Genomic DNA, 72089 nt, shown 5'->3' on the forward strand with positions numbered 1-72089 from the left:
TTAGTACTACACAGTCTTTCTTGGCTCCTTCAACAATCCAACCAGTTGTTTTGGTGCCCTTGCATTCGAGTTTTCTGGAACCATCTGTTTTGGATCTGAATATCTTAGTTTCTTCGGATCCAAAGCTTACTCTGAGTGCTCTGGCTCCAACAGTTTCAGATCTAGAGGACTGGAGCCAAGGCATCCATGTCGGACCAGAGGGGTTAGAGTTGACTCCGAAGTTTTCTGAGCCATGTCTGCCCCTTGGAGCTTTGGCACTGGATAGCTTGGCTCCAACCTCTGCCTCAGTGGGTTACATTCTGTACAGATGGAGCCGAGGGGTTGGAAGCCTGGCTTCTTGTCTCCATCTACTTCCTTCTTCCCAGAGCGGTTTGCCTTTAAGATAGTGGAGAGGGTGTTTTTTGTTCCTGCAGGAAGGACGGTTCCTCCCTCCTCAGATCATCCATCTGGATTCCACTTGTCTTTGTGCTTTGAGCCTCATTATTCTGGACCACAGGACAGCCTACCAAAAGTCTTCTGGATACCCAGCAGGCTATTGCCATTTCTTCTGATACTTCTCTGGAACATCCCACTGAAGAGTTCCTTAGGAAGACAAAGTGCAAGAGGAGGCACTTGTCAGGAATCTGTCACTGAAGACACTGACTTCAATGAAGGGGTTAGGTCTCCAAAATCACCACCTGAAGACATCTACTTTGGAGACATCCTTGAAATTCTTAAGCAAAGAGGTGATTGCTCAGCCTAAAACCCTTCCCAAAGGAGTCAGTATTCCTTAAGGCCTTTGGGTCAGGTCCATCTACCTTTTGGGTAGCTCCACCTCCTGATGAGCTCATTGATTTGATCTCTCGGTGGGTGTTGGAAGGAGCCTGACACATTTGACCCAATCCCCAAGAAACCAGATCGGATTCTGGCACCACCTGTAGGCAAGGAGTTTTGGAGCATGGGAGTGCCTGTAGATGCTATGGTCTTGGTGGTGGCCACCAAGAAGGAACTCATGGAACTGAGTTGCTCTGTCCATCCCCTAACAGGGAGTTTAGGGCACTGGACAGATTTGGGAAGGGTGTGTATGCTTCAGCGACATTTTCTCTCAGATCGCTGAACTACCTGGCCCATTTCACAAGACTTTAAAGGGATTTGATAAAAGAACTGCCAAATTCTCTTTCAGGGACCACAACTGCTGAGTCTCAGATTTCTGTAACATTGCATTTGGCTATCCTACTATTGACTTCTAATTCATCCATGAGGCTTATCTCACATGCAGCTGAAGGTACCTCAAGGGTGGAGAGTTCAGGCATATCCATAAGGAGGCATGCCTAGATATCCTTGTGTGATTTTTGTGGAGCCCTTCAAGTCACTGTTCATCTATACTCCTTTTAACATCAGTTATCTGCTTGGCCCGAAAGTGAAGGACACACTGTCCAGGTGTGAGAATGATGGAAGGAACCTCTCTGCAGTGGGCATACATTTTTCAACTACTCAAAGAACCTTCTCCAGGAATCAGCAAGGTGGTCAAAAAATGTGGTTCAGGAAGTCCCAGGGTCCTTACCAAGATTCATGTGGAGATAGTTCCCCCAGGGGCAGAGGAGGGAACTCAAATGGAAGATGCTGTTCACACGGCAGAGGAGGCTTACAGAACCAAGGATCTAGAGATTCTTTCTCTGACAGACCCTATCAGGTCTTCTGAAAGAATACCTAATTATCCCTTTCTGGAGGCAGTTAGGGGTCATTTATCTCTGCACTGGAGAGCCTGGTTAGACATCACAAAAGATACATGGGTGCAGAGAATTATATCCACAGGTTATATAATTCCTTTTCTGTTCCACCCCATCTCTATGCAAATTTACCGATGTCCCACCCAGTTAGATTAAATTAGCAGCAATAGAAATTCAAAAGCTGCTAGAAAGAGTCATCCAAGAAGTCCCACCAGACTAAATAGAATCTGGAATTTTGGATCTCAGTGTCTTGAACAAGCCAGTTCAACACACAGAGTTTTGGATGATCACAGTTCAGTCCATTCTTTCCATTTTGAACAAGGATGATTGGATGTGTTCAGTAGACCTTCAGGATGTGTAATATCATATAAAAATGAACAGACAATCCAGAAGGTATCTATGCTTCCAGCTGGGAGCCAGTCACTATCAGTTCAGGGAACTGCCCTTTGGCTTCCCCACTGCCCCCAGGGTGTTCACCAAATACATGGCAGTGGTAGCAGCTCACTTGAGACTACAGGGATTCCAAGTGTTTCTGTATTTAGATGACTGGCTCATTACTGCCTCGACCAGGCATCAACTATTAAAAGCATGTGATAAAGTGCTCCAAACTTACTCTCATCTGGGGATAACTATAAACTACATCAAGTCTTATTTATAACCATCTCAAACACTAGAATTCATAGGAGCAGTGTTCAACACAGTATCAATGCCAGTTTCTCTTCCCCTCTCAAGAGTACTAACTATTAGATTTCAGTTCAAGAAAATAATCCTCAGTATCACAGTTTCAGCTCAATTAATTCTGCAAGCCCTAGGGCCAATGTCAGCAGCCATAATTTTAGTTCGCCTAGCAAGATTTCATATGAGAATTCTTCAGTGGATACTATCGATGTAATGGTCAATTCTTTATCACCCCATGTCAGCCTAAATAAGAATCACCCATGCATGCAAAAAATACCTTTGGTGGTGGATTTGATCAGATCAAGTTTTACAAGGTCATCCCTTCATTCTCCCTCAACCCAAGGCCATAGTGACCACTGGCGCAACTCAGATTGGGTGGGGAGGCACTTCCTGGGAAAAACAGTCCAAGGTACTTGGTACCTGAAGAGGCCAACATGCATCTCAATGTTCTGGAAATAAGAGCAGTGCTCTTAGCATTGTAGACATTTCAAGACTCTCTTCCTTTTTGGACAATTGCGATTCAAATGGACAACATGTCAGTAGTTTGATACATCAGTAAACAAGGAGGAAAAAGGTGTCGAGAAGCCCTCAGAGTATGGCAATGTGTGATCTTTTCCAACTACTGTGTGATAACAATGCACATTCCAGGGCAGTCCAGTGTGATAGCAGACAAACTGAACAGGGACATTCTACTACCTCATGAGTGGTCTCTCAACAGTAAAGTGACAGATGTGATTTTTCATTATAGGTTCAGCCTTGCTGTGATCTTTATGCATCTCCCCTAAACATAAAGTGCAGCAGCTTTTTTTGCCGTGATCTCCCTACTGGGTAATCACCAAGGGATGCTGTACTCCATGATTGGCCCCCCAGTCTCCTCTGTGCCTTTCCCCAACTCCCTTAATCCCCAAATTCCTACAGAAAGCTACCTGGTTGAAGAGCAAAGTCATCCTCATTGCACCTTACTGGCCTCAACAGATTTGGTTTCCCTTCCTTTGGCCTCATCTGAGTTACCCACCATGGATTCTGGATCCAATTCCAGGCCTCCTGTCTTACCCAACAGGTATGATTCATCTGGATATTTCATACCTCAAGCTAACAGTGTGGTTTCTCCAGTTCCTTTGATAGTTGTACAACCGGTGCTTTCTTCCCCTGTTCATCATATAGTTTCATCTTCACATAAGGTTTCTACAAGAAACCTTTACAGAAGTAAATTTTATTGTTTATTTATTTTACATTTGTTGACCGGGTTTGTCCAGCTGAGCTGATAGCCCTTTTTCAGCAGAGGCCCGGGGAGAAAAGCTCCACATAATTACAATAAAATTGGAAGTGAAAAGTAGTATTCTATACAAACACTAACATTTTCAAGTTGGTACAGTAAAAGCATAAAAATTATTTACAGAGCTTAATTTGTCCTATAACTTAAGATAGGTACCAGGACAGTATATAGAGTACATCCGGTCTAGTTAAAGTTGGTGAGGATTTGACAGGTGGTATACAAGTAGAAATATTTTAAGTTTAAATAGCAGGTAATTACCTAGCTACGATTACTAGGAGAGCTATAACATGAGAGAAAAATACCCATGAGGGAAGAGATCAAGGTACATAAGAGAGGGAGGCAAGTTATGGATGGTGTATAAATGGAAAAGGTTTGTTTTTTTGGGAAAAAGCAAAAACACATTGATCCCTTTTCAGCACCTGTAGAAAGTGTCCTTGAATTTTTGGCAACAATTTTTAATGAGGGAACTAGCTCCTCAACAATTAGAGTCCAGTTAGCAGCAATTTCTAATTTTCACACTAGATTTGATAGTTCCTCCTTGACTTCATCTAAACTTTGTAAAGCCATTTTAAAAGGCACCCTCCTACTGAGACCTCCTTATAAAGATCCTACTCCGCCATGGGATTTAAATTTGGTGCTACAAACCTTAATTTAGTCCCCCTTCAAACCAGCAACTAAATGTGATCTTAAGTTCTTAACCTGGAAAACTATCTTTCTAATGGCCGTTACCTCTACTAGAAGAATCTCAGAACTTCAGGCTTTGCTATCTAAACCTCCTTACTTGATTTTTCAGAGTAACATTACATACCACTGTTTCTTTCCTTCTTAAGGAATATCAATCATTCAATTAATTTACTAGTTTTCTTTCCTAAATTTTCAAACAAAGGTGAATTTATCTTGCATTTCTTAGACATTCACAATTACATTTTCACTTATATAAAACAAAAGAAATTAGGAAGACAGATCAATTATTTGTGTCCTTTGCAGATTCCAAAGTGGGCAAACCAGTTGTAAATGTTACTTTAGCCAGATGGCTGACGGATTGCTTAATGTTTATTTACAACAAGTTGGGTCTAACCTTACCAAAACTTATAAGAGCACATTTGACTATGTCCATGGCAACTTCCACTGTGTTTCTGTCTAAGGCTTCCATGGATGATATATGTGCAGCTGCAACCCGGGCAGATCCTCATACCTTTATCACTCATTACAAATTGGATCTGGTCTCTAGGGGAAGAGCAGCCTTTGGCTCATGTATGCTCAAAAATATCCTTCCTTAGAGTCCACCTGGGAATTTAGGTAGCTGGGGACTGTGCACCAATTGTTGAGGAATGAACGAAAATTGACAACATTAGATGTTGGTCCAGATGACATACCTGTGGAAGCATGGAGGTGTTTAGGTGAAATGGCAGTGGAGTTTTTAACTAGATTGTTTAATGAAATCTTGAAAAGTGAGAGGATGCCTGAGGAATGGAGAAAAAGTGTTTTGGTACCGATTTTTAAGAATAAGGGTGATGTGCAGAGCTGTAGTAACTACAGAGGGATTAAACTGATCAGTCACGGCATGAAGTTATGGGAAAGAGTAGTGGAAGCTAGGTTAAGAAGGTAGGTGATGATTAGTGATCAGCAGTATGGTTTCATGCCAGGAAAGAGCACTACAGATGCGATGTTTGCTCTGAGAGTGTTGATGGAGAAGTACAGAGAAGGTCAGAAGGAGTTGCATTGTGTCTTTATGGATTTAGAGAAAGCATATAACAGGGTGCCTAGAGATGAGTTGTGGTATTGTATGAGGAAGTCGGGAGTGTCAGAGAAGTATGTAAGAGTGGTACAGGATATGTACGAGGGTAGTGTGACAGCGGTAAGGTCTGCGGTGGGAGTGACGGATGCGTTTAAGGTGGAGGTGGGATTACATCAAGGATCAGCTCTGAACTCTTTCTTATTTGCAATGGTGATGGACAGGTTGACAGACGAGATCAGACAGGAGTCCCCGTGGACTATGATGTTTGCAGAAGACATTGTGATCTGTAGTGAGAGTAGGGAACAGGTGGAGGAGACCCTGGAGAGGTGGAGATATGCTCTAGAGAGAAGAGGAATGAAGGTCAGCAGAATAAAGACAAAATATATGTGTGTGAATGAGAGGGAGGATAGATGAATGGTGAGGATGCAGGGAGTAGAGGTGGCGAAGGTGAATGAGTTTAAGTACTTGGGATCAACAGTTCAGAGTAATGGTGAGTGTGGAAGAGAGGTAAAGAAGAGAGTACAGGCAGGATGGAGTGGGTGGAGAAGAGTATCAGGAGTGATTTGTGACAGACGAGTACCAGTAAGAATGAAAGGGAAGGTCTACAAAAGGGTAGTGAGACCAGCTATGTTATACGGGTTGGAGACAGTGGCACTGACAAAAAGGCAGGAGTCAGAGCTTGACGTGACAGAGTTGAAGATGTTAAGATTTGCACTGGGTGTGACGAAGATGGACAGGATTAGGAATAAGTATGTGAGAGGGTCAGCCCAGGTTGGAAGGTTTGGAAACAAAGCCAGAGAGGCAAGATTATGTTGGTTTGGACATGTGCTGAGGAGGGATGCAGAGTATATTGGGAAAAAGATGCTAAGGATGAAGCTGCCAGGTAACAGGAAAAGAGGAAGGCCTAAGATAAGGTTTATGGATGTGGTGAGAGAGGACATGCAGGTGGTTGGTGTGACAGAGCAAGATGCAGAAGACAGGAGGAAATGGAAACAGTTGATCTGCTGTGGCGACCCCTAATGGGAGCAGCCGAAAGAAGAAGAAGAAGATAAAGAAGTTATGTACTTACCAAAATGTTCCATCTGTGTTGCCAATTTTGATTCTTCCTCAACTCCCCACCCACTGACCCCCATCCTTTTCTTACTTCACTTCTGGAAGAACGAGAGGCTATAAGGACACCACTGTCCTTCAGACTGAGCTCCAGATATGCTTTCTGTTGTTAACATTTTTCCTCTATAGTTTCATACCTTATATATATATATATATATATAGGGTCTATATTAGAACATTGAAGTTTCAAAATTTCAAATGTTCTAATATCGACCCGTATTCAGTGAAAGCTGAAAATATCGAAGCTACAGAAAACCAAATTTTTTTCCTAGGGAAAGAATTTGGTTGTCTGTTTCTGTTGCTTCAGTATTTTCAGCGCTGTGGTGGAAAGTTACGGGTAGGGTTCAGGTAAGTTTGCAATTGAGCACGGGTTAGGTTAGTTAGGGTTAGGGTGCGGGTTAGGTATGTGTACGATTGTGTGGATGTGAGATTTCGGGTGGGTTAGGTGAGTTAGGGTAAGGGCGGGGGTTAGGTATGTGTGCGATTGTGTGGATGTGAGGGTTAGGGCAGGGTAGGTGAGTTAGGGCGTGGGTGAGGTGAGTGTGCGATAGTGACGGAACTTAGGGTTAGGGTTTGGGTTAAGGTAAGTGGATAGTTAGTGGTGGATGTATAGTTTAGTATAGAGTTAGGTGTAAGATTTTAGGTGTATGTGTGTGGATTGCTGTTTGTTTGGTGTGCTTGTGTTGTGTGTATGTGTTTTGGAACAGTGAATTTTTTCCCTAGGAGAAAAATCGCTGTACTGTATGTTCGATGTTTTCAACGTTCATTGAATAGGGTTCGATATTGGAACATTCGAAGTTTTGAAAATTCGGTGTTCTAATATAGATCCTATATATATATATATATATATATATATATATATATATATATATATATATATATATATATATATATATATATATATATATATATATATATATATATATTTGTAGATATAAAATAGCAAACAAGATCTGAGGAGTGTTTGGGTTGGTGCTTTATGGGAAAGCATCAGCCAACTCCTCTCTCATAGCTAAGTAAAAGCTTTATATTTACTTTCTTTCTTAACTAGTTCACTAATTTTATTCTCTAGTTTTAAAAATTATTGGTCTACCCTCAGTGTGAGTGTATTTGTTTCCATTTACCTCCCCTCTTTTTTACCATTAGGTAATATTTCTACCATCGCTGGTAGTTTTCTTCTTTGCGGTATGACTGTTTTTCTGCTCTTTTCTCATTCTTTCCATTTTCTGTCTGCCTGTCCTGTTTTTTTATTTAGGACAATGGCAGAAAAATCTCCACTATGGGCTTTAAACAATGTACAGAGTGCGGCAGAGAAATGCCAAACTCAGATCATCATGACTGTTGTGTGCATTGTATCAGTGTGCCCCACTTTATTGTGGACTGTACAATCTGCCAGGGTTTCAGCAACAGAACTCTAGCAGAGAGAAATAATAAACGTATTCTCAAAGGACTCCTTAAAGCCCTTTTCAAGGAATCCTTGTCCAAAGCTGACCAGTCTCCTCTGGCCTCTGGATCTAAATCTTCCCATTCTGTGCCAACATCTTCCTCAGCACTGACTGTTAAAAAGCAGAAGCATGCATCTGCAGGTTCCTCTTTGGAACTGAAAGCTAAAGTTCCGAAGCTTTCAGAGAGGTTTGAATCTTTGACATTGATACCCATTCCGGTGCCTTGGACACTGACCATGGCATCCTACCATTCCTATCTTGGCCACGGCTCCTACACAGGCACAAATTGTCACTATCACCATGCCAGTGCCAATATCTTCCACAGCCCCGCAGACTTTGCCAAAGACTGATATTTCCCCTCAGGCCAGGACCACTTTTTCCCCCTCCATAGATCCTTTCATTGGACAACTCCCTAGCCCTTTCCTTGAAAGACCTGAGTCTCCTTCTTGGTGGTCCATTTGCTCCACCAGAAGTCTCTCTGAAGTTTATATTGTAAGGTTGGTGAATCAGATCCTGATAGCCAGGGGTATTCCCTCATCTTCTTAGCCCCCTCTCCCTTCTGGTGCAGGGGGTTTCTCCTCTGTGACCCCTTCTTATTCTCCTCCTCTGACATCTTCACAGGCCTTAGAGCTCTCAACTCCAACTTCACAAGTTCCAATGACTTCAGCACTGACAACCTTTTTGTCTTTGCCAAGTTTGGCTCTGACACCTTTGGTGCCTTCGTGACTGATGGGTCCCTGGGACCGTGTCTTAGCAGTTGGGCCAGAGGGCTTCAAGTCAGCTCAGGGTTTTTCTATGGAGCCAGCCTTGCCTCTTTGGGCTGCACTGGCAGAGGTCCCTTCCTTGATTCGGGTTTGTCAGGTGAGTCTCTCAGGGCAGGGTGTGATCCCATTTCCGAGTTTGTCTGTGTCAGTTCTGGGCTGCAGTCCCTCCTCAGGGGATCCTGTCTTTCAAGCCACAGAAAGAGCCTTGGCCACTGCCTCATCTCAGGTGGCTCCTGTGTTACCGGAGTCTCTCTCTGTGACCCCAAGTTTATCAGTTCTACCGCCAACTTTGATCCCTGGACAGCAAGATCCAAGGTCACAAGACTTACCTACTAAAGGAGTACTCTCTTCCGAGTCCTCTTCAGATGATCCCACTGACGAACCTCCTTAGAAGAGATCATGTAAGAGGAAACACCTTGCTTCTCCCGATGAATCCATGATGGATGACACAAATTTCGATGAGAGGGAGGGTTCCCCATGGTCACCCTTGGAAGATGTCTCCTTCAGAGACATTCTTGAGATCTTAAAATAGAGGAGTGATTGGAAGCCCAAGGACCTTTGATATGAGGGATCTGTGTACTTGCAGGCCTTTGATGCTTCCCGTCTACTGCCTGGGTGGCCCCCACCCACTGATAACCTAATTAAATTGATTATTCAGTGGGCTAGGAAGTGACCTGACTCTGTAGAATCTGTCCCCCGGAGACCTGACGGGATACTTTCCAGTCCTGAGGACCATCCACATTGGGCAAAGGGCTTAGTAGTTGATGCCATGGTGGTAGCGGCTGCCACCAAGAAAGAACTAGCTGAGGAATGTTCTGCTGTACATCCTCCTAACCAAGAGTCCAGGGTGATGGACAGGTTTGGAAAGAGGGTCTATGCATCATCGGCATTGTCCATCAGGTCCTTGAACCTTTTAGCAGATTTTACTAGACTTCAGAGGGATCTGGTCAAGGAGCTGTCAGATACTGTGGTGGGAGCAGTGGCTGAGGGTACAAGGAAAAAGTGGCCTCCCAGTCAGTTACCCTGGAGTCTATTTTGAATTTGTCCATGAGGCTCATTGCTCATGCAGCTGAAGGGGTGACCAGGTCAGCAGAATCGGAAGAGAGTACTCCTTTAGTCTTGTCAGAAAAAGTTAACAATTGTATTTTTTGTGGGAAGCAAATACCTCATAAGGATTTTCACTCTTACTGTATTCCTTGCCTAGGCCCTGACCACGATGTTGCTAGTTGTCAGTTTTGTGCTAGATTTAACCAACGTTAAGCGTCGGTACGATTTTGCTTTTCATTAGTTTGGCCGAAGGTTTAACTACATAATGCCACCGGAACAGCCGGTGACCAGAGTTCATAAAAAGCGCAAGGAAAAAGAAAAGGACAGGCATCCGAGGTCCAAAACTGACGATGAAGCCTCTTCTAGGCCAGTCGCCGGTTCTCAGTGAGGCACTTTTGCAGCCCCTGACACCCGCTACCTCAGAGCCACAGGCCGCCTCCGACTCCCACGTGGAGACAGCTAGGCCTCTGGATACTCAAGGTATTGGGCCTTCGGAAACTAATCCCTCAGATGGGTCTGGAGCCGCTGAGCAGGCATCGGCTTCTGAGGGTGTTTTCAGACCTACACAGCTTTATATAAAGCCAACTTCAGCATCAAAAACAAAGACTAAAACAGTTTTAAAGACAAGGAAACAAGTACAGGACTCTCCAGGACAGACTTCCATGCCTAAGAAACAGATGTTCAAAATGGCCGAAGACCTAATTACTTTGATCAGGGGTTCCCATCCCCCTCCTGATAACAGGCCTAGGCAAGACACTGAATATGATTCCTCTGATGAGGTTTCCATTTCCTCTGACTCCTCTTCAGAACAGGGATACTCTATTCCTTCCTATGAGGATTCTGATGCTGAAGAATCTATTCCTTCAGCTTCTCCTCCTGAGGATTACTCATTTGGGGAAACCTTGCATACCATGAGGGAGCATTTCCACTGGGAGAGCCAAGATTATTCTGATTCTAAGAAAAGGCTCAGAGACTTTCTTTTACTACCTCAGCACAGACGTCTTGCTATTCCTCCTGTTCTAGACATTGTAGATGATGTATTTTCAGAGTCCGGCCTGTCTCCCGACTCTATCTCCTGCACCTGTTAAGCCAGACAGATACTACAGGGTTCCAGATTCTCATAAATTTCTATATAAAAACCCTGCAGCTGACCCAGAAACTATTTCACAGGGTCCCAAAGGGGTCAAGGCTGCTACTGCAAAAAACCCTGTCCCCTCAGATAGAGATTCTAGAGCTCTGGACAGATGGGGGAAAAAGTTTACACTTCTGCTACCTTGGCTGTAAGGGCTTTAAATTGTCAATTTCATAAGCTTAAATATCAGCAATATTTAATGTCTCTGTTAAAACAGAAAATGTTGACAAATTCTGAATGTGCTGAGAACAAGGAATTGCAGGATTTATTGCATGCAGCTGAACAAGTGGGAAAACATACTTTGCAATGTGGTTATGATTCACTGGAGGCCTCTTGCAGGGCCTCTGTAACAGGCTCTGTCGTTAGAAGGCATGCTTGGCTAAAGGAACAGACTCTGCCTGATCATGTTAAAGCAAAATTATTGGATGCTCCATTACAGCATGGTACTTTGTTTGGTGTTAAAGCAGAAGAGGTGTTAAAGAATATGGAGGATAAAGCTAAATCTATGCAGACAGTGAAGGATTTCTTACAGGTGCAGCCACCCAGATTTAGCAGGAATTGGCCTTCTAAAAATTGGTCCTTTCCCATATCAGACAGGCCACAAAGATCAGATATAGACGCCCTAGAGGCTGACAACAGCCCCAGGGCTCATACAGGCCCAAACAGTGGGGTGCTTCTACCTCCAAAAGCGGAGAAGACAAAACACAGCCATATAGGAAACAGTCTCAAATGACTTCCCTCTGCCAATGCCAAGCATATATCTTTTGTCAGCACCCTTGGGGGGAAAGCTAGCACTTTTTCCACAAAATTGGCACATGATTACCCAGGACAAATGGGTCTTAAATATATTCTCTCAGGGCTACAAGTTCCACTTTCACACCCTTCCAAAGGCAAAAGGTATGCCAGACCTGCCACACAATCAATGGGCAGCGGCACAAATCCAAGTTTCATCTATCATGGACATGAGGGCTATTCAGCCAGTGCCACAACAAGAGCAGGGACAAGGATTTTACTCAAGACTTTTCTTAGTACCAAGAAAGGACAAAGCATGGACACCGATTCTGGACCTGTCTATTCTAAATACTTTTCTGGATGTTCCGAAATTCAAAATGTTGACTCTGCAACAGCTTCTGCCCATGCTCGGCAAAAAGGCTTGGCTTGTAACTTTGGACCTCAAAGAGGCATACCTGCATGTCCCAATCAAACAATCTTTGCAGAAGATACCTCAGATTCATAGCTGGCTCAATGCACTACCAATTCTCTGCACTGCCCTTTGGCTTATCTACTATGCCCAGGGTCTTCACAAAATGCCTGGCACCAGTAATTGCATTTTGCAGACAAAGAGGAATTCAAATATATCCCTTCTTCGACGACTGCCTTATTCAAGCAGAGGCCAAAGACATTCTACCAAAGCATCCGGCGTTTGTAAAAAGATTACTAATTTGCCTAGGGTACACAGTAAATGAAAAGAAATCAAAACTAGTACCCTCTCAAGAGATAATATTCCTGGGTGCAAGCTTAAATACAACTGCCCAGATGGCTTAGCTCATGCCAGACAAACAAAGGCAACTGACTTCTTACTTCGAAAACATGGCAACAAAGACCCAGTTATCTGCAAGAAAAATTCTGCAGGCTCTGGGCTACATGGGCTCCTGCATTCTGCTAATTCCATATGCAAGACTGCATATGAGGAAACTACAATGGTACCTAAAAAGTGTTTGGACTCAACATTGCCACAGCCTGGAATCATTAATTTCACTCATTCCCTGCCTGCAACAGGAGTTTCGATGATGGGCACAGACCTGTCACCACAACAAGGGACAGCCATTCACTTTACCCACAGCCAGGCAAACACTAACAACAGATGCATCAGATTATGCCTGGGGGGCCCACATGGCAGGAAAATGTATTCAGGGCACATGGCCCCCAAGCCAAAGGCATCTACACATCAATCAAAAAGAGATGCTAGCTGTACAAAATGCCCTGACAGCCTTCAAGGACCTACTTCATCCAGGACAGCTGCTGATAAAGACGGACAACACCACAGTGATGTGGTACATAAACAAGCAGGGGGGGGGGCACACATTCCTATCCCCTCTGCAGACAAGTCATGATTTTGTGGAACACAACATTGACTTACCAAGTACACCTGCAAGCACAATTCCTGCCAGGAAAAACAAATGCTCTGGCAGACGAACTAAGCAGAAACCTCATGGACCCTCACCAGTGGAAACTAGATCCACAAATCTTCAGCATGATAACAAGGAAATGGGGACACCCAGACATAGATCTTTTTGCTTCCCCTCACAACTGCCAACTTCAGAGTTTCTGCACAAGGACTTATCACAAACAAGCATGGAAAGTGGATGCTCTGTCATTCAGCTGGAACAACCTTACAGTATATGCCTTTCCTCCACTGCTTCTCCTCCCCAAGGTACTCCTAAAGGTCAGATAAGAGAAGCCACAAATGATTCTGATTGCCCCGGATTGGCCACGACAACATTGGTACCCAATCCTAAGGAGCTTGTCCCAAGGTCCAGCCTGGACATTGCCCCAAATTCCTCATTTACTGACCCAACAAAACAATCAGATCCTGCACAGCCAACTCAGAACTCTAAATCTAGCTGCATGGCAGATACTGTAACCATTCAGAATACACCTCTCTCTAAAGCGGTTATGGATGTCATTTTGGAGGCCAGGAGTCCCAGCACCAGAAAATCTTATGCAGAAAAATGGAAGAGATTCTGTGCTTGGAACCAGGCACAAGGAATTGACATGCTTGTTCCAAATATTCCTCAGATTTTACAATATCTAACTGAGATGCTGGACAAAGGCCTATCCTTCTCATCAATTAAGATCCATGCCTCTGCCATTTCAGCTCATTACAATACAGACCCGCCTATTGTTTCATATCCATTGCTTAGGCAGTTCCTCAGGGGGACCAATAACATAAGACCTCTAAGGAGAGCACCAATACCTGCATGGGACTTCAGTTTTGTCTTGGAAAAACTCACACTGCCTCCTTTTGAGCCAGCAAATACAGCTGAGATAAAATTCTTATAATGGAAAACAGCTCTGCTCCTAGCAATAACTTCAGCAAGAAGAGTCTCAGAGTTACAGGAATTATGGCTGTGGAACCTTTTATTATCTTCCATCCGGACAGGGTTTCTCTAAGGACAAACCCTACATTTATGCCTAAGGTAGTGTCCAGTGTGGCTCTTAACCAAACCATTCATTTGCCTACTTTTTACCCAAACCCGCAGAATAAAGGGGAGAGACTTCTGCATTATTTGGACATACACAGACAGCTACGCTTCTACTTGGACAAAACTAAAGCTTTCAGAAAGACTGAGCAACTTTTAGTGGCATATGCTGCAGGATCACAAGGAAAGGCTAACTCAAAGCAGACTATTTCAAAATGGATAGGACACTGCATTTGTTTCTGCTATTCACAACATGGTAAATCAGTGCCTAAGGGCATTAGACCACATTCTACCAGGGCAGCAGCCACCTCAGCAGCCTTCCTCAGAGGAGTACCAACGAAGGATTTTTTGGAGGATGCAACTTGGACTTCAGTGCACACTTTTACTAAGCACTACCACTTGCCTCTTTACTCTAAATCCAGAGCAGGCTTTGCCACTGCAGTCTTGCAAGGCCTTATAGCCACTCCTAATTCTATTTAGACCCAGCCGCCCAACCTCAGCTTTGGGATTCAACCCAAGTGTAATGACTGCAACAGTGAAACACGATGAACATAGTACAGTTGTGTACCTACCATAAATGTAGATGTTCGAGTGTATTCACTGTTGCAGTCCAGGTTACCCACCCACCATCCCCCTTTCTTTGCTGGGACTTATCTGTACTTCTCTATCCTTTACAACCTATGTGGTGTATTTGCTTGTAGATGAAGGTATTGTTTATTTTAGTGCATGCTTTTATTAGCAATGTTTTTAGCCTACCCTTTTGGGAGCACCTGACATCTGGGGCAAGAAAAACTGAAGAAAATGGCGTCGGCTGCATCTTTTATACCCCTGGCGCACAGACATCAGGGAAGAGGCGACAGCAACCGACACCGGACCAAGACTTTGGAATGCAGGCCGACTGCGAGTAGCCTGCCAGCAGGATAACCCAAGTGTAATGACTGCAACAGTGAATACACTCGAACATCTACATTTATGGTAGGTACACAACTGTACTTTTTTCCCACTTCTCAATGATCTTACTCCAGGAATCAAAGGAGTGGTAAGATGTGTTCAAGAAGTCCCAGAAGCCTTTCCAGTACACATGTGGTTCAGACTCCCCTTGGGGCAGAGGGGGACGTTACAATGGAATACACCATCCCAGGGTCAGGGGTGGTTCTGCAGAATCAGGGTTTCAGGGAGTCCTTCTCTGGCCAACCTTACCAGTGCTTCTGAAAGGGGCCCAGATTGCTTGCCTCTGGAGGCAGTCGGGGGAAGTTTTTCTTGCACCCAACTGCCTGGCGATGCATAACTACTGATGCCTGGGTGCTAAGGATAATTTCCGGAGGTTATTTAATTCCCTTCACTGTTTACCTAAGAACACAAGCAAGACTCCCCAATTTTCCACCCAGCCAGAGGGGTCAAGCAGCATTAGAAATACAAAAGCTGCTAGAAAAAAAGAGTCATCCAAAAAGTCCCACCAGACATCTTAGGATCCGGATTTTACTCAATTTTTTTTTGTGCCAAAGAAAACAGGGGACTGGAGACTAATTTTGGATAACAGAATTGTGAACAAATTTGTCCAACAGTCAAATTTCCAGATGGTCATGGTTCAGTCAATACTTCTCTTCTTACAGGAAAATGATTGGATGTGCTCTATCGACTTTCAAGATGCGTATTACCACATAAAGATGGACAAATGCTCAAGAAAGTTTCTCTGCTTCTGGCTAGGAGCAGTCATTACCAGTTCATTGTGCTGTCCTTTGGTATCATCACATCCCCCAGGGTGTTCACCAAATGCATGGCAGGAGTTACAACATATTTGATGCTGCACGAATTCCGAGTGTTTCCTTATCTAGATGACTGGCTTCTCACTGCTTCCACCAGGTATCTACTACTACCAACAATGGACTTAATTCTGGAACTATCTCCACAGCTGGGCATCACGGTCAATCTGGCGAAGTCTCAACTAACCCCTTCTCAGGATATGGAATTCACTGGAGCTAATCTCAACACCCATTCTTGTGTAACATCACTTCCCCATCACAGGTTGCAGAAAATACAGTCTTCCCAGATGGTGGTGGGGGGGTGGGTTGCAGAAAATACAGTCTTCCCAGATGGAGTGGGGGGGCATTATCTTGGGAAGACAGTCCAAGGCATTTGGTCCCACTCTGAAGCCAATCTACATATCAGTGTTCTAGAGCTAAAGGCAGTGCTTTTGGCATTGCAAGCATTTCACTCTGCCTTACTTCAGGGAAGATTAGCTATTCAATCATGCAACAAGTCCAGTCTGATACATCAACAAACAAGGGGGAACCAAGTCCTACCCACTGTATCGAGAAGCCCTTCGAGTATGGAAACAGGCTATAACTTCCAACCATTTTCTGATAGCAATACACATCCGAGGGAGTTCAAATATGATTGCAGACAAGCTGAGCAGATGCATCCTCATGCCGCATGAGTAGTCTGTAAACTCCAGAGTAGCAACGAAGATCTTTATTGATTGGGGCCAGCCTTGCTGCGACCTGTTTGCTTCACCACTGAACAAGTGCAGATGCTACTTTGCCCTAATTCCCCCTCAGGTGGAGTCCCTCAGAGATGCTGTTCTCCATGATTGGCCCCCAGGTCTCCTTTATGCCTTTCCTCCCTTCTGTCTGATCCCTCTTTTTCTCAAGAAAGCTTCTCAGTTGAGAAGCAGAGTGATCCTCATTGCACCTAACTGGCTTTGACAGATATAGTTTCCCTTCCTCTGGCCCCATCTACTTCACCACCCATGAATTCTGGACCCAGTTCCAGACCTTCTGTCCCATCCTTAAGGACTAGTGCACCCCAATCTACAGACCCTCAAGCTAACTGCTTGGTTTCTCCAATTCCATTAGTCACCAGGCATAATGATATTTCATCTCCTGTATCACACATTTTGTTGGCATCCCATAAACCATCTACCAGGAATCTCTACCAAAGTAAATGGAAGAGATTTTCTATCTGGGCTTCTGATAATGGTCTGGATCACTTTTCAGCACCAGTAGAAAAATTTCTAGAGTTTCTAGCTACCATTTTTGGTAAAGGAGCTGCTGCTTCCACAGTCAAGGTTATCTTTGCAGCTATTTCAAATTTCCATAATGGTATCACTGACCAGCCTTTAATCTTCCACAGGTTTTGTAAGGTCTTTCTCAAAGGCAGCATCCATTTAAAGCCCCCATTCAAGGATCTGCTACCACCACGGGACTTGACTGTTGTATTGCAATCTCTTACTTTACCTCTGTTTGAGCCTGCAGTGATCCGTGACTTAAAATTTCTTTCTTAGAAAACATTGCTTCTTATTTCTGTCACCTCGGCGAGACGAGTCCCTGAATTACAGGCTGTATGTTCTAAAGCCCCTTATTTAGTTTTTCCATAAAGATAGAGTGTCACTTAGAACAAACCCTACCTTCCTTCCTAAAGTGATTTCATAGACCAATATCAATCAATCTATAGACTTGCCTGTATTTTTCCCAAATTTTTCTAATAAAGGCAAATACAGCCTGCACCTTCTGGATGTGCGCAGGCAGTTACATTTTTATCTGGATAGAATTAAGCAATTTAGACATTCAGAACAATTAATGTGATGTTGTCCTATCTCACCTTCATTCTTACTAGGTTTGGTTCAGATCCGATGCTCGGATCCGTCTGGGTTTTTATTTTCAAGCTTGAGGCTCTCTGCCAGCTCATGGCTTAATCCTTATCCCAGCATGCATTAGTACTATCTCCAGATCTCGTTTGCCGCTTAAACAAGATCGAGCGTTCATTTGATAGCTCTGGCTAAGTACAATCTTTTTGATTGTTTTTTGGTCTATAACTTAACATTTTTTGGATAATTGGATATTTTTTGACTTATAGCTGTGTGCCTTCTCCTGACTACATATTTTTTACTTTTGAGCTGTTTCTGACTTTGGCCATTGTTTATTTGCTAGGCCTTGCAATTTCCTTTCCTGGCTGGTATTCATCTGTAGTTAAATAGTCTTTTCTGTCTCTGATAATTAGTGCAGTTGATGTTATAGCGTTACAGTTAGTTAAACTTAGAGAATTGTAACAGGGCCTGTTTCAGTTAGAGGGCTTAGTCTTCGTCTTTCTTTGTGTGTTGTCAGGGCCCATTTAGGTTAGAGAGCTTAGTCTTGTTAATTTCCTGTGTGTTCAGTTTCCCCCATAGCTCGACCCGTTTAAGTTAGAGGGTCCAGATGATATATATATATATATATATATATATATATATATATATATATATATATATATATATAAAAGAGGAGATATTTTTTGTTTTTGTGGTTGTTTAACTTAAAAATGTAAAGAATCTAAACCAATGGGTTTTAAAAAGTGTGAAAAATGCAGCAAAAACCTGCCTCTTAGCAATAAACACACTCTTTGTGTTTTTTGTCTTGGGGCTGTCCACCTCTAGAAGTTGTGCTCCATTTGCCATTCTTTTAATCATAGAGCCCTCCTGGAGAGGAAAAATAAGTTAATACTAAAAGGTCTTCTTAAAACCCCCTTCTCAGAGGCACTGGAAGACGGTCCAAGTTCATCCAGTTCTGATGTCTCCCTTGTCTAAATCAGACAAGTCAGGCAAATCTGGAAAAAGACCTTCCTCTTTTACTTCACTAGATCCAGCATACAAAATACCTAAACTGTCCTCCTCAGATCTGAAGGCTACAGGATTCGACAAACCTCGATCGGCTCTGACACCTACTTGCTCTGCCCAGTGGAATTTGAACTAAGGAGGCTGTCTCCCCTATATTGAGATCTCCTATTCTACAAAATACTAAATCTCCCACCCCCGCGACCCGGTCTTCTTGGAGCCTTTCTGATGATGATATGGATCGGGTGGTACAGAAGCCCTTATAGGCACCAGCTCTGGCCAAATTATTGTTGGCTTTGACCCCTAGAGCTTCGGATCCTATGACATCCACCTCCTCTGCTCCAAGTCCTCCTCCGATCCAACCTCTGGTTGTGGAGTCGGAAGGTCCAGAGTTGGTAATAGTGGAACTGTCGGATATGAGACCCACCATGGGTTTCACGGATCTAACCATGGCTTGGATGTTCTCGGATCCATCAGAAAAAGAGGAGTCTAGGAGCTGAGCCTCTATGGCCAGGTCCAGGGGGGAGTCGGATCGGATAGTTGTTGGATCTGACTTTGCCTCTCGGGGCCTCTGCTCGGGAGAATTCGGCTCCTACCTCAGCCTCAGGTCCATTGTCCTTGCTTCTGGGGGTTCCTTCAGCTTCTTTCGATCCAGGGATATCCTTGGATCAGGGACAGGGGCTTTTGAGGTAATGAGGAGGGTGTTGTCTCCACAGACATGTCCACAGTCCTCTCTGGATATTCCTCCCTTTAGAGCATTGGTGCCTGCCTCTATACCCTTACATCCACAAGGACACAGAGATCCTAGGCCTCAGGATGCCCCACAGGGCACCCCTCACTCTTCCAAAACCTCCCCAGATTACCCTTCTGAGGAGGTGCCTCAGACGTGAGTGTGCAAGAGGAAGCACTTAAACTCTCCAGAGGAGTCCATCACTTCTGATACGGACCTCGATGAGGCAGAAGGGTCCCCACGGTCACCTCCTGATGATATCTCCTTCGGAGACATCCTGGAAATGCTAAAGCAGAAAGGTGGCTAGAAGTCCTCTAACCCTTTGGCGGAGGAGTCTGTATACCTGAAGGCCTTTGGATCTCAACTTTCCACCTCTCGGGTGACTCCGACTTTCGATGTGCTCCTTGAACTGGTTTCTTAAAAGGTGTGGGAGTCCCCAAATTCCATGGAGCCTATCCTTAGGAGGCCAAACAAATTTATTACATCCCCTCTGACAAATATTTTCTAATGAAGGGAATCCCAGTTGATGCCATGGTCATGGCGTAGGCCACTAAGAAGGAACTTTCAGAGACATCTTCTTCTGTCCATCCCCCGAACAAGGAGTCTAGGACCATGGACAGGTACGGAAAGCACATCTTTTCTTCAATGGCTTTCTCTCTCAGATGGCTGAACTATCTCACTCATTTTATGAGACTGCAAAGGGATCTCCTGAAAGGGCTAGAAGATATTCTCTAAGGTTCAGTAGCTGAAGGAGTTCCTGACAAAGTATCTTCTCAGCTCACTACCGTAAATTCAGTTGTTAATGCCTCCATGAGACTCATCTCCTATGCAGCAGATGGAGCGAAGAGAGCAGCGGGTTCTGGAATTTCCCCCATGGAGACATTTGTAAATGCCCCATTTGTTGGTTCATTCTTGTTTGGGCCTAAGATAAAGGACACTCTCACCAGGTGTGAACAGGAAGGAAAGACTCTGCCATAGGAGTCCATTTTTCCTTATCCCAAAGGTCAAAGAGGTAGTGGTAAGATGTGGTTCCAGAAATCCCAGAGATCTTTTCAGGACACACATGGTGAAACTTCCCTCAGAGGCAGAGGGGGAAGTAGTGATGGAAAACACAGACTTCGTGGCAGAGGGGGTCTGCAAAATCAGGGTGTCAGAGAATTCTTCTTTGGTAGGCCTTTTCAGCGCTCCTGAAAGGAGGCCCGACTGTCCAGCTCTGGAGGCAGTTGGGGGTCACTTATCTTTGTACCCAGAAGCCTGGCAGCAAATAACAAAAGAAAAATGGGTACAAAGCATCATATCCAGGTGTTAAATCATTCCTTTTTACCTTCCCGTCCCTAAGATGAAATAAGTTCCAGATGTTCCACCCAGTCAAAAGGAACAGGCAACTCTAGAAATTTGAGAGTTGCTAGAAAAAAGAGTTGTCCATGTCCCCACAGACCAAGTAGGATCTGGAACTTACTCAAGATTCTTTTTAGTTCCAAAGAAAACAGGTGACTGTAGACCAATTCTGTATCTCAGCATACTAAACACATCAGTAAAAAAAGAGTAAGTTCTGGATGGTGACACTGTAATCGATACTCCCATTCCTGGGAAAAGACAATTGGATGTTCTCTGTAGATCTCTAGGATTCATACTACCACATAAAAATGGACAGGTGATCCAGGAGACGTGCACTTTTGGGTGGGAGCCGGACACTGCCAATTCTAAGCTCTGCCCTTTGGCCTCACTACAGCCCCCAGAGTGTTCACCAAATGTATGGCAGTAGTAGCGGCTCACTTGAGATGTCTAGGATTCCAGGTGTTTTCATACTTAGACGACTGGCTCATAACCACCACAAACAGGCATCGGCTAATCAAAGCCAGGGATACAACTTTGCAACTCTGCTCCCACTTAGGGATTACCATAAACTATGAAAAATCTGCCTTAGTGCCTTGTCAGCATGTGGTATTCATAGAGGCAGAATTAGACTCAACTCAAATGACAGCGAGACTTCCACTAGAAAGGATCCAATCTCTAAGATACCATGTGAGACATCTTCTAAGAAGAAAGAAAGCCCAAGCGACGATGGTCAACAAAGCTCCTGGGATCATGGCACCAGCAATAGTTTTGATTCCCCTAGCACATCTGCACATGAGGATTCTTCAGTGGTTATTATCCACTCAGTAGCCAATGCAAGAACTGGCGATGTCTCACAAAATAATCATTACAGAAACTTGCAAGAAGGATCTTTGATGGTGGCTACACTCCACTTAAGTGACTCTAGGATGACCATTTGTTCTCCCCCAACCAGTACCCACAGTGACCACGGACACCTCTCAGATAGGTTTGGGGGCATTATCTGGGAAAGACTGTCCAGGGCACCTGGAAAGATCACGAGGCCCACGTGCACATCGATGTCCTAGAGATGAGAGCAGTGCTGTTAGTGTTGCAAGCTTTTCAGAACTCTCTTCCCCTGGGAACCATTGCAATTCAGACAACATGTCAGTTGTATGGTATATAAACAAACAAGGAGGAATCAGATCTTACCCCCTTTGTCGAGAGGCCCAGAGAGTGTGGCAATGGGCAACCTCCTCTCAACATTTTCTGACAGCAATGCACATCCCAGGGAAATGTAATGTGATAGCGGACAGGCTCAGCAGAGCAATTCTGATGCCTCACGAGTGGTCCATAAAACAAGACGTTGCAGAAAAAATTTCCAGAAATGGGGCCAGCCTTGGTGTGACCTTTTTGCAACATCATTTAATGCCAAATGTAGCAGCTGCTTTGCCCTCATCCCCCATCTGAGGGAGTCACCAAGGGGCTCACTTGTTCACAATTGGCTCCGGACCTTCTTTATGCCTTTCCCCCCTTTCCACTAATTCCCTAAGTCCTTCAGAAAGCCAGCTGTTTGAGAAGGGACTTGATACTCATTGCTCCATACTGGCCTCGCCAAATCTGGTTCTCCTTCCTGTGGCCTCACCTCTGGGAGGAGCCATGGATTCTGGACCCAGTTCTAGACCTTCTGACTCGTGCATCAGGAACACTCCACCCATCCCCTTAGACCTTCAAGCTGACAGCATGGCTGCTCCAGTTCCAACAATAGCCAGGCTTCCAACCCACTCCTCTTGAATTAGACACATTCTAATGTCTTCTTATAAGGCTTCAACAAGGAAGATTTATAAAAGCAAATGGAAACGTTTCTCCTTGTGGGCTACCCATAACCATGTCAATTCTTTCTCTGTTCCTATTAGTTTCATTCAGGACTTCCTAGCAAAACTTTTCAATGATGGTGCAGCTGCAACTACTATTAGGGTTCAGCTAGCAGCGATCTCAAATTTTCATTTGGGAGATTCTGGCTCCAATATAATGTCTCATAAACAATGCAAAGCCTTTCTCAATGGTACTGTGCTGTTAAGACCACCTATCCGACATAGTTTTTCCCTCCCTTTGAACCAGCATTGGCTTGCGAATTAAAATTTTTGACCTGGAAAAACATTTTCTTGATAGCAATCACCTCTGCTAGAACGGTATCAGAGTTGCAAGCATTGTCCATAAAGCCCCCATATTTGCTTTTCCTTGCGTACAAACCCCTCCTTTTTACCTAAGGTGGCTTTAGAGACAAATTTGAACCAAACTATAGAATTACCAGTTTTCTTCCCAAATTATGAAAACAAGGCAGAGTACATGTTACATCAACTGGATGTACATAGGCAGTTACGTTTTTACCTGCATAGAACTGCAGAATTCCGAAAATCTGAGTAGTTATTTGTTTCTTTTTCAGATTCAAAGAAGGGATCCCCTGTCTCTAAAGTTACACTTTCTAAATGGCTGTCAGATTGTATAGCTTTTATTTACAAGTCTCAGAATAAAGAACTTTCAAAAAAGGTTAAGGCCCACTCTGCAAGAGCCATTGCAAGTTCTTCAGTCTTTATGGCTAAACTGCCAATTAATACCATTTGTGCTGCAGCAACATACTTTTATCACTCATTACTAAGTTGATTTGGCCACCAGAAATAGAGCCTGTTTTGGATCCATGGTTCTGAGGAATTTTTTCCCATGAGCCACCCAGGATTCAAGGTGCTAAGGACGCTGTCCCAACCTAGTAAGAATGAAGGCGAGATAGGACAACATCACATAAAGAAGTTATGTACTCACCATAATGTTCCATGTGTGTCATCCATCTTTGCCTTCATTCTTACATCCCACCCTCCTTCCGTTCTTTTACCCCTAGAAGACCAGGTCTGCAGAAACTGGATTACCTTGATCTCTGTCCTTTTTCATCAGTCTCTGAATCCTTTTTAGGGATATATATAACTTTATAATTAGGACAAACAAGATCTGGAGATGGTACTAATGCATGCTTAGATAGGGATTAAACCACAAGCTGGCAGAGAGCCTCAAGCTTGAAAATAAAGGCAGAGATGGATCTGAGGATCAGATCTGATCCCAACCTAGAAAGAATGAAGGCAAAAATGGACAACACACATGGAACGTTATGGTGAGTACATAACTTCTTTTTTGTGTCCTTTGCAAGTGCAACCTTGGGCAGATCTGTTTTTAAGGTTACTCAGTCTAGATGTTAAGGGATTGCATTTCCTTTATTTACATGAAAGAAAATACCAGAATCCTTATGCTGATGAAGGCACATTCTACCAGATCTATGGCAAATTCAGCTGTTTTTCATTCTAAAGCTTCCATGTCAGAAATCTGAGCAGCTGCAACATGGGCTAAACCACATACTTTTATTACTCCTTACAAACTGGATATAGTCTCCAGGGGTAGAGCCTCCTTTGGTTCTATGGATGTTCTTCGTGTTTCACTGTTGCAGTCATCACATTTGGGTTATCCCTGCTGGGGTAGCCCTCAGGTGGCCTGAATACCAGAGACTCAGTATTTCTGCATCGGTTGCTGTCGCTTGAAGATTGACGTCAGGTCGTCAGTGGTATAAAGGAAGGCAGCCAACACCATTACATCAGTCTTTATTGTCATGGAGCCCGAAGCAGAAGCAGTTTGCACGATTGCTTGTTGTCCACTACCTGAGTTCCCATTTCCGAATTGAAGTTGAAGTCTTCGAAAGCTAAGTACCCCATTGGGGATCCTTTTTTCTTGCACTAACCAATGTCAGAAAAGATTAATAGTTGTCTCGCCTGTGAAAAGTAAATACCACACTGGGACTTCCACTCCTACTGTGTCACTTATTTAGGCCCAGACCACGACATCCCTCATTGTCAGTTCTATCATTGTTTAACACCAGAACTGTTCATCGTCAGGCCCTTATTTTAGCCAGATATTTTTGTTTACAGTCCTGGAATTCTGATATGGCTTCCATAAGCCATCCAACAGCAGACCTTCTGAAAAAAAGTAAAGATAAAGACAGAGACAGACACACAGGACTAAACCTTCCAACGACCCTACTGCCAAGCTGGTCGTCAGTCCTCCGGAATTCAGTGAGGTGCTTTCGCAGCCCCTGATGCCTGCTTCAGTTAATTGGCAGGCCTCTACCGAGACCCTTTTGGAGTCTGGTATGCCGCAGAACTCTTCTTTGTGTAAGGATCCTGTGGTCGTCTCTACCCTGGATGGGTCCGGAGCTGCTGTGCAGGCACAGGCTTCTGAGGAACTCCTTCGCAACACCGAATCCAGACATAAACCGACGCCTTCTTTCACGGCTACCGTTCTTTCTTAAACAACCGAGTTCCTTAGGCCCAGTGGTTGAACCACCGCCGAGAAACCAACTTCCAGCCATTCTTTGGTGCCTGCTCCTTTGCCCCAGTCAGAAATTCTTAGAATGGCAGAGGACCTTATCATGCTGATTAGGGGAAGCCAGGCCGCTCCCTCAAAAAGAAAAAGAGATCTATCTCCAGAAATTTTGTCTGAATAAAAGTCAGATGAATCTAATGCATCTGACTATGAAGACATGCAGCCCCTGTCTACATATGAGGATTCTGATGCAGAGGAATCTATTCCTTCAGCCTCTCCCCAGAGGATCTTTCCTTTGGGGAAACCTTGCATACTTTAAGGGAGCATTTCAAATGGGAGAGTCAAGACTACCCACAGTCTAAAACGAGACTCAGAGAGTTCCTGGACCTTCCACAGCACAGGCCCTTAGCCATCCCCCCAGTTCTAGATGTAGTGGATGATGTCTTCCTTGAATCCAGCTTGACTCCAGATGCCCTCCCTCCTGCTCCCAGAAAGCCAGACAGGCACTACAGAGTCCCTGACTCTCATAAATATCTCTTTAAAAACCCAACAGCAGACCCTGAGTTCATTACTCAAGGCCCTAAAGGGGTTAAAGCTACTTCAGCTAAGAATCCCACCCCCTCTGACAGGGATTCCAGAGCACTGGACAGGTGGGGAAAAAAGTATATATCTCAGCCACTCTTGCTATCAGGGCACTAAATTGCAGTTCCATATGCTTAAATATCAGCAACATACCTTGGAACTCCTTAAACAAAAAATGTCCTCCTTTCCTGCATGGGCAGATTCTAAAGATTTACAGGAATTAATGCACTCTGCTGGACAAGTAACCAAACACACTTTGCACTGTGGTTTTAGTGCCCTAGAAGCTTCTTCCAGGGCAGCAGTCACTGAATCTGTCATTAGAAGACACGCATGGCATAAGGAACAACCCCTGCCAGACCATGTCAAATCAAAATTGTTGAATGCACCTTTGCACAAAGATTACTTATTCAGTACTAAAACAGAAGAGGTGTTAAAAAAGATGGAAGAAAAAGCAAAATCTATTCAGACTGTTAAGGATTTCTTACAAGTACAGCCCCCTAGGTTCAGCAGGCATTTTCCTTCCAAGCACTGGTCCTTTCCTGTACCTAGTAAACATGGCCAGCCTATGCCCTGTGGAAACAGACCTCCAAGACAGCAGGGTTGCAGAGATCTAAGCAGTGGACTGCTTCCACTTCAAAATCATGGAGTTCTAAGCCACCCCCTTATGGTAAAAACTCACAATGACTCACCCCCTCCCTACTTTGCCTCTGCCCACCAGCACATACCCCTAGGAGGAAAACTCTCCTTTCACTCAAGCACCTGGCCCACCATTACCAAGGACCAATGGGTTCTGAACATTGTGTCTCAGGGGTACAAATTCTCCTTTCACATCCTTCCAACCCCAAAAGAGTTCCCAGATCTACCACCAAATCAGTGGGCAGAGGCTCAAAAGCAAATCCATACCCTGCTCTCCTTGGGAGCAGTCAAACACGTTCTTGCAGAGCAGATAGGCCAAGGCTTCTACTCCAGACTTTTTCTGGTACCCAAAAAAGAGGGCACCTGGCACCCCATCCTCGATCTGTCCATTCTAAACACCTTCCTGGTGATCCCAAAATTCAAAATGCTCACCCTCCAGCAGCTCCCACCCATGCTGCCCAAGGACGATTGGCTAGTCACCCTGGACCTAAAAGAGGCCTACCTCCACATTCCCATCAGGGAGTCCTACAGAAAATATCTTCGCTTTAGGGCAGGATCTCAATACTTCCTGTTCTCTGCACTTTCCTTTGGCTTATCTACTGCTCTCAGAGTTTTCACAAAATTCCTGGCTCTGGCCATTGCTTTTTGCAGACAAAGAAATATTAAAAATTACCCCTACTTAGACGACTGCCTTATTCAGGCAGACAGCCAGGAAAAGCTGCTCAAAGACCTGGCCTTTGTAAAGAACCTACTAACCTCCTTAGGTTACACAATCAATGAAAAGAAATCTAAACAGGTACCCACCAAAAGGATTATCTTCCTGGGTGCAAGTCTGAACACAGCATCCCAGATGGCATGCTTAATACCAGAGAAACAAAGTTTCCTATCAGCTTACTTCTCTCAACTGGCCACCAGGCCCCAGCTTTCTGCAAGGGAAATCCTGCAAGCCCTGGGGTTCATGGCATCTTCCATACCCCTTATTCCATATGCCAGACTGCATATGAGGAAACTTTAATGGTACCTAAAGAGCCTTTGGTGTCAACACTCTCAAGATCTGGAAACTCTTTTATCTATTATTCCTTGACTAAGGGAGGAATTTCTTCCACAACAAGGGATTGCCCTTCTCCCCACACCCCACCACCCAGACCCTCACTACAGATGCATCAGACTATGCTTGGGGTGCTCACCTGGACAGCAGGTACATACAGGGCCAATGGAACCCCCAGCAACTCCCCCTGCACATCAGTCAAAAAGAGGGGATGGCTGTGCAGCAGACCTTGATAGCTTTCAAACCTCTTCTCTCTCCAGGGGTTCTCCTGATCAAAACAGACAACACCACAGTGATGTGGTACATCAACAAACAAGGAGGGACTCACTCCTACCCACTGTGCAGGCTGGCCATGACCCTTTGGTTCATAGTCTCTTCCATGCATCTACACCTGTTAGCACAATACCTGCCAGGCTCTCTCAACTCCCTGGCAGAACAATTAAGCAGAAAACTGTTGGACCCCCACTAGCGGCAGCTCAACAGAAACATCTTCTTACTAATAACTCAGAAATGGGGGAACCCTGGAGGTTGACATCTTTGCCTCCCACACCAACCATCAGCTCAGCAAATTCTGCACCAGGGAGCATCACTGCATGGCATGGAAAGTAGATGCCCTGTCCTTCCCCTGGGTAAACCTCTTGATCTATGCCTTTCCTCCCACAATCTCTCATTCCCAAGGTACTGATCAAAATAAGGGAGGAAAAACCAAGGACCATTCTCATAGCTCCAGACTGGCCCAGACAGCACTGGTACCCCTTGTTGCGTAGCCTGTCGCCACTGCCCCCATGGAATCTTCCTCAGATTCCCAACCTCCTAACCCAGAGGGAAGGGGAATTCATACACCCCCAATTGCAGACAGTCAGTTTGGCAGCTCGGCTTATAACCTGACCCCTGACCAATCTGTTCACCACAGTAAATAGGTTTTGGACCAGAAAGTCTTATGCAGATAAATGGAAAAGGTTCTGCACCTGGATCCAGGCTAAGGAGGCCAATACGGCACATCCCTCCATCCCTCTCATCCTGGATTACTTAGCTGACCTATTACACAGTGGTCTCTCTTTCTCCACTATAAAAATTCATGCCTCTGATATTTCTGCTCATTTTCCCACTGAGCAGCTTCTTTTTCCACAGACTCTGATCAAGCAGTTCCTCAGTGGGGCTAACAACTTGAGGCCCCCCGGAAGGGCACCAACACCGGCTTGGGACCTTAACTCTGTCTTAGAAAAGCTTACCCTGCCTCTATTCGAACCAGCTTCTTCTGCAGAGCTAAAGTTTCTCTTCTGGAAGACAGCCTTCCTCTTGGCCATCATTTCAGCCAGAAGAGTCTCTGAGCTGTAAGCACTCATGGCAGTGGAACCCTTCATCATCTTCCATACAGACAAGGTATCCCTCAGAACTAATCCATCCTTCATGCCCAAGGTGGTATCCAGTGTGGCTCTCAACCAATCCATCCATTTGCCCACCTTCTTTCCTAACCCTCAAAACTTGGGGGAAAGGATTCTGCACTCTCTAGATGTGCACAGACAGCTCAGATACTATCTGGACAGGACTAAACCCTTCAGAAAATCTGATCAACTGCTGGTTAGCTTTGCTTCAGAGGCAGAGGGCAAAGCCATCTCCAAACAAACCATTTCCAAATGGATAGCACACTGCATCCATTTCTGCTACAAACAGCATGGCAAGCCTCCCCCCAAGGGGGTCAGGACCCACTCCACCAGAGCAGCATCCACCTCTGCAGCATTTCTCAGAGGAGTCCCCACCAGGGACATCCTGGAGGCTGCCACCTGGACATCTGTTCTCTTCACCAAACGTTACCACCTGCCTCTCTTTTCTAAATCCAGGGCAGGTTTTGCCTCTGCAGTCTTGCAGGGCATGCTAGCCAACCCCTAGCTTCCTTGACTGCCTTCACCCATTTCCTCAGCTTTGGGAATCTACCCAAATGCAATGACTGCACCAGTGAATCACGACAAACATAGTACAGTTGTGTACACTTACCATAAATGTAGATGTTCGAGTGTCTTCACTGTTGCAGTCCTGGTTTTGCTCCCTCCTTCCCCCTTTTTTCTTTTTGTTACCCTCCTTCCTTGTTGTTCTCCTTTCCTTACAAGGGACATATTGATATTTATTTTCACTGGTGGGGTCCTGCCACCAGAGCCTGGCCTCCTACTTTGGGGGCTCCTGACCGGTTAGGGCAAGAAAAACTGATGTAATGACATCGGCTGCCTTCCTTTATACCACTGACAACCTGACATCAGTCTTCAAGCGACAGCAACAAATGCAGAAATACTAAGTCTCTGGTATTCAGGCCGGCGAAGGGCTACCCCAGCAGGAATAACCCAAATGTGATGACTGCAACAGTGAAGATACTTGAACATCTACATTTATGATAAGTGTACACAACTGTACTTTCTCAGAAATGTTCTTCCATAGGGCCACCCAGGATCTAAGGTAGCTGGGGAGTCTGTCCCACAAGTCAAGAATAGATGAAGAATGACAACATCAGATAAAGAACTTATGACTTACCATAACGTTCCATCTGTGTTGTCAGTATTCATCTGTTCTTATGTCCCTCCTCATGTGCCCCCTAATTTAGAGTTCTGGTGGAGCGACATCCTGTCCTGGGTTTCATTGTAAGGGTACCCCTTGGACATGGCTTTTGGCTTGAGTTAGAGTATCTTCTTTATGCTTGCAAACTTGATCTGAGGTAATGTAAAGAGGGGCATTGTGGGTAGACTAGCAGCTCGAGAGATTTTTTTGACTGATGCGAGCTATATGTCAGCTGGACTGGTTCTGAGGATCGGAACTGTACCCACAAGTCAAGAATAGATGAAGATCGACGACACAGATGGAATGTTATGGTAGGTCATAACTTCTTTTTTTTTATGCAACTATTAAAGGCAAAATAGGAATTTTTTTTTGCCCTAAAATCTCAGTACATTTGATTTTTTTCAGACTTTTTTCACATGACTCAACTGCTCAAATAGGGACTGCCTGTACAAAGGATAAGTGGTAACCCCAGTAGAAACATTTCAATTCCTCAAAGAAATCTGTACAGTCCAAGTGGGTGCCTTCACTGAAAAAAGTGATCTATGACTACAAGAGGAAACAAAATGAATATGAAAGGTGGAGGCTGACTGGAGTTCCAAGGATGCAAAAAAAAAAAAGTTGACCAGCCTTTCTCAAGAGCTAGCAGCATCAACATGGTTGCATAGTTTATGAATAGATGATGCAAGTGCAATGTGCAAGTCTTATGCAGTGCAGAAGGATTATAAAATAACCAAGTTATTTATTTTTTATTTGACATTTGTTTACTGGGAAAGTCCAACTGGGATAATATCCCCTTTTCAGTGAGGCCTGGAGAGAAAAGCTCCATGTTGATATAATATGGTTACACTGAAATAAAGTTATTACACAGTTAATATCCCATTCTTCTGTATTAGGCTATGTAAAAATCAACTTCTGTTCATACAGTGTGAGCTTACACATGCATAGTGCAAATATTTGGACATCTATAACAAAATAAAAAAACATTGTCAATAGATATAAAGTATTGGAACAGATATGACTAGATGCACGTGGAGGTTTACTAATCTGTACTAAGAAAGTTACCCAGATGGTAGAGAAATGGCAAACTAGGTGCAGGAAGTAGCCTTTATCTCACATTAAAATCTATGAAGCACAAAGTTATTGAGGTGTTGGTGTAGTTTTATGACAGTGTGCAACACATAACTAAAGCTGCAACCTTTTTCAGTTATGAATTTAAAAGAATGCTAGAGGCAGAATGTTTCTGCTTCATGCAATCCATCTGTCAAGAGTGACATCAGTTCTTGAATTTATATGTTCATAGGTGTACACTAGGCTAATGACCACTAGGACCATTTTAAGCCTAGCCATGCAACCCAGATGTGACCCACAAATTTGATTTATATAGGGGGTGATTTACTAACTGCCTCTGTCTTTCAGAGACATATGAGCCAGACCAGGGGTGAATTTCTGATTACCCATCCATTGGTTTAAGTTGGACTTAAAAGGGGATATGGAGGAACTCTACTTCACATGGATGTGGAGCCTGCTCCAGAGAATGAAAATTCCCAGAGAAACATGCCCATCTCTGCAACATATCCTATTTATGTCACAAGCAAAATTTAAGTCTTTTAATCTAGTAGTTCTGATGTTTGTTTTGCAGATGTGCAACAAGTAATGCCTTGTATGCCAGACAAAGATCACCGCTCAGAAGTCTGTATGATACCAACTAAAGAGACAGGGATTTGAGGTGATCAGCATAGGGCATTGTGTTTATTCCCTGTATTCTTTTTGTAAGGAACCTTTGTGGATGTTCCAGTTGCTGAATGTATGCAATGCTCCATTTGCTGAATGTGTCTGGTCAGGTATATACCAAAGGGAGCATTATACTGTATGATGGGTCTGATGAGGGACAAGTACAGTGGTAGTATGACCTCTCTGGACCTAGATGCCATGCCCTTGCTTATAAGCTGAGCAACATAGAAGGATTTTCTTGCTATCTTGGTCACATGTTGGTTGAAGGCTAGGTTACTATATACATGAGTTTCCAGATCCCTGACTCATGAATAAACATTTAAGGGTGATTTATTGATGAAATGGTTACCTGGGGTGGTAGACTTCCTAAAAGGTACTATGATGCATTCCTTGGTATTGAATTTTAATCCATGGCTTTGGTACCAAATGTTTGTTTGTATTAGACCTTCCTGAAGGGTGTTCTTATCTTGGGGGGATTCAGTGACTGCTCCCAGTTTGCAATCATCTGCAAACTAGGTTAGCCAAAGGCCTTTGACATTGGCTTTGACATCCAAGTAGTAGATGCCAAAGAGGAGTGGGCCCAGCACAGAGCCCTGGGTGACTCCACTGGTGACAGGCCTCTTTGTAGAGCTGGCCTCACTGAGTGTAACCTCCTGGTTCCTATTGGTAAGCCAGCCAGCTATCCAGTGTGCTTTCAAAGGGTTTATACCTAGTTCCATAATTTTGTTGACAAAGCCTGAGTGGGGTATTTTATCAAATGATTTAGCCAGATCTAGGTAGGCAGTAAACACCATTTTCCCCTCATTATTTGCCTTAGTAACATTTTCAAAGACGTCCACCAGATTCAGTAAGCATGACCTTCCTTTGACAAAGCCAAACTGGGACAGATCCTGTGACTGGAGGTCTCCTATGTCCTTGTTGATAATTTCCATGATAATTTTTCCATGGCTTTGCAAATAAGACTAGTTAGACTAATGGGTCTGTAGTTTCTAGGATCTGCTGAAGATCCTCCCTTATGAAGGTGGATGACTATCACAGACCTCCATTCATGTGACACTAAGTCTGTTTTAAGACTATAGTTAAATAATGACTCTAGGGGTCCTGATGAGTCATATTTTATTTTATTCAGAAGGCATCCTGGGATGTTATCGAGGTCCACTGAGGCCAAGTTCTTGGCTTCAGTGAGTGTAGCCAGTGTATGCTCCCCAATTATAGTTGGAGTTGTTATGTTTCAGGGTATTTCTAAGAGGATGGCTGTGGGTGAGACGGGGTAAAGTTGGAAATTAATTTTTCTGCTAACAGGTTTGCTATGTCACCAGACTTGGTGAGTGTGGCACCATTAACCACCAGTTCAACACATTGCTGTGTGATGCACTTGAGGTTTCTGACATAGATGTAGAAAGGCCTTATGGTTATATTTCACCTCGGAGCTTATATTAACCTCAAAGTTAGCTTTGCTTGACCAAAGTAGTCCTCTTAGTTGCCTATTTACTTTGAGAAAGTTTCTGTCTTTATGGGAATTACCCTTCCTGATTTTTGCCATATTTCCTTTCCTTTTATTGTATATCCTGTTTAATTTGGGATGCCACCAGGGTGATTTGTTTCTAGGGCTAGTTCTGGGCTTACTTTGGGTAGGTACAATAGCCTCTGCAGCCATTGACATGGTTGTAGAGTTTCTGAAAGCAATTCAGCGTAGGTTGCTGTGTTCTCTGGGTTTGGAGGGGCATTGAATTTTGACAAATCATCACTTAATAAAAAGTAATTTGCTTTGGAGACATTGTGTGTGTGTGTGTGTGTGGGGGGGGGGTGCAGTGTTCTACCATATTTGTAAGCATGAGGTGCAGTATGTTGGAGCCTCTAGTGGGTGTATTCACTATTTGGTCAAGGGTATTTGTATTTACGAAGTCCAGGAATCTCTGAGTCTGTAGTTTTGAGGCAACATAGGATTCCCAGTCTATAGAGGGGTAATTGAAGTCATGAGTAGAGTGTTAGGTTGGATAGTAAGGGTCTCCAGTAGATCCAATATACATTGTGAGCTTCCAGGGACATGCGGTTGTCTTAAAGCTGGCTAGAATATAGTACACAATTTTGTCTATACATGGTGATCTGCAACTGGAGGAACTCCAGCACATCATCCTGTTTGACCACCCTAGAGGTATGCGTGTTATTGATGTACATTGAATCTGCATGTAGTAGAACTCCAGCACATCATCCTGTTTGACCACCCTCGAGATATGTTTGTTATTGATGTACACTGACTTGAACCCATCATCCTGTTTGACCACCCTCGAGATATGTTTGTTATTGATGTACACTGACTCAAGCACATCAGCCTGTTTGACCACCCACGAGGTATGCTTGCTATCGATGTACATTGAATCTGCATGTAGGGAAACTCCAGCATGTCATCCTGTTTGACCACCCTCGAGGTATGTTTGTTATTGATGTACATTGACTCTAACACATCATCCTATCTGACCACCCTAGAGGTATGTTTGTTATTGATGTAGACTGACTCCAACACATCATCCTGTTTGACCACCTCGAGGTATGCTTGTTATTGATGTACATTGAATCTGCACATAGAGGAACTCCAGCACATCATCCTGTTTGACCACCCTAGAGGTAGGTTTGTTATTGATGTACATTGAATCTGCACTTGGAGGTACTCCAACACATCATCCTGTTTGACTACCCTCGAGGTATGCTTGTTATTGATGTACACTGACTCCAGCACATCATCCTGTTTGACCACCCTCGAGGTATGCTTGTTATTGATGTACACTGACTCCAACACATCATCCTGTTTGACCACCCTCGAGGTACATTTGTTATTGATGTACACTGATTCCAGCACATCATCCTGTTTGACCACACTAGAGATATGCTTGTTATTGATGTACACTGACTCCAATGCATCATCCTGTTTGACCACACTAGAGGTATGCTTGTTATTGATGTACACTGACTCCAACACATCATCCTGTTTGACCACCCTCGAGGTATGCTTGTTATTGATGTACACTGACTCCAACACATCATCCTGTTTGATCACCCTCGAGGTATGCTTGTTATTGATGTACACTGACTCCAACACATCATCCTGTTTGACCACACTAGAGGTATGCTTGTTATTGATGTACACTGACTCCAACACATCATCCTGTTTGACCACCCTCGAGGTATGCTTACCATTGATGTACACTGACTCCAACACATCATCCTGTTTGACCATCCTCGAGGTATGCTTGCCATTGATGTACATTGAAACATCTCTTCCTTCTTTAGCTCTTGTCAGTGCAGATACTGGTCTTAAAGTGCAGAAGGCACTGAAACCTTGCACTGCCGGGATACTGTCTGTCACATTAAACCACGTGTCATTAACTGCACAGATGTCTGTATTCTTGAATGTAAGGAGGGATTGGAGAGTGTGTAGCTTTTTACTTAGGATCTTGGCATTCAGCAGTAACACTTTGAGGTTCAGTTGAGTTGATTTTGCTATGTTGGTAGGTTTGTCAGTTTGACATTGCCTTAAAAAGGCACTTTGGAGTAGGTAAAGTTTTGGCCAGTATTCAAAAGCCTTGAGGAGAGAAGTCCAGACCATCCTTGGCAAAGCAATGTGGTCTGTTAATCATGTTCTCCCAAGCTAACAAATATTGGCTTCCCTTAGAATAACACCAGAAAGACAACCAGTTGATGACATCAGTTTTTGCTCATATTGTTGCATCTTCCTCAGTGATGGTAATGTGCACTTGGTGCTAGGCTCATACCAGCCTGACACACACAGTCTGAAGGCTCCGTAATGCCAGTCTCCATTTACTCCAGAGACGTACATCTTGGGTCATTTACACCTACATGGACTATGATGGAATAATACTGGTACTAGTGGTATAATGACTTGAGTGCTCCAGATAATAATGAACAGTTATCTTGTTCAGCCTGGTTAAAGGGGTATCGGTATATCTCACAATGGTGTGCCATATGACGAGAATCTGGGAAGTATGTTTACTTGCCTTAGGGACTTAGTGTTTGGGGTCCACTGAGAATCACAGTATAAGTGATGCTAGGTGGTGTTTTTTCTGTGTGCCTTTGGGCTTACTGAGGCATACCTTTGATAATGGGTAGTCTAGGTGATCATTTTTGTTTAGGAAGATTGCTTTAAAGTCCCTCAGCATGTGTTAGTCTACATGTGTGTATTGTGTGCTACGTGAAGTGGGTGTTGTGTGCATGGTTTAGACAAGCTGATATGCACTTGTATGTGAGGGTTTAGCCTCCAGTGCCATTGTGTAAGTACACCTATCACATACTGTGTCTGCTTCTCTAAGGATTATTCTTCTTTATAAATGTTCTTCAGGACATGGATTTGTTAGATAGCTTTACATCTTGCAGAGTGAAGGAATTAGGGATGACATCAGTAAAACCTCTAAGTATTAAGTATAAATTGAAAAGTAAAAATATGGCAAATTGCCAGTGGACTCTATAAAAGTATTTGCTCAATCCAATGAAATAAATATGGCAGTCTGAAAAAGTGTTTGAAAGACAAAAAAACTTTTTCCATATATATTATCTGATTAAAACTGGTATTTTATCTTATTAGGTGCCAGTGCACCTTCATTAGTGAACTGTTTTTTATATATATATACATATATATATATATATATATATATACATATATATATATATATATATATATATATATATATATATATATATATGTATATGTTGTTGTTGTTGTTGTGTCTTTCGGCTTATCCCGGTTAGGGGTCGCCACAGCGGAACTCCGGTCCGCTAATGTTTGGTAGTGGACTTTTACGTGCCGAGTTACCAGCCCTGACGCACAACCTTCAACGAAGGCACACCCATTCACGCATGCCTCCACACAGAAGACGCTCTAGCTGAGAATCGAACAGGACAACGTCTTGCTGTGAGGCGACAACGCTACCGCAGCACCACTACCGTATATATAAATATATATATATATATATATATATATATATATATATATATATATATATATATTTAAGTATTTGTCTCAGCCCGTTAGATAACCTACAACATTTTGTCCCTCATATTAGTTTTGTATGCAGACGATGTCCAATTAACTGCTTCTGGCAAATTTGCCTTAGAACTGCAACATAGGCTATTTCATCATGCTTTGCAATTGTTCGCTCAAAAAGAGGCCTTGAATGAACCCTAATAAATTAAGCATTATGTTATTCCCCACTGCTCAAAAGCTTACAAACTTCCCATCTTTGTTCCGATATCACGGACAATAGAATACTCAATGTAAGATAGCAGATGCCTTATTATTAAATTAGTTCCTGTCTACTTCTTTGCAAAACACACAGAAAAAATGTTCAGCAAAACACTTAACAAATAAAACTGTGCTATAAAATCTTTCATCTCCTTTCAGTGACACTCAGATAGAAACAGCTAAAAAATATACTTCTCTCTAATATTAAATGGAGTCTGTGATTATTAACCTCCCAGTTCAAAATGAATATACTTAACTGTAAAATGTCTGAAAACAAAATATGTACATTTCTTTTACTAGCCAATACATACACTGACCACAGAAACCTTCCTTCTTAAGAGACTATTAATTCAAAGCAGAGCTGCCTTAGGTCTCAGTTTATTATTATTTAAACATTTTTATTCTCTGTCAGTATCTACCTCTAAAAACAAAACTACCCATCAAGGATCAACAATATTCTTTTAGGGGCAACCAGGATGATTTCATTAGTTAAGTCAGACCCAAGTTCAAACCAGCCATTGGTAAAAAGACATTTTGTTGGTGGAACCTGTATGGAACCATTTTCCAGTGGAACTAAGAGAACAAACATCAAGTGACTTTTTGGCTAAATTAAAAGAACATCTGCTTAAAGAATCCAAATGTCTAATTTTTCACGATTATTAAAACCTAATCCTAATACCTTTGTTAAAGTGGCAATAGCTATAGGCAACTATCCTTGTTCAAATGTTACTCTCTACATAACTATAGTGTACACCTTTAATTTTAATGTAACTAATCTTGTTACTATGTACATTTTGCTGTTGTACTCATGTAGGGACTGGGTAATGGCTGAAAAGGATCAGTAATTTAGCACCCCTAAATAGTGATCAGATAGAAATAAACAGACAAATGCATATGTGTATCCATCCAGCCATGCATCTTTTGTAAAAGGAGCACAACACAACAATATTGGGTCTATGTCAAAAGGTCGAAACCCATGTGGTCAAGACCATATGACTGACAATTTAGTCCACTGAAAAACTCAAAGCCGAACAACACCTGCATACAACAAAAACAATGCTTTTGCAGGGAGGGAAGCCCCCATGCACTCCCTTCACCTCCTGCTAATTATATATATCAACTCCAAGATCACACTACACTGGGGAAAAAGGGAAATTTCCTGAACCCTACTATAACGTGATCTGTCAGAATGGTTTGACGGACTGAATTGTCGATCATATGGTCTTGAACATATAGGTTTTGACAATTTGTCTGTTCGATCTTTTGACATATATTGCTCTCTGTTCAAAACTGCAAAATGATGGTCAAAAAGAATTGCTGCAGCCGTTGTTATATGATGTTAACATCAAGTGGTTAGGTTCCTGCTATTAGATAATGCAGACTATTTCTTTCTTGGTACTAAATGCCAGCATTTAAATGAAAATATTGTTATCCTGTATATGCTCCTTATTTCAAACTACGACAACTTATTAATCAGTTTAGTTAACATACTTAATATTACTTGATCTAATGTTGTCAGTCTTCACTTAATCCTTGACTGTGGGTTCGTTTTCATATCTCAGAACCATCTCGGCCATTATTCCAGCTCGCACCTTCCAAAAACTCATGAGTTCAGCTTTACCCATAATGCTCCTCTCAGAATTACTTCAGATCTTGTTTACCGCTTTTAGTGCCAGGCATGTTTTTTTCCTGTCAGCTTTCAAGTGAAGTCGTTTCCTAAAATTTTAAGTGCTTTTTCTTTCAGAATGTTTATTAGTTACTTTTCTATCTCTATTTCACTTACCCTTATCCTCTCTAGGCTCCTTCCTTAACACTTTTATTGTTATTCTTCTACTACAATTGTTGGCAGTCCCTCCTCCTTTCTCCTTCCTGTTTCTAACTCAATGGTAAACCTTGGGTACCATTGTTGGTAATTTTTCTAGCTACTATTATTATTTACCTTTATGGCAAACCTTCAGTACCATTGTTGGTACTTTTCTATGACTAACTTTACAAAAAAAAAAGTCTTAAACTTATCTTTCGTTCCTTTCTGTGTGTGTGTGTGTGTGTGTGTGTGTGTGTGTGTGTGTGTGTGTGTGTGTGTGTGTGTGTGTATGTGTGTGTGTTTCCTGTGTTATGGTGGACAAGTCCAGGGATACTTCTGGCTTCAAGAGATGCCAGAAGGGTGAAAGAAAATTGCTAAACTCTGACAGACACTCTTTATGAGACTACTGCTTGGGCCCGGTGCACTGTGCTATTTGTCATGGCTTCAGTCAGCGGACCCTTGTGGAAAGAAAAAATAAGTTAATATTAAAGGGCCTTATTAAATCTGATTTTGATGAGGCCATATCTGCTTCTTCCAAATCTAAGTCTGATATTAGCTCCCCTTCTACTTCTTCCTCTTCCAGTAAACACGAAGGATCAAGATGAGGAGCCAGTTGGCTCCGACAGTCTCTTCGGCACCACCGACTAAAATATCCAAGACTTCCCCGGTTCCCATAGTTTCTGAGGAACCTCGGTGCCAGTCTCTGCACTGACTATTTCTGCACTAGCTATTGTTACCGACACAATGACTTTGGTACCTCTTCACCCCTTGTTTCCACCTGTTTCAGAACCGAAGGGGTTTTCCTTTACTGACAGGCCCCGAACAAGATACTCCCCATCTATAAACCCTTTTTCAGACCGACCTCCAAGCTCTTTCTTGGAGAAACCCCGATCCCCGTCGGTCTTTTCAGTCTGTTCCACCAAGAGCCTCATGGAGTCTGATGTTGGTGTTGGTGGACTAGCCCCTGGTGGCAAGGGAGATAAAAACCTTTGACCATTACACTGTTTAAATACAACAAGGTCATGTGTTCCAAATAATTACCATACTTAATTAAAACTGTTAACCTTATCCTACCTTTTGTGAAAAATAGTGAAACCATGAAAGACTTTAAAATTACTATTGTTTTGGCAGCACAAGTTTTTACTCTCAAACACTTAACAGCACATACTGACTGACTTTAAAATAATACAGTTAATATAAAATTAAATATAAAAACAAATTAATTTACAGAATAAACAGAACCGTAAATATTAGGTATGTACTGAATCTTATTTGTAGACAGTAAACTAGTACATGCCTCTACATTCTACTTATCTAGTAAGGCTTTTCAATTTTAAATAACATAATATTGAACATGTTTCATTTAAGCCTGAATGTTGACAGGCATTAACTCGAAGTTGCCACATTAATTCTAGTTTCTCCAAAATAATTGAGCTTTGGCCCCCCTCTAGTGTCCAAAGACAATTGGTCTATAACTGAATTTAAACTGATGCATAAGAAAGTTCATACTGCGGTGGTGGTGCTGCAGTAGCGTTGTCGCCTCACAGTAAGACGTTATCCTGTTTGATTCTCTGCCAGAGCGTCTTCTGTGTGGAGACATGTGTGAATGGGTGTACCTTCGTTGAAGGTTGTGTGTCAGGGCCGGCAACTCGGCACGTAAAACTCTACTGCCAATCATTAGCGGACCGGAGTTCCGCTGTGGTGACCCCTAACCGGGAAAAGCCAAAAGACACAACAGCAACAACAACATAGGAAAGTTCATAATATGTCTAGCTAATGCATTTTCTATCTTTTTATTGTTGATACAATAAATATGTTCATACACTCCCCAAACCTCCGGTCGGTCTTTCTGATGTAGAAGGCAGGGCCCAGTTGGCATAAAGCCACATAAACAATCATTTTTGGATTACAATTAAATTTCCGTTGCATGTAGTAACTAATGTTTCTAACATAAAATTTGTGCCCTGTTTCCATAAATTTACAGTAGTTGCATGTTTCAAACTTATACATTCCAGGGTTTCGTGTTAGGCAAGGTGTTGGTCTCGCCAATCGATTTTTTAAGTTCATCCCTCTTCTGAATATTACTGTAGGAAAATCACCTAACTTATTTACTATTTCCTCTATCAGTACTTAGGAGGTTCCAATTTTTGATAATAACTTTTTTGACCTCCAAAGCATCAATACTAAACATAGTTGTGAAACTCAACCTAAATCTTTGATTATTTGTTATGTTAGGTGTATTAGGTTGGTTCATATTATTCAATTCAATTAAATTAGAGTTGACACTGTTAACTAGTCATTCTTGCCTAATTCTTCCGTTAAGGATTGGTTTGTATGTCCCATTACTTCTTTTACTTTGAACTTCCATAGTCAGTTGTAGGATTAGTTGGTTTGCATAACCCCTTTTCAAAAACATATATCTTAAATTCTCACATTCTTCTAAAAAGTCATTTTCTAGTGGTACTATTCTTGCTGCCTTGACTAACTGTCCTTTTATAACGGACTTTTTTGTTGGTAAGGGTGTAAGCTGGTAAAATGCAAAAATGTGTTAGAATATGTTTTTTTTATATGAATTCTTGTTGTGTATCTCAGCTGACGTCTGTCTTTCTTGACTTTGGCATCTAAATATGTTATGGTCTCTGTGTCAAAGTTACTTGTAAAATGTAAAAAGTATGTTGCGTTGTTTAAATAGTGCAACAATTCTGTAGCTGCATTTTTATTACCCCTCAGGATGATGAAAATATCATCCAAAAATTGGGTATAATAATGTAACTGGGTTTTAATGTTACTGTTCTTAAATATAAACTCACTTTCCCAATGGGCCAACACCAAGTTCGCGAAACTCGTGCCACATGGTGAGCCCATTGCCACCCCTATTTTTTGTAAGTAAATCTCCTTGTCAAGGGAAGTAAAATTACATGTAAGGATGATATCTACTAGTTCTTCTATAAGATTAATTTCATCCAAGGGGGCGCCATTTTTTCTCATTTTGGCTGAAACCCATTCAATCCCTTCTACATGGGGTATTGAGGTGTAGAGGTCCCTGACATTGATTGTCAGGAAATTATATTCTTCCTTAAAGTCAGTTTTATTAATGTCTTCCAAGAATAACCAAGAATCCCGACAAATATGGGTTTCCATACTAATATATTTCTTTAAGATGGAATCTACTAATTTTGCACTTGCGTATGTAATAGAGTGCCTTGCATCAACTAAAGCCCGCATCGGGGGAATTTCTGTACATTTATGTATTTTTGGTACACCGAATAACTTAGGAATTCTAGGGAATAATGTAGCTGTGTAGTTAAATGTATTGATACCTATGGTTGCTTGAATAAACATATCACTGAAGTATGAATTGTGAGACCATATGTCGTGGTAGTTCATTAATACTGACTTTCTCGTAAGTAGGACTTACTAATAGTTGTTTCATCTTATGTATATATTTGTCAGTACTCATTACTACTAACCCTCCCCCTTTATCCGGCTTCATTACTCTCACTGGTAAGTGTCTAAAATCATTTAAAGATGCAACTTCACATCTAGTCACATTTCTAAACTTGTTTTTTTACATTTCTACTGTTCAGCAATGTTCTAATAGCTGCGGTGGTGGTGCTGTGGTAGCGCTGTCACTTCACAGTAAGATGTTGTCCTGTTCGATTCTCAGCTAAAGCGTCTTCTGTGTGGAGACATGCGTGAATGGGCATACCTTCGTTGAAGGTTGTGCATCAAGCCTGGCAAGTCGGTATGTAAAACTCTACTGCAAGTCATTAGCGGACCGGAGTTCCACTGTGGCGACCCCTAACCGGGAAAAGCCGAAAGATACAACAACAACAACAGCAATGTTCTAATAGCAAGTTCACACATTCTATCATATAAAGCCAATGTAGGATGAATTGGGGGATTATACGTGCTGGGAATCCTGAATTCAGCACAAGAAGTTTCTTGATTGCCCAATAGGATAGCTAAGTTTAGCTTCCTTACATAATATTTAAAATCAAGTAAAGTAGTAGCAGTATCAGATGAATGTGTAGGTACAAATGTTAAGCCCTTCGCCAAAAGTTCAACCAATTCCTGGTCAATATTAATGTATGTGTAATTATAAATTTTAAAGTCAACATCTTTGTTTAAAATGATTTCACAGTTACTGTTCCTTGTCAACTGGTTACTAATGGTAGCTGATGTTACCTCTTCTATTTGGCTTTGCCTTGGGTGTTGTATGGGTGCTGGTTGTTCACTCGAGTCGAGTTGTAACTCTGTCTCCTGGGGCTGTGAAAATTTTGACTAGTTGACTGAACTGCTTGGGGATATGTCTCTTTATTGTTCTGGAACCTGTTTGAGTTTGTTTGCCTTGATGGTTGCTCTATTTCACTTTGGTTGCTCATTGATGGTGTTGGTGACATCATTTACACTTGGGGTGGACTATTATTCTCTCGTTGGATAGGAGAAAGTGTTTGTGATTGGCTAGTATGGTTCCAGGACTGTGAAGGTGCTGGATTTGGATACGCTGTTCTATTATGATAGTCCACCTGGTCACATTGTAACTTTTTGAGTTTGATTCCCTTTAATTTATCAATTTGTTGGTTTATACAGGTGAATATTCTATTGTAGTCATACTGGTAATGTGAGAAGTCATGGTCAGACTTAATGATGTTGTCAAGGTCCGTGACTTCCTTTACCAGATTGTTCACTGTTACTTATATAATGTTTTGACATAAGGTCCAGTAACTCCAGACCTTGTTTATTAAATAATTCTATTAACGCATAGTGAAATGTAGACCCACTTTCCAGTCTTGTGGGGTACTGCCATGATCATAGACCCTTTGGAACAGTGTTCTGTTTAGTACATTCCGAAAAATATGCAATCTCTAGTTGCAGTTTCTTACATTTTAGCAGTCTGTGGTCTAACATTTTTAAGTTGTTAAAAAACCTCTTGGGCTCAAAGCTTCGCTGTTGGTAACGGGGAGTGTGCTTCCACTTTATTTTTTTCGGAGCCATCCATACTCTTTGGGGCATTGGCACGTGTGAGCAGGACTCTGGCATCAACCTTGAAGGCAGCTTCCTCGGTGCGGGAGAGACCACGGTTCCGAGGGAGTCTATCTCTGTTCTGAGTTCCCACCCCTCTACTGGGGGGGAGAGACTTTCTAGGCCATGGAGAGTGTCTTGTCCACTGTGGGCTAACAGTCGGTACCATTCTTGTTGGGCCAGCCTCCCTGTCCTTTTCTCACCCAGAGCTACCTCCAGCCTCTACCCTGGGACCACGGGCACATAAACCATCTTGGATCCTGGAAACTACCGGGATCCAACTTGGATCCTGGGAACTACCACCCCATCAGGGTGATGAGCCTGATCTGCAAGGCCATGGAACGTATTATCATGGAACTTATAAACAAAGACACTGGCAATCTTCAAACACTGGACCCCACGCAGTTTGGGTTCATGAAGGGCCGATCTTGTCTTCTCAACCTGATTGACTTCTTTGAATTAGTCTCCAGAGCCATGGACAAGGGTAAGGTGGTCCCCACAGCCTATCTGGACCTCGCAAGACCTTCGATACCATTCCCCACTCTGAAATCATAGATAAACTTACTAAGCTGGGCATTAATCCCTACGTCACTTGATGGGTTGCCAACTGGCTTACTGACAGAAACCACACTGTAAAAGTAGCCGACTCCAAATCCAGCTCCAGACAAGTTACAAATGAAGTACCTCAGGGTTCAGTCCTGGGACCGCTCTTGTTTGGCATCTACTTCTGTGAAGTACAGGCTAACAATAAGGAACTCTGGCTAACAAAGTTTGTAGATGACTGCAAACTGGGGACCATTATTGAATCCCTAAATACTGTGGATATTCTACAAAAGGGCCCTACAGAAACAGTTGCTTGGTGCCAGAGCCATGGGCTCAAGCTCAATGCCAAGAAATGTATAGTTATCCCCTTTGGGAAAAAACATGTACCCGTGAATTACCACATAGGTGGCAGTACACTAAACACCAAAAGTGTGATAAGAGGCTTAGGGACACAGGTGGACAGTGGTCTCACCTTCGATAACCACATTGCCACAACAGTGAGGAAATCCTTCTATGTGGCACACCTCCATCACTAAGAGTTTTTCATCCAGAAAAAAGGAGGCCATTGCCCCACTGTACTCATCCCTCATTAGACCCATTATAAAATACAATGCCCCATTTGGTATGTACCTCTCAAGACATTTGCAACAACTGGAAAGGCCGCAGAAATACCTCACTAAAAGAATCACAGCCCTAAAACAGATGCCCTATGCTGACCGAATAAAAAAACTCCACCTATACTCTGTCGCATTTCGTCTACTCAGAGGCGATCTCTGCTTAACATACAAGGCCATGTCAAACCCAAAGCTGTTGGACATGCTACACTTAAAGAAATCCCAATCCCTCAGAGACACATGCTCCAGGGATCTAAACCTTGTCATCACAATGAACAAAACATGCTGAAGGGATAGGTTCCTGACTCAGAGACTCCCCAGTCTCTGGAATAGACTGTCATACATGTCAAGCAGAGCGCCTCTTTGGTCGTCTTCAAAAGAAACCTTGATGATTGGATGGGAGATAGGAAATTCACCCCAGGGATCACATCAGTCACCCTGCTAGACAGGGGTCTAAGGAAGTGAATACTGTGGGAAGAAATAGCCAGGGAATTGTTATGGCTAGGCTTGTATAGGCCCTAGGGTTGATAGCTTAGTACCAACCTATGAACCCTCAGGATTCAACCACAGTGGTTATGTCCTCTTCGGACACCTCCTCGGCCAATCCCACCGAGGAGGTGCCCTTGAAGAGGAAATGCAAGAAGAAATGCTTGGACTCCCCTGAAGAGTCTTACACAGAAGATACTGATTTTGATGAAGGGCATAGCATCCCCCCACTGGGACGGCATCCTCTGCCCCTCCTGTGAGGGGAGTAAGTCACCTCCATGGCATGCGGTGGACCGCATCACTGGCTGGGCAACACCTCCATGGCAGTCTCCCAACATATAGGAATTAATGAAGGGCATACTTTTTGTTTATGGTTCTACAGGTTATTGATAGGAATGTGAGAGGGGGAGATTAGGTTACACACACTGAGAACAATGAAACAAAATGGAGTATCAGACTTGGGGCAGATAAACCCCCAGGTCTGAATGCTGTTGTACCTTTAAAACCTGTGTTAAAAAAAAGAAGGGTACATTACTGATACTTGATTGGTGGAATGAGTGTTTAAATTCTTGTATCACCTGTTGGATATTATCTGATGAAGGGCTTGTCTGCTTGAAAGCGCTTATGGTGGTGCACTTTTACATGTTTTATTGTTTTTAAAATAAAGTATTGATTTTTGGATTTGGCCTGGTGATTCCTGCCTTTACTTTTGGAATATTCCAGGGTTAGCTGTGGGCTCAGGTTTTATTTTTACTTCAAAGGAGAACATTTTGTGGTCAGACCTTACCAGGGAAGACATTACACTAGCGGGTGTGCAGGACTCTCCCATATTAGTGAGGACCAGATCCAGTATGGTTGCACCCCTGGTTGTGTATTGACAATCTGGTCCAGGGAGTTTGTGTTTATAAAATCCATGAATCTCTGCATCTGTATGTTTGGTGTCATGTAGGATTCCCATTTAATAGTGGGGTACTTAAAATTGCCCATGAATATGGTATTGGGTTGGATTGTGAATGTTACCAGTACATTTAAATACATGGTATGGGTTTCCTGAGTCATAGAGAGGGACCTATAGTCTGCAAGGAAGTGGTACTGGATTTTGCCTATGGTGATTTGAACATGGAGGAGCTCAAGTACATTGTCCTGTTTGACCAGCCTTGAGGTATATTTATTTTTAATGTAAACTGAGACACCTTCACCTTTAGTCCCTGTCTGTGTAGTAGCTGGTCTAAATGTGTGGAAGGCATTATAACCTTGCACTGTCATCATTAAGTTCAAAACCTTTTTGTCCCTCAAATGGAACTGTAAATGGGGGGGTCAAAACCTATCAAGAGCACAGAAGGAGTAAATGTCTTCATTTTATCCACTTCTGCACAGGTCCAGACCATATGTTATAAGTTTGCTAACTGATTATCTAAACATTTTCAACAACGTGAAGTAACTCCTGGGTGCAAAGTTGATAACATAGATGGGGTATAAAAAGAAGTTATGTCTTACCATAACATTTCATCTGTGTTGTCGATCTTCATCTAGTGCTGACTGGTGGGTTACGGTTCCGAGGGATCCAACCATTATATAGCTCGTGCCAGCCAATAAGCTCTGGAGCTAATGGTCTACCCATAATGCCCCTCTCTACATTACCTCAGAATGAGTTTGCAGAATTATAGAACAATGGCAGGAAAATATTCCCAAATGAAGAAGCCATGTCCAAAGAGTGTCCTAACATAAGACCCAGGACAACAGATCACGCCATCAGCAATCCACAGGAGGGGGAAGGAGAATGACAACACAGAATGTTATGGTAAGACATAACTTCTTTATTTGATGTCAAACTTCATCTATTCTTGACTGATGGGACAGAGTCCCCAGCTACCTTAGATCCTGGGTGGACCTATGGAAGGATATTCCTGAGAACCATAGAACCAAAGGAAGCTCTTCTCCTAGAAACCAGATCCAATTTGTAATGAGTAATAAAGTTATGTGGAGTAGCCCATGTTGCTGCTGCGCATATTTTACTCATGGAAGCTTTACAATGGAAAACAGCTGAGGTAGCCGTAGGTCTAGTGGAATGTGCCTTCACTGGCATTGGAAGCTTTAGATTGTTTTAGTTATAAATGAAAGAAATACAATCTCTTAACCATTTTGACAAGGTAACCTTAGAGACAGATTTTCCTAAGGTTGCAACAGAGAAGGAGACAAATAATTGTTCTGATCTCCTAAATTCTTTAGTTCTGTTGAGACAGAAATATAATTGTCTGTGAACATTTAACAGGTGTAAGCAATATTCGCCTTTGTGAGAAAAATTTGGAAATAAGACAAGTAGGTCTATAGCCTAATTTATTTTGGACTCTGAGACCACCTTCAGAAGAAAGGATGGATTTTTTTCCTGAGTGTAACTCTATCCTTATGGAAAATTAAGTAAGGGGTTTTTTTGAACATACGGTTTGCAATTCGAAAACTCTTCTTGCAGAAGTGACAGCTATAAGTAAAAGTGTTTTCCAAGAGAGGAACTTCAAGTCACAAGTGGCTGCTGGTTCAAAGGGGGAACTACTGGTAACTGCAAAACAATTGTCAGGTCCCATGACGGTAGAGGATATTTAAATGGGGGCTTTAAATGGATAGTTCCCTTGAGGAAGACCTTACAATGTCTGCGAGAAATTAAGGGTAGATCACCATAGCCATTATGAAAGTTAGAGATGGCTGCTAAAATGACCTTAACAGTAGAAGTGGAAGCTATCCTACCAAAAAGAATGGCCAAAAATTCTAAAACTTTTTACACTGGGGCTGAAAAACGATCGAGGTCATTATCACAAGCCTAAACTGAAAATATCTTTCATTTACTGAGGTAGATATTCCTGGTGGATGGTTTGTGGGATGCCAGCAAAATTTTTTGCACTGGGGGTGAAATATCATTATGCCTGGTGACTAACAAAATTGGAGGAACCAAGCAGTTAGCTTGAGACTTTGAAGATTGAGATGCATCAGTCCTTGAGGGTGAGACAGAAGGTTTGGAACTTGGTCCAAAATCCATGGATGGTGAAGGCCATAGGAAGGGAAACCAAATTTGTCGAGGCCAGAAGGGTGCAATGAGGATTACTTTGCTTCTGAACCTGGTTGCTTTCTTGAGGAAAAGAGGGATAAGAGGAAAAGGTGTACAGGAGACCTAGGGGCCAATCGAGGAAAAGAGTGTGTCTTAGGGCCTCCCTCTGAGGAGGGATTAGGGAAAAGTAGTTTCTGCACTTGTTTTTCAGGGGTGATGCAAAAAGATTGCAGCAAGGCTGGCCCCAGCAATGAAAGATCTTCTTCACTACCTTGGGATCGAGAGACCACTCATGAGGCATTAGAATGCATCTGCTCAGTTTGTCTGCTGTCACGTTTGAACTCCCCGGGATGTGCATTGCTATCAGAAAGCAGTTGGAGGCAATTGCCCTTTGCCACACTCAGAGGTCTTCTCGGCATAGGGGCTAGGATTTGGTTCCCCCCATGCTTGTTGACGTACCAGACTATGGACGTGTTGTCTGACTGAATTGCAATCATTCCTTGGGGTAGGGCAGAGTGAAATGTTTGCAACGCTAGTAGCACCGCCCTCAGCTCCAGAACGTTGATATGCAGATTCGCCTCTATCGTGGAACAAGTGCCTTGGACTGTCTTTCCCAGATAATGCCCCACCATCCTGTCTGGGAGGCATCCGTTGTCACTATGGCTTTGGGTTGAGAAGGGACAAAGGGACAGCCCAAAACAATTTGTTCGGATTTGATCCACCAGGATAGATCCTTTTGGCAGTGACTTGTGATGAGTATGGAGTGGTTCATTGAGTGGGTTAGACTGGACCATTGATACACAAGAAGCCATTGCAGTAATATCTTGTGAAATCTTGCTAATGGAGCCAAAGTGATTGCCGCTGCCATGGACCCTAATGCTTGAAGCACTGGCCAGGCTGGTACTTTGGGCACAGGAGATAATGAACTCAACATCTTATTTTCTGTAGTCTGTGGAGAGGTAGAGAGGCCACACAAAAGAGAGTGCTGTGATGATCTGTGATAAATTCCATATCCTGAGAGGGGGTCAGCTGAGACTTTGTAAAGTTGACCATGGTGCCTACCTGCAGGAATAATTGCAGGGTGAATTCTGTTGCCTGTAGTAGTAGATGTCTGGTGGAAGCGGTGATAAGCCAGTCGTCTAGATATGGAAACACCTGGAATCTATGCAGTCTCAAGTGAGCTGTTACTGCTGCCATACATTTGGTGAACACCCCGGGTGCTGTGGTGAGCACCCTCATCTGATAGTGCCTGGCTCCTAGCACCCTGAACTGATAGTGACCGGCTTCTAGCTTTAAGCAGAGAAACCTTCTTGAGCATTTGCCCATTTTTAGGTGGTAATATACATCCTGAAGTTCTATAGAGCACACCCAATCATTTTCCTCTAGAAAGGGAAGTATTGACTGAACCGTGACCATCCAGAATTTGGACTGTTGAACAAAATAATTTGTTTAGAATGCTGAGATCCAGAATTGGTTTCCAGTCCCCTGTCTTTTTTGGCATTAAAATGAACCTTGAGTAAAATCTGGATCCTATTTGGTCTGGATGGACTTCTTGGATGACTCTTTTTTTCTAGCAGCTTTTGTATTTCTAAGGCTGGTAGGTCCCTCCAACTGGGTGGAACATCAGGGAGTCTTGTTCAAATTCTTGGATAAAGAATGAAGGGGATAAAGTAACCTCTAGAAATAATTCTTAGCACCCAGACATCTGTGGTTACTTGTCGCCAGGCTGTTGTGTGCAAAGAAAATCTTCCCCCCGACTGCCTCCAGAAGCAAGGAATTGAGCCTCCTTTCAGAAGCACTGATAGGGTTGGCCAGATAAAGACTCCCTGGAACCCTGGTTCTTCGGGCACCTCTGCCTCTAGGATGGTGTCTCTTATTGGAACTCCCCCCTCAGCCCCAAAGGAAGTCCGTACCATGTGTGTCCTGGAAAGGCTTCTGGGACTTCTTGAACCACATTTTCCCACTCCTCTGATTGGAGTCTCAGTGGGGAGCAGAAAAACATATGCCACTGCAGACAGGGTCTTACCATCTTTCTCACACCTGGATAGAGTTTCTTTAACTTTGGGGCTGAACAAGGAGGATCCATCAAAGGGAGCATTGACAGAGGAAGACTTGAATGGCATCACAAACTCACACAGGTGCATTAAGCATGTCATTGAATTGCAACACCTGAACCTGTTTACCTGGTTGCCCTTTTGGCTGCATGCGCAATTAGCCTCATGGACGAATTAGAGATAGACTCCAAGGTAGATAAGTGGGAGGCCACTTTTTTCTGGGACCCCCTCAGCTACTGCTCCTGCTAGGGTATCTGACAGCTCCTTGACCAGATCCTTCTGGAGCCTAGTAAAATGTGCCAAAAGTTCAAGGACCTAATGATATAGGTCGATGATGCATAAACCCGCTTCCCAAATCTGTCCATCTCCCTTGACTCCTGGTTAGGGGGATGCACAGTGAAACTTTCCTCAGCCAGTTCCTTTTAAGTGGTAGCCGCTAGCACCATGGTATCTACTGCTAATCCTTTTGCCCAGTACTGACGATCTTCGGGAGTGGAAAGTATTTTATCTGGTCTCCGGGGAATCGGTTCTGTGGCATCAGGAGCCTTCCAAGCCTGCTGAACAATCAATTTAATGAGATTGTCAGTGGGAGGGGTCACCCAGAAAGTAGATGGGTGAGATCCAAAGGCTTCCAAGTAGATGACTCTTCAGAGGTAGGGTTTTTGGGATTCCAGTCACCCCTGTGTTTAAGGATCTCCAGAATTTTTCCAAATGAGATGTCTTCCAGGGGTTGAAATCTGTGTCCTTGGTGATGGACTGTTTCAGGGGAGTCCAGATGTTTCCTCTTATACAATTTCTTCCGAGGGGGCTGTTCAGTGGAAATATCTGAAGAGGACTCGGAAGAGGGGTGACCCTTGGTCAGTATGTCTTGCATCCTTGTAGCTCACTGCCTGGGTACAGAGGATGGGGGTAGCTCCAGGTAAGTCGGGGTCAAGGGGTGAGACTCCAGTAACACAGGAGCCACCTAGGAAGAGGAGGTGGCCAAAACCCTCTCCATAGGATGGAAGGTAGGCCCCCCTGAGGAGGGATGGGAGTCCGGAATTGAGACAGACAAACTCAGAACCGGGGTCACATTCCACCCCAAGAGACCCATCCACAAAGCCAGAGCTGAAGAAGGGTCTGTAGCCAGCACAGACTGAAGTGATAAGGTCAGCTCCAAATAAAAAAACAGGAGTCAACTCAAACCCTCCAGACCCAACAGTGGAGGCCTGATCCTGGGGACCCATCGGTTCAACAGCACCGAGAGAGCCTGAGCCATGCCTGGAACCAATGACAAGGAAGTTATCAGTGCTGAGGCCTTAGGAGTCTGTGTGGTTGGAGTCAACAGCTCTGAAGCCTGCAAAGAGGTCAGAGGAGGAGTATATGTGGGGGTACTGAGAGAGAATTCCTCTGCCCCAGGAGGGGGAGGGGACTGAGATGATAGGTGAAGACTCCTAGCTGTCAGAAACTTAGCCACCAACCTCACTATATCAACTTCAGAAAGACTCCTGGTGGAGTGAATGGACAATTCCGAGGCAGATTCAGGTCTTTCTATAAAAGGGATAGGAAGTTGACCCAGAAAGGGGTTGATCAATGGGGAATATGGAACCCTGGGTGCAAAGAAAGATTCTGTCTTCGATACCGGGGCAGAAGGTAAGAGCTGCGGGGGTGCAGGAGATGTCAGTGCTGACGTGGTAACTAAAATAGTCAGTGCCGACGTAGGAGTCATCACTGGGTTGGTGTCATGGCTGGTGTCAATGGCACTGACATAGACATCAGTGCTGAGGATTCGGAGCATTCTGAAATTTTTGGAACCTTAAATTTCGGTTCTGAAGTGGAACCAGCTGAAGGGTGTTTGTTTTTCAGATGTCGGTGCCGATGGAGAGGTCAGCACTGAACAAGCATATTTTGCGCCAGAGGCCTGATGAGACTGGTCGGCTTTGGACAATACTTCCTCAAAAGGGGCCTCAAGAAGCCCTTTAAGGATTAATTTATTATTATGTTCTACCAGGGCTCTTTTACTGAAGCCCTGGCAGGTAGAGCACTCTAGATCAAGATGAGAAACACCCAAGCAATATACACATTTGTCATGACCATCTGAGTTCAGCATTTTTCTGCCACAGTCTTGACTCTGTTTAAACCCAGTGGTTGATTTCCATTTATCTGTCATAACCAGAAAGGAATCAAGAAACACACAATCACTCAGTCACAAAATAGAGAAGAGTCCTACTAATGATGGTAAGAGAGATTACCAACGGTAAAGGAAAGAGAAGCGAGGGCAAACTACCAACTATAATGGGTAAGAAGTAACTGAAGGTACGGGTTAAAGAAAACGAACAGTGACTAAGAGAAAAGGGTAGACAAGGTTCAAATATTAAGTAAGATATAAAGTTAGAATAAGGTTAGAAAAAAAATGTAATAAAACTGTAAAATGTACTTAGCTGTGAGAGAGAGTCAGCTGACGTGTCTTTTCTATAAGAGTGACAAACAAGATCTGAGGTAATGTAGGGAGGGAGGGGCATTATGGAATATTTTAGAAGGGCCATCTGCAAACATACCAAAAGACGTTTCGATAATAGATGCACAGTTATGTCTGATGGTTCCAACTTAGGACATGATTCAAATGTGCATAACATATCATCTATTCTTTTATCTCCAGCAGAAGTCGAATTGTTAAATAAAGGTTTAAATTATGTACTTACTTTTTCTGTTTCAGAAGAGACTTTTGTTAAAGATGTTGTTGCCTTTTGTAGAAAGTTGAGTCTAAAATTGTTTTTTGTTAACAAGAACACAATCATGGGTAGTGAATTTAAATTCAAAAATTCAAATTTTGTGCCTCCCACGAATAACTATGTAGCAGCTTTCCAACAAAGTACAAGTAAAGAATTGCATTTTAATTTTAAATATGACATTGGTCCCTGTAATAATTTATCCAGTTCCCAACAACAGGCTTTAAAAGATCTTAAAGCAAATAATCATATTGTTATAAATGATGCGGATAAAGGTGGAGTGGTTGTAGTTTTGGACTGGACTAAATATCTAATGAAAGCATATAAGCATTTGTCAGATCATCATTTTTTTTTCAGAAAATGGTATTCGATCCTACATCAAAGTTCAAATTAGATATAGATGTTTTTTTAAGATTGGCTTTTGAAAAGAGTATCATCTTTAAAGAAGTAATTTACCATTTTACGGTGCAGGATCCTAAATATCAGTATTTCTCTTTGCTTCCAAAAATACATAAAGATTTGAATAGTCCCCCTGGCAGACACATAGTATCTGGTCATGTGCCCTTAACTGAACCATTGGCAGCGTTTTTGACTCAATACTTATGCCCGCTGTTGAGTGGAGTCTCTTCATTCATTCAAGATACTACACAGTTTCTAAATATAGTATGGGAGTCATAGTTAGAAACAGAATGGTACATGTGTACACTTGATGTTACAGCCTTATATACAAATAGTTCACACTGGGCTGGACTTATGGCTTTAGAATATTGGTTAAATCGGATTCCTTTGTATAGTCCAGGATTCAGTACTTTCCTTTTATGTTCAGCAGAACATGTACTCACTAAAAATGTCTTTTATTTTAAAGATGAATGTTTCCTACAGCTCAAGGGTATAGCCATGGGGGCATCTTTTGTCCCCAGCTACACTGATCTGTTTATGGGTTTCTTGGAAGACCAGATTGTCTATAACAATAACCATAATATCTTTTTAGAAGCCATTGACTTTTGGAGGAGATACCCGGATGATTGCTGGATGGTTTGGAAATTTGACCCTGAATATTTGTATGAATTCTTAATGAAAATAAGTGGGGGATACAATTCAGTATAAAATTTGATTTGCAGAAAATTGCTGTTTTGGATATACTGGTTTCTAAACATAATGATGGTACTTTATCTACCACAGTATTTAGAAAACATTCTCAGTTGAATCCCATCTTAGATGCTACAATCTGCCATCCTGGACAAATCATCAAAAATATACCAAAGTCACAATTTTTGAGAATTCGTAGAATATGTTTCTTCTCAGGAGGAATTGATACAACAAGAATCAGACCTCTTATAAAAGATTTTGTGACGGGGGATATAAATATGGTGACATAAAGGCTATACATGATTTTGTCAAAAACATTGACAGATCACAGTTCATAGGTTCATAAGTGTGTACTAGGCTAATGGCCCTAGGGCCTTTACAAGCCTAGCCCATAGTATTACCCTGGCATCGTGCCACCTGACCTTATTTCACAGTGCCTCTGTCGAGTAAAGCCACTGGAGTTATCCCTGGGGTGAATTTTCTATTTCCCATCCAGTCATCAAGATTTCTCTTGAAGAGGGCCAGTGAGGTGCTCTGCTTAACATGTATGGAAAGTCTATTCCATAGCATGGGCAGTCTCTGGGTTATGAACCTGTCCCTCCAGCATGTTCTGTTGGTTGTGGTAATGAGGTTGAGGTCTCTGAAGCATATGGTGCAGAGGGATTGGGATTTCTTTAGATGTAGCATTTCTAACAGAGCTGGGTCAGACATGGCTTTATAAGTCAAGCAGAGATCGCTTCTAAGTAGGCGATATGAGACAGAGAATAGTTGGAGTTTTTTTAGAGTGTCCATATAGGACAAATGTTTAAGGCCTAGGATCCTCTTTGTGAGGTACTTTTGCGGCTTCTCCAGTTGTTGCAGGTGTTTAGTGAGGTACATTCCAAATGGTGCATTGTACTCAATGAGTGGCCTAGTGATGGAAGAGTAGAGGGAAACAATGACCTCTTTCTTCCTGGATGCAAAACCCTTAGTAATGAGATGTGCCACATAGAAGGACTTTCTGACCACAGTGGCAATGTGGTGGTCAAAAGAGAGGTTGCTGTCAACCTTTGTTCCCAGATCTCTTATAAAGCCTTCTGTGTTCAGTGGACTACCATCAATGTAGTAATTCATGGGAAATGGGTTTTTCCCAAAGGGGATGACAACACATTTTTTGGCATTGAGCTTAAGGCCATGGTTCTGACACCAGTCATTGGTCTCAATGAGGCCTTTCTGTAGAATGTCAACATCACTCGGGGAGTTAATAATAGCTCCCAACTTCTAATCGTCTGCGAACTTTGTGGTCCAGAGTCCCTTCATGTTGGCCTGGACTGCAGAGAAGTAGATACCAAACAAGAGAGAACCCAGAACCGAACCCTGGTCGGCAGTCTGACTTGGAGTCAGCTACTTTCACACTGTGGGTTCTATCTGTGAGCCAGTTTGCAACCCACCTACAGTATGTCACTAAAAAAGTTCAAGATGATAAAATACGTTTAATAACTACTATGGGTATGATAAACAAATACTGGGACATTTTGTTATCGGATAACAAATTATCTGGAATTATTTCCCCATGATGTTTTTTCTCATATAGACAAGGCAAAACCAGAGGAAACCATTTTAACCATTATCAAATTAGGTTTTTAAGTATGACATTGGAACACAATAAACAATGGAAGGTAGATTATTAGTGGGTTGTCAAACTTGAGGTCATTGTTTTGCACGCCACAAGGTTATGAAAACTAAACAATTCACTTGTAACACTGCATGTGTTTTTGATATTTATAGTTTCAGCACTTGTAGTTCAGAATGGTTAATTTATTTAGTGACATGCACTTGTTCTGCTTTTTATGTTGGCCAAACCTCAAGACAATTTAAAACTCATAAATATGAACATCTAAGTGACATCAGAAATCATAAGGTTTCCAGTTGCCTTATATAAACACACAGTTAAACATCCTAATGCTAGGTTTTATTTTACTACAATAGACAGAATTTGTTTTCATAAACAAAATAAATCTGGATGGCATGAGATATTGAATAATAAAGAACATGCTTGGATTATTAGACTGGGGGCACTATTTTCTCCCAGACTTAAGGTTGTTTTATAATTTATTTAAATGGAGGCGGGGTATAGTTAATTGAATTTGCTATTTAAACATGTGATGTTTTATTATATTTACACAATGAAGAAGCCAAAGTTCTGCCGAATTCGGTCTGTGGTTCTTACAATAAATTAAATATTTGCTGACATATTCTGCTGGCCATTTGTCTTTTTAGAATCATATCTGACCCATGATCCTACCCTCCACATCTAATTGTCTTTGTAGAATACCGTTTCTACAGTCAGAAATGTGGGCTTATTAATAAGACAGAAGATCATACATGCTATTCAAATTAAGCTGCGTAAGAAACAGAACCACAGTGTGCTACTACATAAACAGTGTAGTGAGTATGGTGTACTTGCTTTGTAATTTAACACACACTGGTGGGCCATTGGCACTTAATGCATTTTTTAATCATTTTTTGGCCCCATGTTCCCTGTGATCATCAACCCCCCCTAGTCTTTATTGTCACATTCATCTTTCCTACCCCCAGTCCCCTAGAACAGCAAGAAAAGGATGCAAGAGCTGAGACTATGTCTGTCATCCAGCTGGCTGGTAAGTGCGATACAATGCCTGCTATCCTGGGCATTTATGAATGTGTGCTTCTATACACCAATACCCCCAGTTAGAGTGTGAGCCCTCTTTGACAGCCTTGTGCTCATCCTATGTCCAATTGCAAGAACTGTAATCCTGGGCTTTCCTTAAAAGTTATGCTCCTGTGATGGGTCTCTGCCAACAACCTTCACAGCCCAGAATGCATGAGATGGCATTGGTTGCCCACTGATGTCCCTGTCCATGTAACTTCTCTAGTACCTAGGCAGGTATTTTAAGCAACTGTGCATTTTGCTGAGACCAGATCAACTGACAAACATTTTTAATGGATGTACATAACCTGCCCTGAGGAGGTGTGATCTTGGTGTACATTATATTAAATGGGTAGGGGAACAAAAACTTTTGTATGAAGGGGCATGCCTCTCACTTTACCTAGGGCAGAAAAACTGCACCTTTTGTTCACTGAATTTTGGTGAAAGGCTCCACAGATCCAGCAGATGTTGATGAAATGAGTCTGCTATGAATTATTGATGGCTTGCTGCCGGACACTGAAAACTTTAACTACACTGTCACACCATCCTAACTGATTTCTACAAAGGCGGATTGTTTGATTTTAAAGCAATTTTGCAAGGGTTTTTGCCACTGAAACTCTCAAAGTTGTGTTCTGTCTCCACAGCCTCACAATAGAATTATATACCACTAGGGTTGCACCAGCCTGGAGAAAATGACAGTAATATATTTGCCTTTTCTCCAAGTTGATGTGATGCAGGAGGTAGCTTAATTACAGATCAACGAATACAAAGAGCCCAATGAGATAAAACAGCCATAACTGGTAACTAAAATAAAGACAAAAAGAACACTTTAGCCTGATGAAGTCTTTAAATTTTTAAGGAAAAAAGTACTCACTCTGTTTTTAATAAACTGTTTTCCATATGTCCTGAAAGGCCATTTTTTTGTTTTTATTTATTTATCAAGGCTGTAGGAGCAGACTCCAAACTTTAACAGTCCAGTGGGTTGCATCTATAATATGAGTTCATATGTCTACTGTGCCAACATATCAGGTAGGTGGTAACCTGGTCAGTAGTATATCAGTCAGTAAGCCAAAGTAAAATACCACATTCCTAGTCAAAGCTGGTCTGTCCCCTAGGACATACTGAGGTAAAAACTTTTATGCAGTAGAGCTGACTTTCTTGGGCATGAGATTTTCCTCTGGTTAACTTTTTATCTATAAAAATCATTATAATATCTTTGTTTTCAGTTTTTTTCTTTTTTTTGGTGCTGAACCAGCATATCATTTATGTTTTCATATTTTGAGTATGCCAAATAGTTTTAAGTAATCCAGCTAGTGTTTGTTTTATTCCTACAACATCATTTTAATGTAACAGTGAAGCATGTAGCACTGTGCTTCTTTGAAATGAAATATGTGTATTTTTATTGCATTCTGTAACTTAGTCTGTTGCAGTCACATGACTGCATTTCTTTGATTCCTGACTACAGTACAGAGAATGATAAATTCAAATGTTCTGGGTGGGCGGGTGGATCACTAGGCTACCTGGTCTCTTTGTAGTTTTTTTTCCTCAAAATTTTTTTTTATTTTTCGAATACATTTGAATGAATTACATAACATCTTAAATAACTATGTACACTATTTACATTAGCCTGACACTATAACAGATCTTAATGTATACAGTTACTTTAGAAGTATGTCTAATCCATTATCAGAGTGCTTGATCAATTATTGTATAGTGTCAATCAACGATAAGACTTTTCCCGAAGGGTAGTTGATAAATGTCTTTGGATAAGTTCTTAGTTCTTTCATTTTAATTTCCAATAATGCTATGGTCTTCAGTAGGCTGTAGACGTTTTCCAAAGTTGGTATTGTATTTGTATTCCATCTTCTTGTTATAGACTTCCTTAAAATTGCAAGTATAGTCCATACTAGATACATATTTGACCTATTCAAATGAGGACCTTCGTTCACATTTAATAATACAAGAGCTTTAGTTAAATAAAATGATTAATTAAATAAAGCTTGTAGGAAGTTATTAATACCATTCCAAAATGGCTTAATTTTAACACAATCAAAGAAAATGTGGTTCCAATCTGCATTGTGTACTTGCTCACATCTCCAACATATTTCTTTTACGGAAGAACTAATTTTACTGATTTTGTCTGGGGTTAAGAATGCTCTGTGCAGGCATTTCCAATTAAAAACTTTCCAGTATTGTGTAAAGGATGTATATTTTATTGATAATATGATATTTGTTTTAATATCTTCAGTTAACTGTGTTTAGTGTCCTTTTGTTATATATTTCCAATATGAGGTTTTGGGTGTTGTTTTATAGTTTATCAATATTTTGTAAAATTTTGGAATACCGTTTCCCATGTCAAAGTCATTATATATGATTTCATATATGTATTTCGTAAATTTAGGTATTTCTTTAAATGAAGAATTGTTAATTATTCTACTTAAATCTTGCGAATATGACAGAATACATTGTAAAGTTAGTCAGTCCTGTTGTGGAATTTTGTATGATGTTTTTATTACATGCATATCTAAAATTTTTAGTTCTTTGATACATTGGAGCCAACAAACAAATCCTCTATATATTTTATATGGAAGGTTCTTTGTGACTATAAATGGTGTTAAAAAATCAAACCAGATTTTTAAATCTATATTTGCATTAATAATTTTCCTAAATGAGTCAGTGTAATAATTAATCATACGAGTTTTAGTGGGTTTAGTTATGATATATTGCATACTAATACATAATATGTGCCATGGCAAATTGTTTTTATCTGTTATTTATTTATTTTTTTTGTAAATCAAATTCATTTATTGATATTACAGTTAGTAATTCTTTCCAATTTGCGGAGTAATTTTGACTTATCCAATCTGAGATTGTTTTAGATATTGATGCTTTTATATATGTTTCTATATCAGGAACGTTTAATCCTCCCTGTTTCCATGGTCTGATATGATGTATTAAAGCTATTCTGTTTATTTTGGGAAACCATAAAACTTTTATTAGGCATGAATTTATTTTTTTAAGTGGATTCCTTTCTGGTAACAGTTGCATTGCCAAAGCTATATATAGGATCTTGGGTAGTAAAACCATTTTTATTAACTGTAGTCTATTTTCAAATGTTAATATTATTTTGTTCCATTTTTTTCACAGAGATTTTAATTGTATTGATGATATTATTGTAGTTTTTTGAGACTAATTCATTATTATCCTTGCATAACTCCATTCCTAGATATTTTAAAGTAGATTCTGGTTTCCCTATGATGTGAGCCCCTTAGTTTGCAGTTCTTTTTTATTTAAAAATAAAGATTTTGATTTTATTTATTGAAATGGAGTCCTGAAGTCATGTGAAATTTGTCAATTAATATATCTAATTCTTCTAATATCTCTTTTGTATTAGATAATGTTAGTAATATGTCATCAGCAAATAACATTACTTTAGAATTGTATTGTTCATAAACATCTATTCCTTTGATTTTTATATTATTATGAATTGAATCTGCCAATATTTCTTTTTTTTTTTTTCAATAATCCGTCTTTTATTGTTTTTCAGTTACATAACTACACACTATAAATATATACAATATATACATGATTGCTTCCAAAAGTTACATAAGCATTATATATTAATACAAATTATTAAAAAAGAAATACAACATGAAAAAGTCAACAGTCTGTATTATTTTTACGATCTATGTCAAATCTGAGATTGAATCAGTCTTATAAATATGTGTCCTGAGTAATAGTGGATAAGAACCCCTAGGCCAATACAATATTGAAGATTTGCTCCCATATTTTTATATTATTTATGCTTTTCTTATGGTCATTGATTAACAATTTATGCGCTAATATGTGTGTGATTGCTAATATTCTAAAATTTTCCCAAGATGTCTGAGTCGGGTTCAACCAGTTTGAAGCTATGTATAGTTTCATCAATAAACAAATATTCATGATTATGATCTTTTTTGATTTATCTAAGTTATCTGGAGGAATATGTAGGATCATAAATTCCCAAGGGAGTGTTGAATTCTGGTATCCCATTTTCTGTAATTGAAGTTTTAATGAATTCCAAAGTTTAAAAATGCATTTGCAACTCCAAAACATGTGAAACAAGTCAGCTGTCTGGTCTGTACAATATGGACATTTAGGCGAGTTCTTTGAGTCAAAATTATGAAGAATAAGACTGGTATAGTAGGCATTGTTAAATATCATCAATTGTGTGAATAGTAATTTCTGAAGGGACACAGACTTTAATGTTAGATTAAATGCTTCCAAGATCTTGCTGTCGTCAACTAATATTAATTTTTCCCTCCAATAATTCGATAAGAGAATATGTTTATTGTATTTCATCTCTTTTATCAGTTTATATGAAGTAGTTATATATTTTTTATCTTGTATCAGAGCTTCCCACAGATTACGACATATATTTATTTTCTCTTCATTAAAATCAAAGTTATTAAAATAATTTATAGCCAGATCTTTAAGTTGTCTCATGATAATTAGATAGGAAATAGGAAGACTTTTCTCTTTTAAAATATCATGAACTGATACCCAAAGAAAGGGGTAGAGATCCAATACAATTAAATCCTTTATTAGGGGGAATTTTTGCAAGTCTATCAACTTATTCCCAATTACTAAATTTGGGTTCTTATGAAATGGTTGAAACACCATCATATATTTTAGTAGGTTTAATGAGGTAAAAAGATTTTGAATTGAAGTTACATAACTTTTAATATGTTCCATTAAGTCATATTTACTGAGTGTTCCTCTATTCAGAAAGGGTAGAGCTTTACAGTTAATTCCCACTTTAGTTACATGTCTGTAGGTTAAGACCAGCCATTTTGGCGCCCATTTCAGACTGCCTCTATCAAAGTGAATCACCCTTAAGATTCTGTTGGCATTAATTATCAAGTAATAAGTTTCAAAATCTGGTAAATCTAAACCTCCTCTACTCTTTGGAGCCATCAGTTTCTCATATGTTATCCTCGTTTTCCTAGGTTCCCAAAGAAATCTCCCTAGTCCTATATGAAGCTGTTTAAAAAATTTCCTCGTGATTCTAAGTTGTGTAGCTCTAAGTATATATAATATTCTGGGAAGAACATTCATTTTGATAATTGCAGTTCTTGCCATCATTGGTAGTTTCAGTTTACTCCATCTTTTCAAATCCAATGTTATCTGATCCCAAGTTGACTTAACATTGTTTATAAAAAAATCTTTATTATCAGTTGAAAATACAATACCCAGATATTTTGTTTTTTCTTCCGTCACTACTTGTCCTATCAATGGTAGCAATGAAAAAGTGTAGGAGTCTTTAATGGGAATATTTTGGATTTCTTAAAATTCAGTTTATAATTAGAGATTTTCTCAAAGTCTTCTATTGCTTTTAATATTTTCTCGGTGTCTGACACTGGTGTGGTACAATATATATTTAAATCGCTCTGAAAGCAGCCATATTTATTTTCATACCATATAGTGTTGGAGGACTGTAAAAAACATTTTGTTTAATGTGTAAAAATAATGGTTCCAAATAAAGATTAAACAAAATAGGAGATAATGGGCACCCTTGTCGGGTACCATTTTTAATTTGTATTCTTTTAGAGCATTCTTGATTGATAAATATATTTGTATATGCGTTATTATATATTTTCCTTAATGTTAGAATGAAATCCGAAGGTAAATTAAAGTATGATAACATATCAAATAGGTATACCAAGTTAACTCTGTCAAATGTTTTCTGTGCGTCAAGAATCTGCCAATATTTCAATAGCCAGAGCAAATAAAATGGGTGACATGGGACATCCTTGTTTACTGCCTTTTGTTATATGTATAGATTCAGAGGTAAAAGGACCTAACTTGACATACACTAAATTATTTGTATACATATTCTTTAGGAGATGAACAATGGATGCAGGAAATTCAAATAGCATAAGGATTTTGAATAAATAGTCCCAATTTAGGGAATCTAGGCCTTTCTCTATATCTAAGCCAATTATGCGTGTTTCTTTATTTTCTTTATTAACATAATCTATAAGAGAAATTATCCTTTTAATATTGTCATGTGTGTGTCTATGATATATAAATCCAGTTTGATCATTATTTATTGTTTTGGATAGTGGTATTTTCATTCTGCTAGTTAATATCGACATAAATATCTTATAGTCATTATTTAATAAAGATATGGGTCTATATGAAGTACAGAGGTTTGGGGATTTATTTTCATTTAGGATTAGTGTGATTAAGGAATATCTCCAAGAGGATGGTATTAAAGCTTGTGACTGTATTTCTAATAGAGTTTTATGGAAGAGGGATAGTATCTTTGAAGGAAAACATTTATATATTTCCATAATTATGCCATCTATACCTAGAGCTTTATTATTTTTTCCCACTTTTATTGTATCTGTAATTTCTTTGTAGGATATGGGTGCTTGCAGATCTAGTTTTATTTTTTCTGTTTTTTTTTATATTAGAACATTTTTCATCTAGATTTAATTGATCAATATGTATATTTTCATTTTGGAAATGTTACATATAGTGATTTCTATAGGCATCAAGAAGTCACCTATATCCGAGACATTTTCCCTTTTCTTTTCATGGAAGATACTTTTAATGTTATTAGCTTTTGATTGTATTTTGATTCTTGTGGATAAATTATGTAGATATTTGTGAGAAGTGGCTAAGGTATTAATTTTTAGTTTTTCTAACGCTAAACTAGTTTTATGTGTTAGAATTTCATTGTATTTATTGTTTAATACTTCTACTTTCTTTTTCATCTCCAAATGGCTTACAAGTGGCTTACAAGTGGCTTACAAATGGCTTACAAATAATACAAGAAAACTAATCTGTAGTAGGAATAAAGCCTGGACCAAATGGCTAACCACTAAAAACTCTTTAGATCATCTTAACTTTAAACAAAAAAGAAATATGACAAAGCTAGCTATCTTAGAAGATAAGAAGAGCTTTTATACCCAACTTCAGCAATCCTCCCACCACCAACCACATAAATTTTGGAAATCTATTAACACACTACTATCCCCTGGCAAAGTTGCAACACCTAATCCACTAGGCTCCAACCCAGACTCCCCCCTACAAACAGCAAATGCATTCAATACTTTCTTTACTTCAGCAATACTTAAACTAGCTAACCAACTAAGCCCTGACACCTCTACACTAGCTAACCCAAGCTGCACTCCTCCACCATTTCAACTCAAACCCATACCTACCTCCTATATTCTTTACTTACTTCAAAAACTTAAACCTTTAACCCCCTCAGCTGACAAATTACCAGCTGAATACCTTCAGCTAGGTGCAAATGCTATAGCCTACCCTGTCTCTATACTAATTAGTAGGACCTTAAAAGAAAGTACTATACCTTCAGTCTGGAAAATCTCTTACATCATCCCTCTTTTTAAAGGGGGTGACTCGTTGTCTTATTCCAACTACCGCCCCATAGCGCTGCTATCTCCTATTGCAATAATTATGGAGAAATGCATCCACAAACAGTTGCTTAATCACCTCCTACATAATAATCTCCTTGCTAGTTGCCAACATGGCTTTCGTCCATTCCATAGCACCACCACAGCCTTATTATCCTTTATTGACTCCATTAATACAAACCGCAATAATAATATTCTTTCTTCTGCATTTTTCGTAGACCTGTCAAAAGCCTTTGACATGGTCAATCACCAACTCCTCTTACATCGTTTAAAATCTCTCTCACTTGACAATCCTGCCTTAAACTGGTTTACGTCGTATCTCCACAATCGGAAACAAGCTGTTTTATGGGACAACCATCTTTCTGAACTTCTCCCTACCACTATTGGGGTCCCACAGGGCTCCATCTTAGGTCCTCTGCTTTTTTCCATTTTTATTAACGACCTGTATCTTGCCACCCCTCTTACTACTTGTATTCAATATGCTGATGACACCACCATTATTTGCTCTGCCAACAACCAAGCTGACCTCCACTTCCTTACACAAAAAACTTTCACCACTATAGAGAAATGGTTCTCTAATTACTGTCTCCTCCTCAACCCTAAGAAAACCAAGCTCCTCCTCTTTGCACCCACGCACATGTCTCCCTCTATTAACTTCACACTTACTTCTAACAATGGCACCCTTATCACTCCAGACCATACAACCAAACTCTTGGGTGTTACTATTGATAACCTACTAAAATTTGACTTTCATATTAACTCTATCATAAAAACAACAAACAGAAAACTAGGTTCTCTACAGAATCAAATCTTTCCTAACTCCTGAAGCTAGAACAACCATAGCTCGAACCCATTTAATCTCCACCCTATTATACGCTTCTCCCATTTATACTAATCTTTCAAAATATAACCTCAATAAACTTACATCAGCATACAACAACATTGCCAGATTTGCCACTGCCTCTCCATATAAAACGCATCATTGCCTGAACCTCCTAAAACTAGGGTGGCTGGAGTTACCCCACCTAATTCAATACTATCAACTTACAATTACCCACAAAGCTCTTCACCACCCTGAGAATACTCCTATGTTCTCTACCCTAATAAAACCCTATAACAACCTGAAAAACATACGCTCTTCTAATAAAATACTGATTCAAACTTCTCTATCAAAGAACACTGCAGGTGACTCCACATTCTCCAACTCAGTTGGCAAAATATGGAATAAACTTCCTCAAGACCTTACAGACCTAACTTCAATTCCACTATTTAAAACTAAACTGAAACACTTCCTAACCAACCACAGGATATGCTCTTGCATTAACCCTAGCTGACCTTTTTACTTCCTCCCCTCTCCTGCCACCTCTCCTCTTTATCTCTACTCTATTACTTCACACTTTCCCTTTGTGTTGGGTAACTATTCTCTCCTACTAAAATTGACTTTAAGTAAATTTCTTTTGTTAAACTTATCAATAATATAACTATTTCTGTTACATACTATGTTTACCTGAACTTACTTACCTGCTATGTCTTTGTCTGTACACCGGTTCCTGAACATCCTGTAATTGAGGTTGGTTTGCTTTGTTTAGTATTGTAAATTTTTGTATTTCTTACTTGTAATGTAGTAGATAGCGGAGCTTTTCTCCCCGGGCCTCCACTAAAAATGGACATGTATCCAGTTGGACTAGCCCGGTTAACAAATGCAAAATAAAAATAAATAAATAAATAAAATAAAAATGATTTTGATTTTTTTCAGCTTTTACTGACAAAAGTTTGGATTGCAGAGCTAAGAATTCAGAATCCTATTCTCTTGACATTTTTTATACCAAGTTAGGGATCTGAAGTAGTTTACTTAATTTGCTCTTCAACCTGTGGGTCCTCGGATCCATATCGGATTCGACATGACCGCATTTTCCAGCTATGGCTCCGAGCTTCATGCTCCTCCCCTTACCCATAATGCCCCTGTCTCCCTTCTCCCCCTAGTTCTCGTTTGTCGCCTGAGAGGAAGCAGCATGGTCCAAGCACCATTGTGGTATTGTTGCAGTTTAAAGAGTAAAATTTAACTTTTTGGACTTTTCTAACTATCCTTTTCACTCCTAACCTTTTCTATACCTTCACGGGGTTCTTTGTAGGTTGTTTCTTGTAGGCTTTTCTATCTTCCTTCCCACTTCTCTTTCCTCGTGGTAGTGTGTGTGTGTGTGTGTGTGTGTGTGTGTGTGTGTGTGTGTGTGTGTGTGTGTGTGTGTGTGTGTGTGTGTGTTTAATTTGAACCAGCTAAGGCATGGCTTATGCCCTGAAGCCTGGCTTCAAAAGATGCACAGAGTGTGGCCACAAGCTTTCCCCAGCAGATGGCCACACTCTATGTGTGGTTTGTTTGGGGGTGGCTCACCTCCAGTCCCCCTGACCTATATGCGCTGGGTTTAACCCCAGAGCACTTAAGGACAGGGGGGGACAAACTGATTTTCAAGGGCCAGTTGCCCTCCACATCTGGGGTGGATGTCCCATTTTCTCCCACTAAGAAAGCAGCAGCTGCTACTTCTTCTTCCCCTTCCTTGGCCTCTGGGATTCACCCTCCCAACAAGAGGCTTGGGGAAGGGGATAAGGTCAAGAAGGACCAGCCTTGCAAGCACTCCCCCTGACTACTTGTCAGAGGCCGGCCCCCTGCCGAAGGCTAAGCCTGTTTCCAGATCTGTTTAAGTTTGGCTCAGGTCCCTGAGGTTCTCCCCTGAGTCCGAGGTTCTAGTTAGCTGGTCACCCATATGCCTTCTCCCCACCAGCTCTCCCGGCCCACTTCGGCAGCATCCTCCCACTCTACCTGGAGTCTATCTGAAGCAAAGATGGACAAGATGATGCAGAGATTTATCTGCTCTCAAATCCAGATGGGGTCTTGCCAGGGCCTTCTCCCACCAGAGCGGGTGCCTTCCAAACAGTATTTAGACATCACTCCTTCTCCAAGCCGACCCGCGGTTTTGGAGCTGATGGATCCAAGGATGGTTAGAGTGGAGGGTTCAGCACTGATGGTACCTTGTACCTCGACACCAGCCAGTGCCCTGAGTGTGTCATATCTGACTAGGTTGGATCTGAGCTCTCGGAGCCATAGCCTTGGGGGTCAGATCCAAGGGGGTGCTGTCTGCTCCAAGCTTGTCAGAGAGAAGCATCTTCCTCAGTGTCTTGGCTCCTAGATGCTTGGCTGCAACTCCTTGGTCAGATCAGGGGGGAGCGGCTTCTACTAGTTCAGTCCAGGAGGTCTGTTCCCACTCTGCATTTGATGTGGTGGAGGGGGTTCTTGCAGGGTTGAGGCCTCTCACTATTTCATCTTCAGAGTCCGTCCAGACCTCCCTGGCTTTGAGTGCAGGTCCAACCATCTTGCCCTCTAAAGGACAGCCAGTAGCTGTAATGCCCCAGGACATTCCGGCCTTGGAACAACCTGCTTACAAGACCTCCCCAGAGAGTCCCCCTGAGGAGACCCTCTGCAAGCATACAAATAAAAGGAGGCATTTGGACTCTCCTCCAGAGTTCCTTACAGAAGACAAGGACCTGGATGAAGGGGAAGGTTACCCAAGCTCACCCCCCCCGAGGATGTCTCCTTTGGAGACATCATGGAGATCCTCCACCAAAGAGGGGGGTGGTCTGCCCCAAAACCAATCTCTGATGAGTTTGTGTTTCTGGAGGCATTTGGCTTGGGCCCATCTACATCTTAGGTGTCCCCTCCTGCCGATCCACTCATGGATTTGATAACATCTTGGGCATGGAAGGAGCTGGATACCATAGAGCCAATACCCAAGTACCCAGACAAGGTCTTAAGCCCTCCCGCAGAAAAATTACACTGGCACAAGGGGTCCCCTGTAGATGCTATGCTGGTAGCAGTGGCCACCAAGAAGGAACTCACCCAGGAGAGTTTCATGGTCCATCTGCCTGACCGAGAGTCAAGGATGTTGGATCTTCTGTGTGAGGGCGCTTAACTACATGGCACACGTTATTCAACTCCAGAGAGATCTGGTCAAGGAAGTCACGGAGTCGACCCCAAGGTCCATGTCAGCAGAGGACAGGAAGACGTTTGATGCATGAATGGACACCCTAAAATCTGTAGCCAACATGTCCATGCATTTGCTCTCCCATGCCATGGAGGGAGCCGCATAGCCATCAGGGTCAGGCATTGCCATCTGTTGCCATGCCTGGCTCCACTTATGTCAGTTCTCGGAGCCCTTCAGGGCGTCTTTTACCAGTGCCCCTTATGATGGTTCTTCCCTTTTTGGGAAGACAGTCAGAGAGACTTTGGTCCAGAGCGAGAAGGATGGGAAGACACTGTCTGCCATCGGGGTCCGCTTCTCACCACCTCAAAGGTTCTTTTCCAGGAACCAACGAGGCCAGAAGAAGATGTGATTCCGTAAGTCTCAGGCGATTTCCTGGGACGTTCAGGACTCATCATCCCCCAGTGGCAGAGGGGGATACGATAGATGCTGCCCTAGAGGCAGAGGGGGTCCTAGGAATTTTGGGTCCTGAGAACCTTTCTCGGATAAACCCGGACAGCAACTCTAAGGCTACACATCTTACACATTTTTCAGACCTAGTTACCAACAGCCAAAGCAGTGTTAAGAGCTTTAGGTTCTATGGCGGCCACGATAAATCTTGCCATGGCACGCCTTCATATGAGGGTACTGCAGTGGACTCTAGCGGTTCAGTGGTCACTGTTAGACCTCCCTTTGCCCTTTCCAGTGAGAATTTCAAAAGCGTGCAAGGACTCCCTTTGGTGGTGGATTCAGTCCCTGGATCTCCTCAAGGGTCGTCCTTTTCAACCTCCTTTACCCCAAACCACAGTGACCACGGATGTTTCCCTACTTGGGTGGGGGTGGCATTTCTCAGGAAAGACAGTCCAAGGCATGTGGTCCCCTTCCGAGACCTATTTGCACATCAGTGTTCTAGAGATGAGAGCAGTTCTTGCATTGCAGGCCCTTCATGCTCATCTTCCTCTGGTAACAATTGTACTTCAGACGGACAACATGTCAGTGGTCTGGTATATCAACAAACAAGGGGAATCAGATCTTATTCCTTATGTCAACAGGCCATGAGAGTGTGGGAAATGGTGATCTCCACTGGCCATTTTCTGGTGGCAATGGACATACCGAGATGACCCAACATCTTAGCGGACAGGCTCAGCAGATCTATCGTTATGCCTTACAAGTGGTCTCTGAAGCCTTCAGTAGTAGAACAGATGTTCCTAGAGTGGGGTCATCCTTGCTGTGATCTCTTTGCATCTCCTTCCAATGCGAAATGCAGTGAATTTTTTGCTATGAACCCCCCCCACCGGGGGAAGCCCCCAGAGATGCTCTGATTCATGCTTGGCCTCCCGGGCTTCTTTATGCATATCCTCCTGTTCCCCTTATGTCGAAGTTTCTGCAGAAATCTCGAAGGCTGAGGAGCACTGTGATCCTCATCGCCCCATTCTGGCCTCAACAGGTTTGGTTTCCCTTACTCAGGTCTCACTAGTTGTTCCACCATGGACTTTGGATCTGGTCCCGGATCTACTTTCACATTCCTTGGGGATTCCTCATCTAGATCTGGACAGTCTGAACCTCATTGCTTGACTGCTCTGGTTCCCATGATTCTTAGGACTACTGGTCTGTCATCTCCTGTTAAATCCATTCTGTTGGCGGCTCATAAGTTGTCCACCAGCAAAGTTTATTGCAGTAAATGGAAATGTTTTTCTATTTGGGCCATTCAGTGGTCTTTGGACCCTTTCACTGCACTGCTTTCAGTGGTTTTAGGTTTTATAGCTAACATTTTTCATCAATGCGCTAGTTCCTCAACGGTGAAAGTCCATCTAGTCGCCATGTCTAATTTTCATGTTGGGGTGGACATATCTTCATTGGCTTCTTCTAAACTTTGTAAAACCTTTCTCAAAGGTGCTTTTCTTCTCAGACCCCCGGTTATAGACCCCATTCCTCCATGGGACCGCACTTTGTTGTTGCAGGCATTGGTTTCTACTCCCTTTGAGCCTGCGGCATCTATGGCTCTACAGTTTTTGACCTGAAAAACTGCCTTCTTGGTTGCCATTACAAACACTAGAAGGGTGTCGGAGCTTCAAGCTCTTTCTATCAAAGTCCCTTACATGATCTTTCACAAAGATAGAGTGTCACTATGCACTAACCCGTCCTTCCTTCCCAAGGTAGCCTTGGAGGCCACTACTAATCAAATTATTAATTTACCAGTGGTGGTGCTGTGGTAGCGTTGTCTCCTCACAGTAAGACATTGTCCTGTTTGATTCTCAGCTAGAGCATCTTCTGTGTGGAGACATGTGTGAATGTGCGTACCTTGAAGGTTGTGCGTCAGGGCTGGCAACTCGGCATGTAAAAATCTACTGCCAATCATTAGCGGACCGGAGTTCCGCTGTGGTGACCCCTAACCGGGAAAAGCCGAAAGACACAACAGCAACAACAACAACCAGTATTTTTTCCAAACTACCAGAACAAAGGGGAATACAAATTACATTTACTGGATGTACACAGGCAGTTGAGGTTTTATTTGCACAGGGCTAAACCTTTCCGCAAGTCTGATCAACTTTTTGTGTCCTATGCCAAGCCCTTTTTAGCTAAGCCTGTCTCAAAAGTGAAGATTGCTCACTGGATTTCTCAATTCATTGGCCGGGGTTATTCAGATAGAGGTTTGTCTCTTCCAGAAAGAGTGAAGGCTCATTCAACCTGATCTATGGCTACGTCAGCAGCTTTTTGGTCTAGGGTCTCTTTGGATGCAATTTGTTCAGCTGCTACCTGGGTCTCATCTTACACCTTTATTTCTCATTATAAACTAGATTTGGTTTCTAGGAGTAGAGCATCCTTTGGTTCTGCAGTGGTCCGGAATATCCTTCCATGTGGGCCTCCCAAGAGTTAGGTAGCTGGGGACTCTGTCCCACAGGTTGAAGAGCAAATGAAGTAAACTACTTCAGATAAAGAAGTTAGGTACTCACCATAACATTCCATCTGAGTAGTTCTGCCTCATTTGTCTTCAACCATCCCCCCTCCTTCCCCCTAACCTTATCCTGTGAGATATGATATGTCCTTTGTACCAAACAATTATTGCTGGGATCTTTGGTTCTGTCAGGGCTAAAGTTCATTTGTGATGTTTGTGTTGAAGGATAAGGTGTTATTTGGTTGGGTATCTGTTACCTGTTAGGCAGCAAACTCGATCTGAAGGGAGACATGGGCATTATGGGTAAGGGGAGGAGCATGGAGCTTGGAGTCTTAGCTGGAAAATGCGGCTATGTCGGATCCAGTATGGATCCGAGGTCCCACAGCTTGAATACAAATGAAGTAGAACTACTCAAATGGAACGTTATGGTGAGTACATAACTTCTTTTTTTACCATATATGTAAGCTTTTAATGAGTCCCATATCATTATTTTATTTATCTCTGTGGTATAATTAATATCTAAGAAGAACTGAAATTCAGATAATAACCAGGATTTGAACTCTTTAATTTTAGTTATATATGCAAGAATTCTGAAGTTAAAGATTAACGTTTTGTACCCATTTTGAAGTTTTAGTCTCAATGAATTATGGTTTGAAAAGGGGCAGGGAGTGACTGAGAAATTAATGATTTTAGACTGTAAGTCATGGGCAGCAAATATTTTATCTATTATATTTTGGGTACTAAATCTGTGATTTTGATGGGAAAACAACAAAGATTTATCTTCTTTAAGTTTGAAAGTATCTACAAGATAAAATGATTCTACCCACTTGT

Source organism: Protopterus annectens, chromosome 13.part0 (genome assembly GCF_019279795.1).
Source record: "Protopterus annectens isolate FY-2018-M chromosome 13.part0, PAN1.0, whole genome shotgun sequence".
NCBI lineage: Eukaryota > Metazoa > Chordata > Ceratodontiformes > Protopteridae > Protopterus > Protopterus annectens.